Here is a 58,354-nt window from a genome sequence, read left to right as displayed (position 1 = left end):
CTTTATTCTACCTGTTCAGCATGTGTGGGTGTCGCAAAAAAGGACGTAGAAATAGTGGTATTCAATTTTTTCTTTATTCTGATCATCATTACAGAACATACAATAATCAACAAAGTGCATGTGACACATAAAACAGCTCAATATTCATGGAGTGACATTGTGCATTTTGTTGCATGTATAATTACTTTTACATTTATACAAACAAAGATGTTCAAATCATACACGCTACCTTAACCTGTTTATTGCTTATACTCCTCTGCACCCCTCTACATGCATTTCACAGCAAAGGACAAGTTGCATCTAGAGCATTACAGTCTCCAGTAGTTATTACAGGCTGCAAACCATGTTGTAGGGAGGTAAAAGTTTGTTGCCCGGGCTTGTCTCTACAATAGAAAGATACAATATGAATGTTTCATTGAGCTTTATCAATAAATCATAGTTAAAGACAGACTGGAAACCAAGAACGAACTGTTGGATAGTATTCATGAGTTTGAGTGTGCGCCTTCATGAAGGTGTGCTGAGGTACATCTGCAAAGCAGGGGTGAAGATAAGGATAGTTCCCAGGATTGACACTGTTAGGAAGGCCCACAGGAAAATTCTGTCCAGCACCTGAGCCACAAATTTCCAGTCTTGTACAACCTGATGAAACAAAGAGAGACACAGAAACACAAAAGTACACAGGTGTGAGTCTGTGTTGGCGCCAAACATTTTTTTCACAGTAAAACATCCCTCATTAGGGACATGTAAATGACTCTGTGCCACTTCTGTAACAGTAAACAGATGATGTAACACGCATCCAACCCAATTCGTCCCACATCTAGTCTCCCGTTTGGCCACGCCCACCTCTCTTATAAAGTGCTCCTTTTTGATATGACGGCTGATGTAGCGAACGGAATTTGTGGCTTTCTCCAGCATTGCCAACCAAGCTTGGTTTTCATCCTCCTTCCCTCCATGGGGGCCTCTCTGCTGACCGCCACAGTGCCCAGGAACGCCCCTCCTACCCGCACCTCGACGGGGCTTCAGCTCTGGGCTTAGCATCTCAATGTCTGGGAAGTGGTATCTGCAGATAATGACACTAAATCTGTTATTTTATTTCTTTTATTTTGCATGTGTAGCTGCTAACTGAAACTGTTAGGCTTCGAAGGTTAGTTGGAAATTTTATAACTAACTCTCTTAACTAATATTTGTTTAACTAAAGCTGATCTTTGTTACCTGTCTGTGTGTCCCCTCATGCAAAGGAGTCTGGGCAGTCTCTGAAGAAAGAGGCTCTTTACCCAGGGTGCCATGGGGTGATAGGTGGCAGAGGAGCGATGGTGGACGTTAATCACAAAGACAGTGACAATAATGGAGAATGTGACAAAGATCATGATGAAGAGCAGGTACTCTCCAATTAGTGGGATCACCTGTAAATGTAAAGATGAGACAGGTATTCAGCTGTGTACAAACATCAGTAATACTTCCATCCATCCAGCTATCTTTTTTCTTCCACTTATCTGGGGCTCTGTCAAGGTGGCAACAGCCTAAGCAGATACCAGACCTCCCTCTCCCGAACCACCTCCTCCAGCTACCTCCTCCAGCTTATCCAGGGGAGCACCAAAGTATATCCTGGGTCTACCCCGGGTCCGTCCCCAGTAGGACATCCCCAGCTGTAAATGTCATTCTTTCGATCACTAACCAAAGCTCGTGACCATAGGTGAGGGTGTGGACGCAGGTCGACCAGTAAATCAAGAGCGCCCCTAAACTATCTTTTCACCACTTTGGACTGGTGCAGCATCCATATAACTGCAGCAGTGGCCCCAATCTGTCCGTTACTTCCCCATTATCATTACTCATGAACAAGACTGTAGGATAGTTCCTCCACTCACTAATCAGCAAAATTTGGAATATTAGCCAAATTTAAAGAAAAATTTATGTCATGTAGTAGTGGTTTAAGAGACCTGAGTTTGTTTCACTGGCTTTTTAGGATGCACTGTATATAACATAAATAAATTCTTTTGATTCCTTGTGGTAGAATTTACTTTTTCTCATGTACTCTGCAGAAGATTACAAGTCTTTTGTGCATTATGTTTGAAAAGACCTCTGCTCAGGCTCGTGGCTACTAAATGACTGGAATTACGTGACATCATATAACTCAGTGTACCTCCTAGACTCCAAGATGTATAAGTCGTTTCACCTTAGCAACTCTATCAGGAGATTCAAGGAGCTGTTAATGAAGCAGAGACTGTACCCACCCACATGTTTCAGAGAAGAGCTATAGTTTAACACTGTAAGATGCCAGTGTAGATGTTTAAAATACAATTTCATGCCTTTTTTTTCTTTTTTTGCTGTCATGGATGAAATTTGTTTATATTTAACAAAAATTGCTTTAAAAATATTTAATGATGAACAAAGTGCATTTCTGATGTGTTTCAAAGCTTGTTAAATATAGATTTTATTCATTTGCAAAAAAATACTAATTAGTCTAATACATTTAAAAAGCATGGTACACATTTTAAGAACTTTTATAGCATTTCTACTTACTTCTTGTTTAAACTATCCTCTGTAATAACATATTAACCCTGAATAAAACATTCAGGCAACATTATAATAGTCTATGAAATATGCCTCGTAGTGGGCTACAGACTGAAAAGTCATTGATTCTGTCATTGCCTTTGAAAGTAGTTTTTTCTGAAGGCTTTTTTGTTTTTCTCTGCTGCTTGGTTAATAGAGCTGACATGCAGTTCAAACAGCAGGTAATTGAGAAGGTTGGGGTTGTGCTCCATTTTAATTAGAGCATGCTGTAATTAAGATTGTAGTTAGGATAACTGAACACAGAAGAAAAAAAAATGGATTCAAAAATAAATAAATAATAATCATAATATAGCCCAGTAAAAACTTGACTATGGAGAAACACTGACATAGATTACCCACCTTTGAGGATGAAGGGATAATTTCTTCTATGACCAGCAGGAACACAGTGAGCGATACCAGCACCGATGTTGAAAGTGAAAGTTTCTCTCCTTCGTCTGATGGCAAATAGAATACCAGCACAGTAAGGAAGGACAGGCCAAGGCAGGGGATGATGAGGAAGAGGGTGTAGAACAAGGGCAACCTTTTAAGGATGAAGGAGTATGTGACAAATGGATACCAGTAAACCCCATCCCTCCTACTTCCCTTTACTCCAGTGGCATTGAGGATCTCCCATTCGCCATTATCAAAGAAGTCTTTACGATCCACGTAGTGGTCCACCAGGACAAGATCCACCATATTTCCATCATAAGTCCAGGAACCGAACTTCATGGAGCAGTTCTGTCGGTCAAAGGGGAAGAAGGTGACATCCATGGTGCAGGACGACTTATAGCTGGCGGGTGGAGTCCATGTTATGGTGCCATCCCAGCGCACAATGGCTTTAGTCATCAGTGAACCTTCAAAGCGACCATCAGCACTGGGAGAAAATGGAAAGAAATGGAAAAGAGAGAGGAAAAAAGGCTGAAGTCACAAAAGTGAGGCAAGGGAGGCAAAAAACAAAGCCACTGAGCAATGTGGTACCAATGTGTGTAGAGTGTTGTGCAACTCACTTTTCATACAGAACAATATCAGGCAGCCATATTGTCTCCGAAGGCACTCTGATAGAGGTAATGCCCCCATAATCATCAGGGTTCCACTTCAGCTTCACATCAACCCACTCCTATAAAAACACAAACAATACCACAATGACCCACTGATACATTAAGCCTACAAGCTAAGTGCATGCAGTTTCTGCACACATGGTACTGTCCATGGTACCATCCATGCGCAGCACCATGGACAGCACCAGGCTGCTCACTCAGCAGGAATGGAACGGACACTAGAATATGTTTTCCACCAGTATACTTCTCCTTATTTTTAAGGAGAAGTATACTGGTGATTTTACTTGCAAATACAATCTAAGATTATTTATTTTTTGCCCTTGTCATTGTGGTTTAAAAAAACGACTTTCTATTTCTATCAAGAGCTCACTCGCAGAATTTTTACTAAATAATTTATAATGAGAATAATTAACACTAAAGAAACTGTACAATGCGGCAGATATAAAGTAATGTTTACAATCAGGTGTAAACAGTAATAAGAATGGGACCAATTCTTAATACTTTTTTGCTGTTCTTTTGCTGATCTGACGTCTGATATCTCTTGTAGAAAGTAACACTAGTGTGAGACATTTTAAAGGATGGATTGGGAATCATTAAAAGGTTATTACTGAAAGGCTGAAAATTAAAAAAAAAGGCAAAAGCAGTATGTAAAGGTTAAAGCTACCCCCATCTATTATATATCTATGCATGTTTATTATCTTTATCTATTATACATCTTGTGTCAGCCAATTTACTATTGACCAAGGCCAGAGATGTATTGTTCCGTGAGTCCGACACAGGTTTCAAAAGATCATCTCTTGCTGTAGTGCAGTCATTCAGGATCCAGCCTCCTCTTAAATGGACTTTGAACCTCTCCAAATGTAATAAAATATACAAAAGCAAAATTTAACAGTGTGTTAAAGATGGGCACATTTCTTGCCTCTCCTCACAATGTGCCTCTGGAAATATGCGTAAATGGAAAATGTTTTATTGAGATTCATGTGCTCAAGTTTTATTGTCTTTTAAAAATAATAATAATAAATCGATAATTACTCCATAATAATCATTATTTTATATATACACAATGGTACATTTATGCCTTTATTTAATCATGTAGTCTCATTCATTTATATCTTCTTGTCCATGGACACCAAAAAAAACCCTTATCAAAATGTGAATAATAACAGTAAAAATTAGCTTACTGAAAATTAAAGATCCTATAATTTGTAAGCAGTAGAGCTAGTATTCACCTGCCAGAGCCAAACATTTGTAGTCATTAGCTGGTTCTTTTCATCCTGCAAGACAAAAAAAGAATAAAATACCAAGTTCATTATTTATAAATCTACTTACTTGAAATGATAAGTGAAGCTAATGAGGAGGTGAGCAGCAAACCCAAAGCTGGAGACAAAAAGCTGAGTGGCATTGAAGAAAGGACATAAGCCTAAAAAGGTTGATGGGTTAATTGCTTCTTCAGCTTCCTACTTAATAAGTGCAGTGGAACAGCTTTTGGGGTCTCGCACATATTTTAGAGTTTCTCACTTTTGAGTACAAACAATATTAGACAAAAAAAAAAAGAGATAGGTTACTCCAAATGACACTTTCACTTGGAAAATAGTATATAATAAAGACATGGTTTACTATTCCTGCAATCTTACTCCTATCTTGTGCTATACAAAATAATGAAACCCACTGTATAAAAACACATTTGAGAGGGTGGTAGAGGATTACCAGGAGAAGGTCAAAGACAGAATACATTCCATGTGGAGTTTGAGATCAGAAAAAGTATAAAGTATTAAGAAAGATGAAAATCTATGAAATCGATTTTGTCTACTCTCGTGAGCTTGTGAGGCATACCTGACTGCAACATTTAATTAATTTGGTATAAATATTTGCAGTTTAGACAGAAAACCAGAAGATGGCACTCTTCTAAATGTTATCTTTTCAGGGAGAAGTACAAATGTGAAATGCTGATGTAGTAAAACTGTTGCCCTCTTTAGACTTGGGACAAGCAGCTTTGTGAGCACATACTTGTGTGAATAATAAATGAAATCTGATTCCTCTCAGCTTGATGGCCTCATTACTTCCTCTCCCACTGCATGTACAAGTCCACTTTGGACTTCACTTTTAGTCTTTCTTCTTCTCTCTTTGTTGTTACTCTCTCTTCCTTTTGAGGTCCTTTAAATCCCTCTCGACACCCTTCTCCTTGTTTATCCTCACTGAAGGCTTCATCTCTACAATAATTTGTTTTTTACCTCCATATATAACATTTACACCTATTGTAAGCTCCATCTGTCTATTGCCTTGCTTACCTATCTTCTAGTTCTCCTGCTGCTGTCTCTCCTCTTTTCTTATTTCCACACACTCCTCTCTCTTGTTCCTGTGAATAACCCATTTCTCCTCAGACGATTATAACAGGATTGTATTAACCATATTACATATTAATCTATGTTAATTTATGCAGAGTCACAGACACAGCTGTGTATTCACCTGAATCTACTTTGCTCAAGAATTTGATCAATACCAACTGACAAAATTACCCAAATCCTTGTAATTGTGACCTAATATTATATAAAAATATTGGGTAGAGTAAGCAGTGTCAACAAGCAGAGGCAATGTATAGAGCAATTTAACTAACTTGGCATTACTATACACACTGTATACCTCCTGCAGGTTTATGGATGTGCATGTTATTTCCTCACCACATCAACCAGCTGTGAGATCTTTAGTCCAAAGCGTACAGTGATGGTGTCATTGGCGTGCTGAACAGGCCGCACCCACTTCTGGTAACCTCTGAAAAGGTTCCTCAGCAGAGAATCCTCCAACTCTGCCAGCGACACAAAATCTTCCTGGACTGGAAGGAGGGGGAGAAGGTAGTAGGGATAAGGCCAGAAAGGAAAAATGTAAGACTGTTGTACGTCGTAAAAAGCAGCAGCAGCTGCCACACACTTGTAAAGGAATAGATGTGCTTCTGGAATCAATGCAGATCACTACACACATCACATAAACCTTTTGTGTCACTATTTATGGGGTAAAACTGTGGAATAGTTTTAGTATAGATCTACAGCAATGCTCACGAATTAGTAAGTTCATGAAAATACTTCGAAAACTGATTTTGGAAGAATATGATACCGATAAAGATGATCACCCATTGTATGTATAAAAATATCAAATTATATCCAAATTATATCAATCACGGTAGCCATGTTTATATAGGTTCTCCTCGTGTATTGTGTGGAGTATGTGATGATGGGAATTAGGTGAATTATGTGGGATCAATAAGATGTTGAGCAGGGGTAGGAATTAATAAGTATGTTCATACTTCTTCCTACTCCTTTTCAGACCAAACAGTGTTACATTATGTCAGACGATTTTGTTTTATTTCATTATATATTTTTTTTGTTTATCTGAACACATACGTGTGTGTGTGTGTATATCTACATATATATTCGTATCTGTAAATGAAAATATATGTAGTGTGTATATATTGTTTTTTTGTTTTATATGTCTGAAACAAATAAAGATACAATACAATACAACAATAATTACTCATATTTCACACAGACTGTACCTGAACTTAACATTTGACCCCCCCCCCCCCCCTCTCCTTTTGATGTGTGTAAGTACAATGATTAAACTCAGCTCCTTATTTACCTAAATTAAGGTCATTTACACTCAGTGATTTCACATTCTTTTGACCATTGTGGCTTTCAATGCTGCTCTTCTAACATGCTGTTTCATTACTGTGCAGCTGTGCAAACCTTTTACTGTATAAGACACCGCCACACTAGCAGCTTAGTAAGGCTCAAAATGATGGTGGTAATATGATGATATTTAACAGGTTTCATTTTTACAGTGTTCACATTTACACACTAACACGTCATAGCAAGTTTAGCACTTGGAATCATTTCCAGATATTTTATTTCCTTAATTGTCAAATTACTTTTGAGCCTCTGAAAATAGAGGCCTATGTAAAAATGGCTGTCATGGGCTAGCAAGTTAATTTAACACTTGTGTGAGACCCTCTGAATTAATCCACTGTGGTGGCAAAATTATATATAAAAATGTCAAAGGCCCAAACTTTGTTGACCTGATTGTACATCATAAAGTGCATTACTTAAAAGTAAAACTAGTTGAACCTCTAAACAGATGGCTACTTACCTCATATACACTCAACATTCATGTGCAAAACAGATCTGCACATAACTGTCACACTTTTCCAAGTTTTACATGTTTAAGTTATGCATGAACGAGCTCTACCACATGTCTCCGGAGTCTCAAAAATAAGTGGGATAAAAAATTAAGTCAGGGCCTTAGAGTCAGGCATGAACACACAGTCAGCCTCGGACTGACAGCTGGTCATGGCCGAGCGAATGCATCTAAGCTCCCAAGGCTGACAAGATGATCATACTGACATGATCACCTCAGACAGAACAATCGCCAGGGGAAACAAAAAGAGCTCAGAGCGCTTTGTGCAGTCAGGCACAAGACATAATAGTCAGTTAAAGAGTGACGCTCATGCTGAACAGGAAACAGTGCAATGAAGGAACAGTGCATTCATTTCAACAAGCCAGGAGATTTTTTTTTTTTTTTAGGTAAACAGTTATAGAGGAGAACATGCAAGATTATGATGTGAATTTCAGTTTAGTTCATCTTTGCTAAAATATACATGTATGAGTTTGAAACCTAGACTGAGTAGAAAAAAACTACTCTTTGTGTGTAACTAAGATGCAAATGACAGCAGCATCCGTTGGACGCTCAGAGCATTATGTGGTATTTGTACTTGAGAGTCACACAAGAGCCTCCCACAGTAACTCTGTGGCTTTATCAGCTCAAAGCTTGGAGCAATTGTCTGCATAAGAGCCCGATATTTGGCACAGCCTATGGTAGTGTTGCAACAGAAGCTGATAGACAGAAAAGAGAAGTTTGAATCAACAGCCTCTAAAATGAGAGGAATGCTGCAGAGGAGTGGAGAGTGCTGATAAGAGAAAGAGTGAGACAGAGTGACCCAAAGCAATTCCCTCTAGAATATAAGAGAGACAGAAACAGGGGGAAGGGGAGAGGTTGCTACAGAAGGGTACACTAACTGGGGCAAGGGGAATGAGAACAGGCAGAAAAAAAGATAGAAGTGAGAAAACAAACTCCCACTTCCACTTGCATCTTAATGCAGCGACATTGCTCTCTGCTAAGCAATGCAATCTTCTTTTCGTCCTACATTTTGGTATACAGTCGTGATATAATATTTTAGCTGGAGAGGGAGATAAGAAGGGCATCCCTATTTATATAATTATTAATAAATAATATAGGAAACTAGGTTTATTTTAGATTGCATTTAAAATGTAATCTGCAATAATTTATTCTGTTTTTGGCTTTTTGGGAGGGCTATGGTAAATAATGATCTAGTGGCCACAATAATTCGAGCCAAAATGACTTAGCAAGCAAGAACAGCCTTGTAATGAAAGATGACTAGAGACCTGACAGTTGCAATAACAAAAGTTCAGAAGTCCTGAAGTGAAGAGAAAACCTGCCAGAATGACAACGCTTTCAACAGCTCAAGCTTTTATGGTAGAATACCTAGACAGAAGTCACTTGAGTAAAAGAGACTTGTGAGACTGTCAACTCTTTTTATTTTATTTGGTCTTACAAACTTGGTTTCTAACCAGATACTTACTCTAGATTTCATTACATTGGCCTCTAGTAATTCTCTGCAGAATCTTGGAGTCCATTTTGACCGGGACATGTCCTTCAACATGCATATTAAGCTAATATGTAGGACTGCTTTCTTGTATTTGTGCAATATCTATAAAAGAAACAGACTGAGTGGGTCTGAAAGACAAACGGAACTATTTCAGCAGAACTCCAAGCTCCAAGCTCACTCCATGCTTTATTGACTCCCTTGTTGATTCCTTATCAATCATCTCTGAGCCAGAACACAATAAAGAAAATGAGGAAAATGAAAGGCTTGTATATGATTATGCATGCTGGCACTGGTAAAAATAATAAAAGCTTGGAGTCATATCATTCAGATTAATTAGAAAATCTGGAAATGGTTTTCTACTCCCATCCCTACTCATTATCTGGTGGGTACAATCCATGCAATTAACTGTACTGTAGGAATGTGTCTCTGTGTCACGGACAGAGAAATGGGTGAAAGAATAGCAATGATTGCAGCCAAATGCAGAGAGGTCCTTGAAGAAGTTCTGAAATGTAAATACCTCATGAAGTGGTGATGCTGAAACTTAAAGCATGACAGTGAAGTGAAGCATCCAGCTAGGTCAACACTTGCATGGCTTCAGGACAGGTTTCTCATCATTAACCCTACCAAGAGTCTAAACCTAACCCTATGCAATATTTGTAGAAAGACTAAAAGATGAGAGTTTACAGATGCTTCCCATTTAATATAATGGTGCCTGAGAAGAACACCTTGGAAGTATTTCAATAAATTGCCCCAGTTCAGACATGTCCTGTAGAGAGTTACCTGTACAGACTCAAAGCTGCCATTGAATCTATAAGGATATGAATGAACATTCTGAATGTTTGTACATATAACAGATATAAATTTGCTTTTTTTAAAAAAAAATTATGCAAACATTTGATAGTTATTGGTCATCAATTGAGGGAAAAAACATGCAAAGGACAAAAAAAATACAGTGTGGGTAAAATGTGAAGGGTGTGTGTGCGTGCATGCATGTGTGTGTGTGTGTGTGTGTGTGTGTGTGTGTGTGTGTGTGTGTGTGTGCATGGACACAAATATACCGTGTATTTTTTTCATTTTTAGATTCCTCTTGTTCTCTGTTGGGTGTGCTGCCATAAGTTAAAGCACATGCTGTGTTCATACGCAGACAGATTACCTACTATTGCATCAGATCCGCTCTCAGTTTGTAAAGACTTGAAATGGGGCAACAACACACTCAGCTGAATCCATCTATCTCCCATCACAACAGGAAGCAGCCCATCTCGAGATTCTCATCAACAAAAACCCAGGAGCCCCTGTAGTCAAACACCACAGGGATGGATTCCTCTACAAGGGCCAACGCCCTCCCTCAGAGAGACGCTTACTGACCCTGCACTATGTGAGTGTGTGCATATTTGACTGAGCAAAGGTAAAGAGGAAAGTATTGATCAGAACACACACACTGTGATGGTTGGAAGGATGCGGTTGCTTCTCTGTGGGGAAATTATAATGCATTAGGTCGAATGTGTGTGTGTGTGTGTGTGTGTGTGTGTGTGTGTGTGTGTGTGTGTGTGTGTGTGTGTGTGTGTGTGTGTGTGTGTGTCTGAGAGAGTAAAAGAGATTTGTTGATGATTGATAGAGACAAAGGAGTGACCCAGCATGCAAACATGCACCCTGCCTCCTCCTCAATTTGAAGCACCCCATGGGTGACAACTGGTATGATCACCTTGACGTGACTACCATCTGTTCACATAGAGCGACAGCAGGATGCACCACTGCGAGGGGTAATATGAGAGAAGGAAACTGGAGGGGAACACCTTTTTTGGTCACACACCAGTGCATATGAACAACACTTTAACTTTATATTCTAACTCCACTGTCACTGTTTCAGTCTCAGCAAGTTGACAGAGGTTTTGATGTTTATTGGTCTGTCTGTGTGTCAACAGAATTATGCAAAAACAGTCAAGCTGAACCTCTTAACATTCACCAGGTCACTCATGACATATATGGTAATCACTAGGATTTTCGGGGGGGGTAATTCACATACTAAAGAATCATATTTAAAGAAACTACAGGTTGTATCACTTAACCACTAGGGGACTAATGAAGTATTATCTTTTCATTGTTATAATAATGGAAAAGTAGGAAGCGAGCTTTGAATGCTGAGGGGTAATTTCAGCATTTCCCCTTATCCATGAAAAGTGATTTAAGTGACTCTAAATGTGGCATGGCTGTTGGTGCCAGACAGGCAGGTCTGAGTAGTTCAGAAACTGCTGATCTACAGGGAAGGTTTACAGAGGATGGTATGAAAAAGATAAAATATCCCGTGAGCAGCAGTTCTCGGAGTAAAACTGCCAAGCTGACAGGAAAGCAACAGTAACTCAACTAACCATTCATTACAACCAAAGTATGCAAAGAGCATCTTATAATATACTTTCTTGGCACACTTTGAGCATCATTTAAACACTATGTCCTTCCTAAACATTGTTGCTGACTGCATTCATACCTCTATCGCCACAGTGTACCCATTTTCTGATGGTTTCTTCCAGCAGGATAATGTGCCACGTCACAAAGTTCATACATCGGATCTCATTCCACCTTTGTTATATAATGGAATGGGAGATTCACATTTTTGATGCGCAACTGACATATCTGCAGCATGTAATAGATGCTATAATGTCAGTATGAGCCAAAATCTCTGAAGAAAGCTTCCAGCACCTTGTCCGTCTAAACCATGAAGTATTAAGGCAAAAGGTCAAGGCCACTGAGATGAAGTGGATTTACACAGGCATGTGCACAAACACACAAACAGATAAACAACTTTAGATTGTTAATTTGTGTCTGCGTGTTAAAGTAATATCTGCCCACGCTCACACACACACATGACAGCAGGAAGAAGAGACAGCAGTTTGATCGTGGACTTCTGTTCTGCCATCTCTGTGTCACAGTATTTTGCTCAATATATTTCATATCAAATTCTATGAGGCATAGCCCGCTCACGGCTTTATTATGTAAGGGAATTCTTCTCTCCCATTGCTGTGAATATGTATTGTATTTATACCGTCCCTTATTGTTCTACTGTAGTGTTATAAAGCCCATTCTTAGTCACACATCCCAAGGGGGGGCGCTGTGAACTCACTCTTTAATAAATCATAAACATGCTCTTTCATCGTTTTGTCCTGCGCCCTGATTAAAAACTATAATCATATTTAAACTACATAGCATGATCGCCTCTTTTTAAAACACCTTTCTCACTGGGCAGAGCCGTGGCACGTTAGCCAATTAGTGTGAATATTGAGGATATAACGTGTTTCGATTTAACTAGACGCAATTCTCCTGCTCAATCTTCTGTCAGTTTGAGCTTTTGTTTTGTACAAATTAGATTTTCTGTCCTGACAGTTGTGCAGCTTCAGCAGTTTAAAGACGAGTGTTTCCAGATTCTTACCTTGCATCGTAGCTTTCCCAAGAGCCACGCAGAACCACAACACCGCAACCGCAAACTTCATCTTTCCTCCTGTCATCAACGAGACCGAGTGGATATTTCCACAGCGAAGATCAAATTATCTGACTGTTCATCCCTGCATGCATCTCAGCAGCCAAGTGAGACCTCCGGAGTGTCACCGCTGTGATGTGCAGTTTAAATAATGAAGGACGGTCGGTTGTTGGTGGCTTTGTACAACACGCACCGCCTTCACGCTGCGAAACACCACCTTGTGTCGAATATGTGTGTGTGTGTGTGTGTGTGTGTGTGTGTGTGTGTGTGTGTGTGTGTGTGTGTGTGTGTGTGTGTGTGTGTTTGTTTTGTTTTTTTCCTTGTCTTGGTTCTGTCGCCTGTTGGGTTTCTCTGCACCTTCTTTTCGTGCGTGTCCCGTCGCAGAGATGGATCCTGCCCGAGCCGAGATGGGCTGAGGGCGGGACAGAAGAGGGCTGGCTTGTCATACTGTGGGATGTAGGGGGGAGGACAGATCTGGTCCCCAATCAGAGAAAAAAATAAAGAAATAAAAAATAAAATACATTTCTGTGTGAGCAGTACTAGCCTCTATGATTAGGAAATTACATGCATGGTCTTATTATTAATGTTAAATATTCCAAAGTAGTGCAGCTCAGTGCAATTCGACACTCGTCAAATACGAATGATGCCAAAAAAAAAAAAAAAAAGCATAATGAAAAAGAAGATTAAACTTGGCTGTGTTGTCTCCAGTTCAGAGTTACAGGTTGTTACATGTTTTATTCAGTGATGAGTGTGGTGGGGAGATGCTCGCTTGAATCTGTTACCCCACCACAAAGTGATGGCATGCTGCACGGACTGCACTTCATCGTCACTTACACGAATATTGCAAGTGTAAGAAAGAGCGGTGGTTTACATATTCAACAAGTAAGGTAACTCTAAAAACGTTATATAAACCACAAAACTTGAAATAAATACCAAGTAGGTTGTTCCAGAGCTGAATTTCTAGTACATAAAATCCTGTTTGAGTTTTAACAGACAGTGTTTGCTTGCTAAGCCATGACAGGAATAGTACAACAAAGAAGGAATTTAATAATGAGAAGACTAACTTTAAAAGATACACGCTAAGATACACACCAGCTGCTGAAGCGACCCACTTTTTTTTCCTTTCCTCAACCCTTCTGAAGTTACATGTTCACACAAGGAGCAAATAATTGTGATGGACTGCAGTACTTATTGCTTTACTTGCAATAGTGCTGATGTGGTGAAGCACTTTGGTTTATGATTAATGGCTTAAGATAATCTTTCAGGAAGCAGTGACCTGTAAGTTTCCAAGAAGCGCATTACACAGTTTTATAGGTAGTGCATTATCATTACTCATCAGAGAGCGGAACTGATGCTTCATTCATTCGACTAGACAGAAAAAGACACTTACGCTATGCAAGCCATGTTATGTCCATATACATATGCATGCCGTGCTCCGATCTTTTTGGCTGGGTGTGGTTGTATAACACAAAGAAACGGAATCAATCATAATAATATAAATACACTGAGCAGGGGATGATAAAAGCATCCAGTGACTGGAACTATGCTGTAGACTCTGGCACATCACTTCCTGAAACTAAATCTGATTAGAGGTTATAATGTATGTGGGCATCGTAGACCTTGATTAGAGCCTGAATCCACAAGGCTGAAGATACTCACGCAATTATTTTTATGTATTTTTTTATTCCAAAGCTATCACCTTTCACTTATAAAAGGTAAAGTAGGAGAAAAGCACTTACTGCAGCACAATCTATCTAATTACTTGCAGTACAAGCTGAGCAGATGAGATGATCTAACTATCGATTTTTAAAATGTTCCATACAGTATTTGGATACTGAGAAATATCTATCGCCTTCAGTTATAATCACATCACTACCAGTTGTCAGCAGTGTAACAGACAGAGAATTTGACCAACTGACAATGACCAGGCTTCCCAATCGGTCAAGCAACTTTACCTTTCTCATATGTAATATAAAATGCATCGTGTCACTGTTTAAAAGACAACTAGTAGAAAACAAATAGAGTGTGAAGAATGGGGTTGATTTATTGAGGCACAACAGGCCAGCAGCCAGCCCATCTGACACAGAGCAGACAGTTCAGATTCATTTGCTTTGTGTCATTTATGCAGGCAATCAAATGAGCAGTCGGTTGACTCGTAAACAACTCATGGCGATTTAGTGAAGAAGATGGAATCCCACTCTCTCTGCTAATTAAGTTTGAGCTAACAGCAGCTGGAAGAAGAACTGTAAGGTGAATCATCCTGCACCTACACACAAACACACATGCAGGTCACATGCTTGAAAATCTGCCACTCGGCTGCTTTTGTTGGCTTTGTGTGTCTCATTAAATGCCATCTTATGCCAGCACCTGATCACTGCTCTGGTATTGCCAAGATTTGCCCAGGGGGACAGCCCAGCCTATCTGTCTCAAACACACATAGATAAACACATTCCTGTCAAGTAAGGAAAACCTTCATGTTTATCTAACACACAAACAACCTATGCCTCTTCTGTGTCAATGTAAACAAACTGAAAGTGGATGCTTTTAGAGTCTTGTTATCCAACGATGGTTGTAAATGTAGATTCTGGATGGACTTAAAATTGCAAACTACTTCAGTAATTAGTCTCATTCACTCCCAATCCAAGTTAATTAAGAAAATGAGTTCACATTAAGGTCATGAGTGCTGAGGGAAGGTCGGTAGAGCAGTTTGTGCCTTAATTATACAAGAAATTATCAAAATTCTTGAGGATCTGGAATACACAGATGAGTCCACAGTTTTTTTCTCTTCTTTTTTTTTCTCTGTCGCTTAATATCAGCTTTATATCTGTTATTTCTATCTTCCCCTCTTTTGATGAGTAAATGAATGGTTGACTGTAGTGGAAAATCCATCACATTAAATGATGGTATTCATCCCTGACTGCAATGCATTAAGTACATGTTTTTTCTTATGAATGAGTATATCACTTTATGTTGCTTGACTGCTAAGTCACCGTGGAATCAGTGCTGCCCTTTAAGCCAGAGGTAATAGACCAAAACTTAATGCACGGCACGTATATCTGACTACTCACACTTACAGACAAATTCGCTAACAAATATCAATCCTCTTTGTCAAACTGGAGTCATTTTCACATCCATTTAGCAGCTTCGCTTTGGTGTGTGTTCAGTGACCTTTTCACTCCAAACAGCAAGAGAGTTAAAATAAGAACATTTGCCCCTGGCTGTGTACCCATGAGTTTCTTTCTTTATCTTTACATCGACAAAAAAAAAAGAAAAAAAAAAAAGCTCCTTCTAGAGTTTTGGGGGCAAATATTGAATTTGCCCAAGAATTAAATTACCTTAGAGTATGTTTTAGCTATAAGCTATTCTTTTTAGAGTTATTCCACATCATTAGCTAGCTTAATATCTGACCAAACAGGTTATAACCAGATTCATTGCACCTAAGCAAACTGGATCAATAAAACTAGAAATCTCTGTATGTCTTCTTTTTATATGTATTTTTTTCTATTTATTTATGCTTTTTTGTTTTATGGTAACTAATGTTTCATTCAATGTACATAAAACACAAAGGTCACATAATGAAGTCACTAAAGAGTGTGACAAATGAAATGGTTTTCAAATAGGCTTCCAAAGACCGTGACATCTCCTTTGTTGATGCCAACATGCCTCCGACTCATAGTAGCACTAGTATAGAAAAATCTGACCTAATGATGACTTCATGTTGCATGAGGTAATAGAACTGCCCCACCTTTTCATATTTTTTTTCATAAAACAGTAAATATTAAGGACATTTCTTATTTTTATTTTCTACTTGTATTGGACTACATCACTAGCAATTCATGCACATATAACTCTTTCTGTCTTGAGATTACTTATAGGGTTTCATCTTTGAAAATTGAACATGAGGTCTATATTCACCCACGGACACACAGACACACGGGGTAAAGAAGCATCCAAGTAAAAACTTAAGCAAAAGGGTGACATTGAAAGGCTGGTGCACAATCTCACACGCCAGCAATTACCCAGTGTGGCTGAATGAAGGAAGTAGCGTTCCTCAGTAGCTATTGTTAATGGAGATAAAAATGAGACACAAAAAAGGATAGGAGGTGGGACATTAAGCGAAAGAACTAAATGGCTAATAAAGGGTGAGTTGTAAATATCAAAGAGAAATGTTCTGAGACATGCTAAATCCATTTTTTTTTTTTTGTAATTCTATGGTCAGGTTGTGTATTGTGATGCCAGTATAAATTCCCTGGTCTCAGAAATGTAAAACAGAATACTACATGGAAATTATTTTAATGACAGAGCAGCAATTGTCTATTTGTTTCTCATGCAAAAGGTCTTGCCAGACTGAGTTTACAGAATAGATCTTAGATGCAAAAAAAGGGACACAGTTTTTAAAGACCCAAACACTAAAACCACTTACAAAGTTCTTTAGTGCTAAAGACTCAGGGTTCCTGCAAGGGATGGTGGACTTAGTATGTTTTCACAGGAAGGCTCAGGTGCTTAAAAGGAACAGGCTTTTCACTGGAAAAGTCTATTTGACAAGGAAAAAAAGAAAGGATGGAAGACACAAAGGTTTGGGTAGATTGGAAACCAGAATGTTGATTATGACAAAGCGATAGCTCCGATTTTCTGCCCCAGTTGCCCTGGCAGCCAGGAGCAGCTGCAGTAGCAGGAAAGCATTTGCTCTGCCATTCCACTCCTTCATTCCCTGAGCCAGTCAATTATCAATGATATGGAAATGCAAGGAAAATCCTGCTGGGCCCACTGCCTGACACAAGCTGGGGCCACAGGAGGGGGAAGAAGTATACACACACAGATAATAAAACAGGTTGTCTGGTTGGCCTATAGCTGATGTTAAAATCATGGACAGATTAGAAAGGGAAGAAAAAACGATCATAAATACACAGATGCACTCTCACACTTGCTTTTTTCCCTCAGGAAGTAATCAAATTATGTAGCATTCATTCCCTGGAGACTTGTACTAACATTAACCACACACCAATCACGCATTAAAATCACCAACAGGTGAAACAAATACAGTAACGTTGATTGACAGTAGCCTGCTTCTTGACAGTAGCACCTCTCAGGATATGTTATCTGACAGGTGACAATGAGTTCTTAAAAGAGATGAATCTAAAGAAAATGGGTAAGCATAAAGATGAGAGTGATGTTTAACTGTGGTGGCCGAACGACTGAGACTATGTTTCACCAAAACAGCAGTTCTGTGAGGACCACTATTGTCATAGAACATTGTTATTTCCCAGGAACTCGTGTCATACCACACGCATATGTGGAAAGCACAATGTGTTGCAAAGCAGCTTGCAAATGTGCAGCTAAACAGAAGGCTGGCTAAAGTACTGTTTATAGCACTGTTTGAATTGTTGCAGTTTTACATGTAGAAGGCTGTACGGATCCATATACACTGCCTAAATGTACGTGTACATGTTAAATGTAAGCTTCAAACATGGATCATGGATAAGTGAAAGAAGGTGGTCTGAACTGAATCACAAAAGGGGAAAAAAGGCAGCAGGATTCACTATGTGCATATACAGGCAGTGTGATGCTTGGGACAACATCTGCTCAAATGGTTGTTGTCACTGCTGTATCACCCTATTCTATTCTATTCTATTCTATTCTATTCTATTCTATTCTATTCAGTTCATTTTTTAAAATATATAACATAATATATTACATATTATACATTTCCCACATTTCACATATCATACTGATTGAGGATTTGTAGGAATTTATGGGAAACTATGTCTAATTCACTGCCTCACCTTGCAACTAACTTGTGCACTCTTTGTTTTGAAAGGGTAAATATATTTTGGTGATATGAGGGGGATGAATTCACGTGATCTGCAGTATGCTCTGGAGCAAAGATTTTAGAATTGTATCTTTTGTCGTCAGTAATGACTCAGCATGGTGCTCTGAGAGCGCTGTGACATCATAATGTTTCTTTAATGACCCACACATTAGCAGTCTCATTAAAGTGCTCTTCAGAGAACAGAAGCAGGCAAGAGAAACGTTTTTATAATAACAGTGATCATCTCTGAGTGTCTTCTCTTCCTCTTTTTATATTTCAGAATAAGTGTTACACTGCCTCTGCTATTTAAGCTGAAATGAAAAGCGGTGTTCACTACACTCTTTGATACGTATTTTATTGCTTCAGTCATGACATCTGCTAGGACTTACCAGATAGATTTACAGCGAACAAGGTTTATTTCCCAAAGTGTTCACTATAAATTCTCTGTTTGCTTACTGGAACAAAAACTTCTAATGCAAGATATTAAAGTGGAATTCCCTACATGCAATACTGTCGATAAACTAATCATACAAAACTCCTTGGTCTGAATCTCTACAAATCAAGTGCTACTTTCTATTTTCAGCATACATGCAGTACTACGGTGTGTGTGGGAAAGTATATAGAAAAGAATATATTAAGGGAGCCTTGGTGAATCATTATTCTTTGATAGCTGCCACAGTTATCCACCCAGAGGGCTTCAGAAGTTTCAGATACTGGAGCGTTCAGGGTGGTATTATGGGGGTTTTGTGTGTGGATTCATGTATGTGTGTCTGTGTGTGTGACAGAGAGAGAGAGAAAGAGAGAGATTAATTTCAAAAGAGGTCACATGGTGACAGGGATACAGGCTAGGTGAGTCGGATGTAAAGGTATTTGTTACAATGTAACTTTAACATTTCTTGCATGGGTGTCTAGAGGGGTGTGGAGGAGAACACACACACACACACATATGTATATAAACACTTTGTTATACATGTGCGTAATGCAGTGAGCAGAGAGAGAAAAATAAGGAAGAGTGAAGGAGTCTGACTGAGTCATACCTTAAACTCTCCATCCAGAACATTTTTGTGGCAACTTTAGTGGTAGGAGAGCAGAAGGAGTGTGTATGTTTGTGTTCATATGTGTGTGTGTAAATGCGTACACATATCAGGGTATACACCATCCACGAAGGCAGACAGTGAGTCGCACTGAGTCAGATCTCTGTCTCTCTATTAGAATATTTTTGTGACAGCTTCTGTAGAAAAGAGACAGCGAGCTAGAGATGAAATGACAGTCTTGGTTTTACTTATTGCAAGCTCCTGTCCTGTTAGTTGTGTGCGTGACTGTCTTTGTGGGTGTGTGTGGGTTTGTGTGTAGTTGGCTGTTTTTGCATGTCTTCTTGTGTTGCTTTTACATTTTCTTAAGAGGTACTTTAGTTAGACAAAAATGTTTGACAGTCAAAGGGTCACTTCATCCTTCAATATACATACTCAAGTTCATATGCAGCTGAACAATGAGCGAATACTTTTGGCAATAAAGAGTATATTTACACACGCATCAACCACATTCAAGGCTACTCAGATCTTCTGATATGTGCATATTTTAATCTTTTGTAATCTTCATATCTTACTTTTCTGCTCTACATATTTAAACTCATCATTGGTGCACTGGTGTTTTGGTAGGTGGTATACCCAAACCCTGACAGCTAATTATAGTGAATTGAAGTAAATAAATATATTGCTTTTTGAGGGTGTGTATTGTTATTTATGTGCAGGAATACCTTGACTTTACTTTTATACAGTGCTGTAACTTACAAAATCTAAAGAAATCCTCTACCATTTCTCACCACCCACTCATTTGCTGGTGTAATGTTCCTAACACTAAATCAGTTGCATTATCTCCTTCTGGAGATTCAGCTCCCATCTGCTTGTGGCAATCATCTGTATAAGTACTGGCAGATGTTTATTTTTCTCATTGACAAATTTCATCCTGCACTTCTCCCAAAACTCATGGCTGTTTCTTGTGTTGCCTAAGAGGAAGACTGTCTGCTGTCTCACACTGCAAAATGTCCAGTGATACATAGCCTACTGTATCAGTGACTTTTTAAGTAAGTATACATTAGCCTTCACTGTATACACTGTATATATCCATGCATATACCACTGCACCTACCTCTATATAAGACCAGTCACCCAATCAGCTTGACTGACATATTGTTGAGATTTTTGCAGTCCCTTTGCTCTTCTGCAGTTTTTTGGGACTTACTGTTACCCGGGATAGTTTATTCTGCATAGACTCACAGCATTTGTGAGTATTATTCCAAAATAAAAATATAGATCAAACTAATAAACATTTCAGCCTTGTTGGTTGTTTTGCTAAAAATATAAAGTACTTCTCTAGTAAAGCCACTTCAATAGGTTTTTCAGTGGGAAACATCAGAGTGTTTACTGTGTAGTAATTAAGAGGCTTGAGTTAGATTTCTTTCATGTCACATGAGAAACTTATTTAAGACTTGAAGATTGTGTCCAAGTAGCAACCAAAAAAGTTGTTGGTCTAAAAAACCTAATATGGCCAACATGGGACTTAACGAACATGCCTGAAAGAAACAAACGTGTAAACAGTGCAAAGTATTTACAAGTCAGTAACATGAGCATATTATTTCGCCATCAGTTACTCAAAATATTTTACAATTACTGAAAGAGTATATTTGTAAATGTAAAATAACATCTCACATAATCCAACTGATATAATCAACTACCCTCTCCATGTTCTTAATAAGACTGAGAAAAACAAAGAAACAGGTGCTCAGAGGTGTTGGTCTGCAGGGGGAATCCAGCAATACAGAAAGTTTCAGATCAGGATTTCAGATTATCTCATGACTCTAGCAAACATACTAAAACCACGAGAACAGATGTAACCAGGTGCTGACAGAAAGCCATATAAATAATAAAACATATATAGTGATCTTTAAAACATACACTAATGTACAAAATAGATCAAGTTAGTTAATCAAATGAGTCACTTCTCAACAAGGAAAAAAATAAAGTGCACATTGTATAGCCTACAAAATCTGAAGATTTCCTCCACCGTGATGTAGAGTTATAACACAATCATTCATTTGAACTCATGTTTCAGGAAATCTAATGAATTTTAGTTTCATATCACACAATAACAAAGATAAGCACTTTATCTAGTTACTTAATTTGGAAGCAGCAGTTTTTAATCTCTACAACTGTTTCATTGGTTTGCAATTGTCCGTTACGAAACAGCAGTATAATATAATTTTGCTAACACCAATAGACAGTGTTTTTGTACATCTCCCTCCCACTGCTCTGTCTGAAGTGTGCCTGTGAGAGTTATGCAGTTTAACATCGAACGTTAAATCTTGTGATTTCCTGCCTCCGCTAGCCATCAAAGGAACACCTCTCTGCTACCATGGACCACATCTCTGTCTTTTTTTCCCTTTTCCTCCTCCAGTATCCCACAAGCAAACTCTTTTCTCAAAGAGGGAATGTCAGCAACGCCCTCATAAGTGCAGCTAAAAAAAAGTTGAACGATTTCCACACACACGTCAGTGCCAATTTTAAAACATGTGTTGTGAAGCTTCAGAAATAGAAATGTAATGTTTTTTTTTATTTCATCTGCATCAAGATCTCAGAGATCTCATGTATTTGTGTGAATCCATGTTTATGTAAACAACAGGCATGTGTGTTTGTGTGCATTATTGACACAAGAAACTGAACTGAACTGAAGAATAGTTCAGTATTTCTATCTCCAACTTATTACCACATTACTGTAATATTTGCAAGATTAAATCAACTGTTGAAAATGAACTTAAAACTGAAACTGAGCTGTTTTATGCTCAGTACCAGCCCAACTATCAGTGTGAGCAATCACTCTCAAAGCGGTAAGGCCTCAGATAACATGATTTAGTGCTACAATTGGTGAAGATGTTTTATTACAATGGTAAATTTAGAGCATTTTACATAATTTTCAACACTTTCATCGTCTCTCTCATACAGTTTACCGAGTATGCTTCTTCTGCCCTCTGCATACTATTCCTAAAATAAAATCTTTCACATATATCATAAATCCTTGGCAGCGTTTGCAGCATAAAAAACTAATTATGTATATGAATATTGCACCAGCCACATTGAACCTAGCTCAGGGTTTCTTTGCTTCATACGTTCCCACAACCAGGCTTTTCAGTAAGTCGTGCCATGATTTAATGTGCCAGCACTGTACAGAAAGGAAAAAATTTCTAGAGGGACTTGGATGTAAATTTGTATTACACATCATAATATTTCCTATTAGGATTGAGCTCCATTCCCTTTTGCAAATCCCTCTGAAAGATAGAGCATGAATCACCCCACACAATGTAATTCCAACTCTGCTTGACATCCCAATTTCATTTGACCTCCATTACTAAGAGCTTCCTGTTGTAGAAGGCACTTCATAGTAGTGTGTTAAGCTGCTCCATTAATGTTTTTCATTTCTCTTTCTTCTGCCTTTAAGCATTGAGCTAAACTGTTATGAATTAAATCTAAATCAAATTTTATGCAAATAGGGAAATCAAATGGCACCGAACCTGAAAATATTGCCAGCTCCAAAGCATGGGTTATTGATACTTTGCGGCTAGATGACTCAATACACTGCATCAGAGTCCACAAAGAGTGACTGACTTATGCATGACACCTTACAAAAAAATCAGTAACTGAGGATTTGTGCATGTTCTGTATATCAAATCATATCATATCTGCCTATTATGTTGTTGTGTTGCTATGACCTGATCACAAACCGGATTGTGACCATTTTCATCATGCTAAAAGCGTTTTTCTTTCTTTGATAAACAGATTATGAGGCTCCTGCGACAAATTCTTGATTTCTGATAATGCTTCTGATAAAGCTGGCATTTTCCCAGAACCACCACTACGTGCATGAAATTTGCAAACCTAGACTGAAAATGAAACATAAATCTCGAGTTTGATTTCCTGCGCTGCCAACTGTTCCTTGTGACCAGAGGGGCGGTTTGTTAGTGTGCTTCACACTAACAAAACCCAAACAACTACACTGGATCTGTCATGAATCGATGTGTGCAGGCAGGAGAGGAGGACCCAAACGCAGACTTCACAGAGGCAAAATGTGAACTCAAAAACACTGCTTTATTGCAGGCTCAGAAGTAATACAAAACAATATCAAAACTAAACTGGGAGAATTCTAAGTATACGGGGAGACACTGGGAAACACACAGCATGAGGGTACGATGCAACGATGAGTAGGAGCAGACACGGACACTAAATACACACACTCGGCAACAAGGAAGTGGTGCACAGGAGGGAGACACACCTGAATCTAATTGGCCAAAACGAGACAAGGGAAGCGAGACATAATACACTAACCTGAGACACGGACCTTCAAAGTAAAATAGGAAACACACAGACAGAACTTACAGACAGACTAAGACACACGATACAGATATTGTACATCAAAAACATAAAGATAGGGATGACTAGACAGGAAAGGCGGGACCAGGGCACGTACAGAGACACCCACCAGACACTAAACAGAGGGAGCACTGAGCACAGGAACCAAAACCTAAGAGCTAGAAATACAAAACAGAAATCAAACCTTAATATATCCAAAACACTGGGTCACTGACGACCGTGACAGGATCAATGTGCCAACTCAAATTTCCTTTAATCGCAATGTTTTACCTTTATTTTTCATGCACAACATCATATATTTAATGTTACTAACATCCAGAGAAACCACACAAGCACAGGCTTGAAGTGTTACCTGCGGCATAATTATGTGATAAAATAAAGTCACATAATTTAGATGAAATAGCTGCTCAGTAGAAGTGTTTACAGATATGTAAGATTTCCAAAGGAAGTAAATTGACTGTGACTATAAAAACCATAAAAAGATACCAAAATTAAATTTGCCCACCACCTTCATCAACACTGTCTTCTTAAAAGATATACATTTTGAACCAGTGGCAAGTCATGTGCCTAGCCTATAGGCTGAGAAGTTGTCAGATTGGGTTAGATTTTTAAAACTGGCACACTGCTGCATTCCTTAAAGTGCAGTCTCTTTATTTTCTTTCTGAAAATGTGCAGTTACGTGTGCAGATTTGTGATCTCACCATGGCCACGATGTGTCACAGTTCATTAAAAACCAGAATTTTTAACCACCTACCCTGCAGGCCAGATTTGGCTCCATGTGACCGTTTACTCTTCCCCCAAATGAAAGTCAAGCGGAAGGGGCCTTTTTTTGACATACTATAGAGTGAGCTTCATACAAATGTGTAACTGCAAGTTGTCAGAAGTGGAAGTGGTGCAGCACTGCCCACGGAAGGGGATGGTGAGGAAATTACTTCAATATGTGAAGTCATTGAAATATCAGCCCTACTGCACATCTGTTTTTACAGTGGAAAACGATGGATCTCATGTGTGGAGTACAATGCAGATCAAGCTTACCTATGATTTTTCTCTGAACCAATCATCCACTTTTGGAAATGAAGACGCATTATAATCCTTAAATAGCATTATGTTTTCTTTTACATGCAAAAAGAAGAAATAAATATGATCACGTTAATCAATAGCAGTAAAACTTTATATCACCACGTTTCCATCATCACCAGCTGCCCTGCCTCTGTCTCTCATTTTGTCTCATTTATTTAAAAAAATTCAGTGAACTTTGCGTGAATACAACCGCAGGGAGCAGTTCAGGCTGTTGTCCTATCTCCTTTGGCCATTTATCGCCTTTGTGGTTCTATGAGTCATTTGATTGTTTGGATGCATGTGTTTGTATATTTTGCTTGTTTAATTAAAATGTCTGCTTGATTTCTTGATTGATTTAGATTATTATCAACAATACATAGTTTTTTTTAAATCTTTTTTTCTGTCAGAAAAGTTATTGAACAAGTACTTAGTGACGAATAAGTTGAAGTTTGTATTTTGTTACATAGTTTTGCTGGACAGTGTACAAAAAGATCAACTCTAGATCCAACTTGGTCACGATCCTTTAACAATAACAGCCTTGCACAACATAATACGAGCATCTGACTGACTGTAGGCAAATCTAAACACTAAGGATGATGTCTTTAACATAGATATGCAAACAATATACCGGCCAAATAATCTTTAATTTTTCTGTAGCACTTAGTTAATCTCTATAAACATTTGTTCAATCTTTTTGTGCCACTCACTATGTACAGTATGTTCCAGACAAGCCTTTGCATGCCCGGAGCTCTGTCCCTAGCTGCTGGCCTCACTGAGGCTTCTGCAACCTCTGAACTACGGTCATGTGTTTCATGCTCTGATGGCACCAGAAGAGACTTGAGTAAGTCAAACTGCACTAGGATCTCTTGTAAGGCTGCATGTTAGTGTGAGTGTGCTGCAAGTTCCCTCATGCATTATGCTTATATAGAAATGTTGTGCTTTACACATTCCTGTACAGCAATGCAGAAAATCAGTGAAATTGGTGAAGTACAGTTTAGGGTAGAGCTTGTTGTGCCTGCTTTCTAGTTAAAAGCCTTAAAATATGTCACAAACAAAATGTGGTGCATGGAAAATATTATATCTTATTGTGATTGTTGAAGATGTCAATGCAAAATCATGTTCATTAATCAGCATTGTTAACAGCATCGATTCTTTTGAGGTTTTCTCCCATTCAGCTACAAAGGCTCTAGTAATATTAGAAGGATGGGCAGTCATACCATAGATATTCCACAAATATAACAAACACTTGACTAGTAAGAAACTTGGGGTTTGATAACATACATTATTTAATCTTGGGTCCTGCCTCTTAGTGGACTGTGGCTGTTTGCGCTTATATTATACTTAGGTGAAAATATTAGAAAATAACTGAAATAAGCAGGAGAACTTTCAAATATTTTCATGTTTACCACAACTTCCTTAAATATTCCAGGCAGAATGCCAGTCCAAGCATTTCACAAGGTGACACATGTCAAAAACAATAATAGTACTATTAGATTCACATTCTTTACATTCTCACAAGTGGGCCAAGCAGCTAAAGTAGAGTCAGGCAGTAAATGAGGCTCTGCGCACCCAGATTGAGGTTTCAAAGATTAAAATGCAGGATACAGAAAAATATATTGCCTGTCATGGTGAGTTCACCTAGATCTCTATAGGTAGTGCAAATGACCAGTGGTCTACAAAAAGAGCTAGCTGCAGACTAGAGCTGAATAATTAGTTTGAAAAGGAGAAAGATACCCAGTAGGAACAAACAGAGAAAGATTGTCACACTGAAAGGGAAGAAAGAAGACCAGGAGATAATCCAAAGCCTGAAGGATGATGGCACTGTCAATAACAATAATATTAATAATAATAACTCAGATTTATATAGTGCTTTTCAAGGAACCCAAGGTCACTTTACAAACACACACACACACACACACACACAAAGACAAACAAACAAAAAAAAAAACCCACAGTCAAAGGCCAAAGGCTTCAGTGAATACATGACAGTGTATCTGTTTTTGAAAAATGCCCAGAGACAGGGCAGAGTGGATCTCAGAGGGAAGCATGTTGTACAGAGTGGGGGGAACAGTGCTGAAGGGTCTGTCCTTGAAAGACTTTGGTCTGATGTGGGGGATGGAGACTAAGCCTTTAGTTGAGGAATGTTGAGGAATGAGGAGCAGGGAAGGAGAAGGTCCAATAGGTGAGGTGGAGAAAGAGCATGAAAGGGTTTGTAGAATCCTTTCTAATTATAATTTAATTTACAAAAAACCCCAATAAACATAAAGACAATACAAAAATACTCATATCATGATTGAATAATCATCACTAAACAATAAAGCATTTTTTTAAAAAAATATACGTTTTATCTTTTAGTTTTAAGTTAAAAGACAATTACAAACAACATGCAATGGTTAGTGTAGACTGCAGAATTTTCTGAGGTGAACCATCCAAATGTGTTTGACATATGAAGCAGGTTTTTCATAATTTAGAATATGACACTTATTATCACAATTATTTTGCAATGTATTTATTTAAAGGTCATAACTACGTGAAATGTATGCACTAAGTAGTACTCTCCAGTTCTTCCCAGCTGAGAGCAAAAGGCAGGATATCACTTCTTGCTAACAGTCCCAAAGAGGTGTTTCACTTTATGTTGTAGAAGAAAAAACACAGCTGTGAAAATGTCTGCAAATGAATGTGTTCTGTAAGGAACATTAAGTATAGAATTACTGACTCATTGCAATATTCAAACAATGACTGCTATGTGCAGCTGGGAGATTGACCCTCTGATAATCATGATTATATGGCAATGTCATGTGTAATTATGCATTTTACCCTAACACTAAAATTATGTCTGAATAGCACAAAACAACATGCTCTTCCATACGACATAACAACGGGCTTGATTATACCTCTGGTGGCTTTTTGTTAGAGTAATGACACACATATGCAACAGTGTAAGTCAGTGTATATTTTAAAAATGGTTTAATTAAGTCATAGATTTTTTTTTTAGCATCATCGCAAACCTTTTCTGTTAAATGCAACCCCTTTTATTTGAAGAAATACTCGTTTTATTTTGAAATTCAGACAGTCTGACAAAGAATGGCAAAGCTCCTTTGCAAAAACAATATTTGCTTCTTTCAGCAAAGGCTGTCTGTTTCAGGTACATTAAAATATAATATAATATGATGTGAAAAAGAAGGATAAATTAAATTCAACATATTAAATTAAATTAAGCTTATATTGCTGTACAATTCATATATAAATATATATATATATATAGAGAGAGAGAGATAAAAATGGAGCTGTGCAGTAAAGCCAGAGCAATTAAATCTTGATTTTTATGAATATTAAACCATTCATCTCACAATGTGCAAAACCAAAATTCAGATTAATATATCATTAGCCATAGGTCAAAGCCATCAAAACTTCTGTGATACATGTTTCTTTCATCACGTTTGTGTTTCATAATAATCAAAAGTGACAAGAAAAAAGAAGATTAAATTAGTCGCCATGGAATTGGATGATAGAATCCTCTCATGAATTAATAGATGTAATGCTATTTCAGGAGCAACTAATCAAATACCATTTAATCCAATATTTACCAGGCCAACCAATTACCTCGTGGAACATTTATAAACGTATGGTTTCTAATTACAAATAGAAGAACAGCCTGCCCTTATCTGTAAAAGCACTGCCAAGCATGCCAGTAGTCTCAACTGTAATTGGAAATGGCACAAAAAAGCAGCAAGCATGATGACTCTGACAGTGGAATTCTTGATGAATCAGACTGGGTAACGGGTATGACAGTTATCAGTCAGCTGAGAGGAGGAATCTTGCAGGGTTAAGTTCAGTTTTTGTATCATCTCTGCTGGAAGTACAAAGTTCCAAGCATCTGTTGAATGTCCGAGTTCCAGTCCTAAAGGAATATTCAGTGTGCCGAGTTTTGAGCTGAGCCAGACTGTTACAGAAATCTATTACAAGACAAAAACCAATCAATTACATATTTTGGCAAAATAAGGATGAGGCATGAATCTGAGTTTCTGACTTCTTTATCACATTTATTTTTTGCCAGAGGCAGAAATTTTATGAAAGCAGTATACAAAATTTCCCAAAAGGAAAAGATAGGTCAAAATTAAGCTGTGTGAATTTCGTTGCCCCTATGGACTATAAAAGTTGGACGTCACGATTGTAAGATCACTCACTGGTTAGAAAAGCCCAGTTCCGATGAGCCAATTTTAGCGATATAGATGTTAGCATGTATGTTTTGAGAGCTAAATGGATCTGAGTAATAAGGTAGACTGGTTTTGCTTTTTAGGAGGGTGCAAATGCTAGAATTTTACCCACAAAGCTCGGTCTCTGAGGCTGTTAACAAATTTAGCTACACAGGAAATCATTATGTGTCCAATATTTGTATTAAAGATACTTTAAAAGTACAAATGAATAAACATGGTCAAGAGGTAAAAAAGGAGTTATAGAAAAATCTGTTTTACCATGAAAGATGAGCTTATGTGTCGAGAACATTTTAGACTTCACTGTTTCTTTATTTCTATTTGCTGCAAAGGGAAAAAACACAAAAAACCAGCAAAACCAGCATACCAGATAGTGCTTAGGACTTAAACTGTCTTTTGATTTGTCGGAAGAGAACTGAGAGTCCATTAGTTACTTGTCTGAGATTGGTCTATGCACAGGGTGACTGAGGACCCTGACGGGCTAGCAGTTATGAGAAAAAGCCAAAAAGAGGCTGGATGAACAGGCCCATAGTTCCCAGGACGCACACGGTCACAAATACCCAAAGGAAGATTCTATCAATCACCATGGCGACGTACTTCCAGTCATCCTCCACCTGTAAGTAAGGGAGGGGACAAAATAAGAGGTGTAAAAAGACAGTGTCAGTGGTTAGAAATGAGAGATAAACATGAACAGAGATCATTTAAAAGCAGGTGAAAAGGCATGCATGGTGAGAGAGACGCACGTGATTCAATATCTCAGTGTGTTTGAGGTTACAGGAGTCAATGAGGTGAAGTGTAACACAGAGAAAGTGTGGGGGGAAAAGGAAGACGGAAATAATAGAAGAGAGAACAGCTGAAAATTTCTCGTAAGTCAACAGAAAACTGATACATAATTTACACAGGGAGAAATTACTATGATAATCACATTCAAACCACAACGTCAAAAATAAATAAATAAGCAACAGGCGTTTTGACAAAGCTGATTGAGGCATGAGTTTTGCATATCAAAGGCTCCTTTTTGCCTTGTGGGAGATTTCACCCACTTTATTTATAACTGACAGAGAGAGGAGGGAGATTGTTCAGTGCAAATCTAAAATTATTTGCTTCTAACTTACATTGTTGTAAACTTATAGAGCAGGTTACACTCTGCAACAATACAACAGCTCTCCCTGCCAGCATATTTTTTTGTTAGTATGGAGTGGTTTTGCATAAATACATTATGGATGCTTACTATGTATTTGCTTTCCATGAACGTCTGTACATTTATATAAAGTACAGAATTACTGGAACAATGTATCTTCTGTGTGACAAATGTATGCCTAGTATTTGCTTACTAAAATAGAAAAGCCAAAGTCAAACTGTGTTTTAGTCAAATGGAAACACAATGTGCATATAAACTGGAGTTAAATTCAACATCATACTGTGAGAATAACCAACAAAAAACAGCTGCAAGTTAAAATCTTATTTGATGGAGCAATGTTTCCGTTTTAGTTTACTGGAGCTAGAGCCAAGGCACAGACCTTCTTTCACAAACAAAAGAATCAGAAATGCAATGAGAAATGGTAATGATGGATTTAGATTTCATCACACTGGGACTTCTTTTATAATCTCAGTGCACAGAAAGAGGATAGATAAGCTAAACTAAATTTGATGTATATGAATTTTGCAACCTTGCTGACCTTTATTTTAGTAAAATTCTACTTGGATGTTTTAGATGACAGCAGTTACCCCTTTCCCCACTGTCCTATCAACTACTTTGAAACCCAAAGAGGGCAAAGGAAATGCACATGCTATGTTTTTCTTTTTAAATACATTTTTTTATTTTGTTAATATAAGTCTTAAATGGAAACCTGAGTGAGTTGTTGTGAGTGTGTTTTGCTATAGGAACATCTATTTGATTTGTTTAACTCTTACTGTCCACGGACAAATGATGAGAATGCCTCACCTCTTTGGCCTTGTTGCGGCTCCTCATGTTTTCAGCAATGTACTTGACGCTCTCGATGGCCTGTTTAATCTCAGGTGACACCACAGAAAAGGCCACGACTGTGTTGATGCTTTGGTGACTCAGCTGACGTGTCATCTTCCCAGGGTCTGGGGTTTCTGGGGTTTCCTTCCCATGCTGGCAAGGGCAGGGGCATTTCTTTCCAGTGCAGCCCTCCATAGTTGAGAGCTTGCTTTCACCAAACTCCAGACAGTTAAGTGATCCTCCTCCAAACTGTTGGGAATCATAATCAATTAAGATTAACTTATACGCCCTCCTTTATTTCCAAATAGACATTGGCTTGTTTCATATGTAGATATTTAAGTGAGCTAAGCAGTCAAGCATCAACTGATATTAAGGAAGGACTTGTTCCTTTTCACTGAAGCTTAGTGTTCAAGTAGTACAAAAAAACTAACCAAAAAAACAAGAAAACACCCACAAATATTTCCAAAAATGTAGTGTTTTGTTTCTTTTTTTATTTCAAATATTGTATAACAAGACAAAACTACACATTCTCAATCTTAACTAACTGAAGCTATTTAGTTCATTTAACTACCAAATAAACAAATTGGTACTCTCTTTCCGGGCAGACACGTCTGCTATACTTTTGTTCGTATTTAACAAAATAAAAATGCAGACATAAGTGTACACCTTACTCAATAAATGGGCCACAAGTAGGGGTGACGTGGGACGCAAGTGGCCCGCAGGGTTTGAGACCCCTGAACTAAGCTCTCTTTCCATGATCGGTGACAGAACTGTTTTGTAAGAGTGTAAGGCTTTGTTTGTCACGGAGACCGTGAACTTTGCAGCAGAGCTAACTAAGCATTATTGGACCTGCTACAGAGTCATAACCTGAGTGCAAATAACGGAACGACAGCTGTCACTGACACTGACCTACATCACTTGTGATAAACCGAAACAAAAAAGTTTATCATTAAACTATTTTTGTCGGCTAGGATTAGGGATGGGAATCAAGACACTGTTCTTGTGAAGAACCACTTCCCAGTAGTTTAGTTTATTGGAATTGTTGGTCTGTTTGCCTATTGATCCAGCTTATCGATTCCACTTGCACTGGCCCTGAAATCAGCCGATTTCAGTTCATGTGCCGGAGAACAAAAATATGGACATTACATTTAAATTTTTATTATTTTCATTGCACAACAGGACAAGAGTTCAACAATAAAGTGGAAACTTCATCCAGAACAGAAACAACCGCATTATGCTGCTAACACAACTTTGGGTCTTTGCAAGCATCTGCACAAACAGCATGCTAACATGAGCAGTCAGGCTGCAGCCTCTGGTTTCTACCTGTTCGTGTTTCTACAGTAGAATCACTGTGACGATCACTTTAAAGTCTCTTTGTGCTGGTTTTCATCTTTGCTTTGTGTTGTCAGCTTTGTGTTCATACCTAAAAGATCACGTGTGTCCTCATTAGGACAGGGATTTGTGTTGGTGTGCGGGGCTGTAGCCTGTAGGTTTATATTGTTAATTTGTAATTATGAGATGGTGTATTTCAGATCATTCATCAGTAACATGAAAGTAACGTAACGAGTACCATAACAAATATCTTTCTCCTGAGAGTAATTAAGTAACATACTGCACAACTTTTAAGAAACGTGTTCTGTGTAATACATGACTGTATTGAGTAATGACCCCAACACCAGGGGAAAATACTTCCAATACATTCAACAACCAGATGTTTTGTGAGCAAAACCACTTACCTGCATTAAGCTATTCTTCCGTTTTCTCCCTCCTTTTCCTCCTCCGCCTCCTCCTCCCCCTCCACCTCCTCCTGCCTCCCCACTGCTGTCCAGCCCCCCAACTTTGCTGTTCTCATCAATCGGTCTCCTCATTAGCATAATCCTCGGTAGCACTTTGAGAAACACCGAGCGCACCCAGCCCGGCATAGTGTGGGTCATTGGTGTGCGATAATGTACATTCAGCACAAAAACAGTGATGACAATGCTGAGTGTGACGAAGATCATTGTGAAGAGCAGGTACTCTCCAATGAGCGGGATGACCAGCGATGTGGAGGGGATGGTCTCTGTGATAACAAGTAGGAACACAGTGAGGGAGAGCAGGACGGAGATACAGAGCGTGACCTTCTCTCCACAGTCAGATGGGAGATAGAAAACCAGCACTGTGAGGAAAGAGATGAGGAGGCAGGGGATGATGAGGTTGATGGTATAGAAGAGTGGCAGACGCCGGATGTAGAAGGAGTAGGTGATGTCTGGATAGATCTCCTCACAGCAGTTGTACTTGATGTCATGTTTGTAGCCTGGAGCATCAATGATTTCCCACTCGCCACTTTCCCAGAAGTCTTTCAGGTTCACCTAATACATGGATAAAGATCTTAAAAATCACAAAATCTGAAGAAAAAAAACATATTTAGAATCAACAAGCTATATTAAAAAGGCTCCCTTTTCTGTTAGTATAACCCGCATTATTTTCTTCAGGTAAATATGATGAATGGGGATTTGCAAGAAGTTGCAAACCAATTTTGAATTTAAAAAAATGTCATGGAGCCACTGATTATCCACTGGACCTCCCCTAGGTCCAAGCAAAGTGGTTAATGCATGAAACAGTTACATTCTAAATGCTAATCTTAAAATTCACCTGTTTTCTGTATCTGTTTGAATAGCAGATGAATAAATTAAACAAACTTGCTATATCCAGTTACCAATGACTGTTGCATTTTCAGGAAGTTAATTAAAATAAGTGTTTAAGCAGCACCAACTTTTAGTTCCCTATGTGGTCTTCTGCATGCTTGATTTTATATTCCTAATAATGGAACTCACACTGTTTCCTAGATGCTCAGGTCTTTAAAACTCTGTCTTTTTACCAGTGAGCAGAATTTTTTTTTTTGCAGAACTCTTTTTCTAAGGAAATTGTTCCCACGTAGACATATTTTAATAGTTTACGCCACTAAAATTTAAAAACAAAAGTATCTATAACTCGAAATTTCAACTTAATTTTCTCAAACTTTTGAGTTAATAACTCAAAATTTCGAGTTAGCGCTGCCAATTAGTAATCTACATAAATGACGTCATTTCGTTGTTACCCGGAAGCTGAAGCCCTCAGCTACAAGTGCTACAGCTAAGCTACCAGTATTACAGCCAGTCATGAATGCACAAATTGCTGATTATTTTTAGTGTGGCTTCACAAATTATGAAATCCTTGTGTTATTAGCTGAATTACATGGTGTTACTATCAGCGAACGTACTCTCGAAAGCGGCAATTTGTTGTGATCTGGTTTTGAGTGCACATTCCACATAGATTACTGATTGGCAGAGCTAACTCGAAATTTCAAGTTACTTTTCTCAAAATTTCGAATTAATAAGTCGACATTTCAAGAAAAAATCTCGAAATTTTGAGTTAATAACTCGAGTTATGGTTACTTTTTTTTGTGGCGGAAACGGGCTTGCATATAACAGCAACCCATTCTTGACCACCATTAAAACTGTAGTTATTTTATCAGCTTCATCCACATTTTTTTTAAAAAGAACACATTATAGCAACCATCCCAGATATTTTCCTCAACTAAGGATTTCATTTAAATGATTATTATTTGAGACTCCAGGCTATACTTCTATATGGCCGTCATGCCTGAGAAATTACTACTTTGGCCTACAGCAATTTGCCACATATCACTTTTTTGTCGAACCCCATTGAAGTTATGGTTCTCTGACTGTGCCACTGGCTGCAGAAGACATTATACAGCTTGTTTTACAGACCCAATAGAGCTCTTCATTACTTGCAAAGTGACCTTTTGTGTAAAATTGATGGAGGTGCCCTTTAATAAAATAAACAGTGAATTAAAAAAAAAACTAATGGGTTTGAAATGCCTGTTGTATCTAACTGGAATGAAGTCTGTACTAGGCAGAAAGAGATAAAAATGAAATAGATAGTTTATTGTTATACGAGGCTTAAATGCAGTTACAAAGACTGACCTTGGACCCAATAAGTACCAGGTCAATCTTGGCTTTGTCATAAGTCCAGGACCCAAACTTCATAGAGCAGTTCTGATAGTCAAAGGGGAAGTAGGTGATGTCCATTGGGCAAGATGATTTAAAAATTGCTGGAGGAACCCATGTGATAGTTCCATCAAACTTCAGCAAGGCCTTGGTCTTATCCTCCACCAGAAAATCTCCTACAGCACTGTGTAAGACAAACGTGAATGTATAACAAGGCGTACAATGCATTTCCATGGCAAACAGTGCATGAGAACGTAGACGTGTGGTGTGAATAGGACACAGAGGTTAGGTGGAAGGTAGAGATGTCAAACAATGAGAGAATACGCAAGGAGAAAACAAAGGCACAGAAGAAAGGGGAGAAGATAAAACCAGCAGTTATGGAACAAAGGATTATTAGGATTAAATAGTAGAGAACAATAAAGCTGCATTATGTATTATTGTGAAACACAAAACGACCTTTGATTAACAATATGAACCTTTGTTGTAAGTAGAAAGAAGTAATGAGTCTACAATTAACTGAGCTAAAACTGAGAGAATACAATGCAGCACAAACTGACCCTGAACAATAGGGAGTCCCATTAGCATATTTCACGGAATTTTCTGTTGGAAACTCTGAAGGTATAAAAGACATTTGTGCTTCAGAGAATATGGCCATTAATGCAATATTGTAATAAGGCTATTCTCATGCTGAAATGACATAGAGGGTTCTTTGTCAGTGCTTTTTTTAAAATTACCCGCAAGATTCATGAGCAAGGGGAAAATGTTAGGTGTTGCGCAAAAGCGACATTAGCATTCATTTGGAACATCTCTTCTGCTGACTTGTGATAAATACATATCAACAGTTTATTTTTATTTCACTTCTTCACCTTTCACAGTTAGCTGCTCTTCTACCACCATTAGAGCAGCTAAATGATCTGTTTGTTGTTTGGCGTTGGTCAGTACACTGAGTTTAGGAGTTATTTTAACAAAAACATCTGCCTGCTGCTGGAAACAGGGCTGATAAACCTAGGACGAAACCTGCAAACCCACATTAAAATTGCAGGCCAAAACAATGAAGAAGAGGAATATAAAACACTTCTAATATTATACTGAAAAGTCTGAGTGGTTTTACCTCTATGTAAGATCTATTGGTAATAAAACATTTACTAGTACAAGTTTAAAATTTCCAACATATTCTGGTCTGGGTGTAAAGAAACAGACACTTACAAGCAGGAAAATATAAATCACAATAATAATAAATCAATATAATCATTCACCTTTGCATTTTATAAAGAATTCTTTTAAATAGTTATTTTTATTTTGGCCATTATTATGGCTTTAATTGTTATGTTATAATCACTGATTGCATCGCATACTGTTGCCATAACAGAGATCCCAGCTAAGCTATATAATTTATGAGTGTTATGATGTTGACAGCCTCACTTGTTGTAGAGCACAATGTCGGGTCTCCAAATCTTGTTCGATGGGACTCTAATGAACTCAATCCCGTCAAACTCTGCAGGCTTCCATCGGAGCTTGTAGTCATTCCAAATCTGACGGAAGGGAAGGGAAAAACAGTTTTACCAGACTCGGGATTCAACCATCTGCTTTATATTTTGCATTGTGTGCTGCAGACAGTATTAGTCACTGGAGACATCCCCCTTCTTGGGAATATTTTGAAAAACATATTTATACTGCAGGCAGAACTTTCTTTGATCTTTTACAGTAGTGCTAAATAAGGGTATTATAGAGAAAACAAATCTGAAGGCTTTCATTTGCTTCTACATTAGCTCGTGAGTGACAAAATAACACTATGTGATATCAACAATAGCCTGCATAAAGAGCAGCGCATAGAGACGGGGCGTATGAATAAATAGCTCCCTGACAGAAATAAAGGAAGAGTGCATTCAACATATCCGTAGGCAGCATTTCATGAGCTGTATATCCATTAGTCTTGGCTATCTGCATGTCATTCAAGATGAATTCATTCATTAGAAAGGCAGATTAATACCCAGTTATGACCTGGAAGCTGTTTAATTAACCACTTCATGCAACACTGCCTTTTTCATTTGAGAGTTTGCATTGTGATTGGCTAACGATGTAATTCATGATAGGCTCAGTTGTGCAGCTTGTTGTGACCGTAAAATTTCAGCATAAAAAATAGAAAGAAGAAGGAAAATATAAGTCTATTTAGCCTCAGTAAACAGGTACAGAGCAGTTTGTTTACAACAATAGGCTTGCCAGTGTAATTATGGTTATATTGTGGCTATGCCACTGGACGTCCAGCGTTCTGGGAAAGCACAGTTTTTTCTCCTCGTCACAATTAAAGGAATAGTGAGAATATTAACCCAAACTATGGTTCAAAGAATGCAAAATGTCTGTGTACTCTATATACTTTTCATGTATTTTCCACACATTTAGCAAATGGGATTACATGTTTGTTTTAAAGAAATATGTAATACATTGGCTTAGTTATAAATAGCAACATGTTGTGCCAAACCTATGTTTTTGGATATTTGGGAGATGCTCAGTTGTCTGAATCTTTATTGATTTTTGTTGAGGAAATGAGTAACCATCATAATTACTGATCACTCACTCAAGACTGATTAATATGCAGGTATCATCCTGAAAACTGAGGCTTTTTCAGGGCAGACTAAGTCAAAGATGTTATCACTGCTTAATTAGGAAATAGGTTTTATTATTTGCTCTACTTGTTTCATTGCCTACTTAATAAACTTAAAGGAGAAATGCTATTTGTTCATTTTGATGCATATTTAACTCAACATGTATTTCACTGTTTATTTATTTGTTTAGAGTTAGATTTTTTAATAGACTGATGGCATCTCTAGTCTTTGATAGAAGCTTACTTTGAACCATGAGGTTAAGCCCGTGTGCCCACCTGAATGTGTCTACATATCTACAGTACTCAAAGAACCTGTATGTATATGTATTACATTAAAGTTTTCCTCCCACTTACATAAAGTAGTCAGTGGAGCTAGATTTCAAAGAGTACACAGCTAGGATGTTTAAAAATATTGTGTTAAGGCTATTGAATAAAGAATCCCCTGCAGTCAAACTGCAGAACAGTTGCAATAAATACATCAAGGGGCAGATTTCTAAAGTGGCTTCCACTGTAAACCCACTGCTGTGATCCAGTGTCTTTGTCAGTGATTGTGGTGTTGGCACTGCTTGTCATTAGCAAGGACTTGTTGTAAACAAAACAGCCACGCCATTACAAACAATATATGAGATTGTACTATACAGGCATTTCAATATATTTTAATTGGAAAGCTCGGGGATAGCAGCACCACTGAATCACATCAGATTCTACAAAATGTTTGGCTTTGTAGAGCAATTAGCCACCAATTTAAGAAAGATAAAAATAAATCAATAATGCTTACAAGAAGTATTTGTAATCTTTTAAGCACAGATTAATAGTGGAGGGAAAAGGGAAGAGGAAACAAAATGTTATCAACGAGGTGAAAGAGAGAAAATGTTATTGGTTGGCAATGTGAGGTCAAGAGTTCAGGGTCTGTAGCTATAGATCTGCTGAGCTGCAGAGCGTGACTAGCAATAATGCTAACATTGATCACTGGGCTGATTCCATTTCCGTGTTTATGTGAGCTGTCTTTGTTTTCTTATCCACTCGTGTTCTCCTGTTTAGACAGCTAAAAGACAGACTGCAGCATCCCATACTGCTTAGTACGTGTAAACAATGTGTTAGAACATATGAACCTCGTCGGGCTTCACTTACCCGGCTCTTTGCAGACCTCAACTGTAAGGTAGGTCAGTGAAATTGTTAATGCATGCTGTGTGTGATGTGTTTATCTGTGTTTGTGTGTGTACATGGTTACTCACATGCCTGAGCCATAAATTTGTTTCCATGATTTGATTCACCTCATCCTGCAGAGACAGAGTAGGAAAAGAGCTCATTAGCCAGCAGATGTGGGTGTGTTTGTGTCTGTCTGCTTGTGCATGTGTGAGACAGACTGTGTTGCTGCTTCAGCCTACTGGAGGGACTACAAGAAACGTGCACATCTTAGTCCTCTGTTATATATGATTAACCGAGAGGATCAATAGTGAGCAAGTTCCTAATAAATGAAAAGGTTACATAGTTTACATCCTCTACGCCTTGTCCTTATTCAGTTCTGATTTGCAGTCTTAATGTTTTTACATTATACAGAATCGACTTAAAGAACTTTGTAAAAGCCATGTCTTGAAGACAAACAGACAGGTGAAAATGTGTGCATAAACACACACATAATGACACATTCATGCAGTGCCACCACACCCTGACATTCACATCCAGGCGCTCACCTTTAAATTAATCTCACCTCGCTGAGCAAGCAGATAGAGGTACCTCACAATCCAGTCTGGAAAAAGGCCCCTGCTGGCAATTTCCTCTTAATCTCAGGATTTCCACTCTGAGGTGAAAACCTCTTTTCACTGGGGATTGCACAGCACCCCCACCTCCATCACCAGTTTTGAACTTAACATTGCCAAAGCACAGCAGCATTGTATAAAAACACTGTGAGGCATTTTTGGAATCTGTGAAATTGAACAGACTAAATAAAGTCTGCATTCACTTTACGCTTTCACTTCTCTCGTTCCACGGCTTATCTTCTTGCTCTTCAGTTTCAAAGGTAGGAAATGTGATCAAGATGTTCTTGGAATGACAACTCACTGTTCACACAGACTATCATAAAATGTTGAGAAGTTGCTATGAGTGACAAATGCATAGATACATTTGGACAAATACATAAAACAAGACAGTTGCAGAATGTAGAAAAATGCTTAAAACACTTTCAGCATTACATTACAGTCTTTAAAAACCCAAAAACCCGTGTGTGTGTGTGTGTGTGTGTGTGTGTGTGTGTGTGTGTGTGTGTGTGTGTGTGTGTGTGTGTGTGTGTGTGTGTGTGTGTGTGTGTGTGTGTGCATAAAGCTTACAACTTTAACCAGCTGGGAGATGGAGACCTCAAACTCCACAGTGACTGGGTCAGAGACATTCTCCACTGGTCTGATGAACTGATTATATCGTCTAAACAGCTTCCTGAAAAGTCGGTCCTCAGCCTTTGATGAGAGGCAGTCTGAGGGTGAAACAAAGATGTAACAGGAGAAATTCATCTAAGATAGGGATTTAAAAAAAAACACTGAGAACGCAACAAAGAAGGAACTAAAATAAAATAGAAAAGAAAAATGATATATATATATCAGACTCTTCTGAAATTCAACGCACCAAACATCAATAAGTCTTTTCAGTTTATAAAATTTATGAAGAACTCTCTTTAGATTACAACTTTTCTGCTTAGATCATCATAGTAAAGAAAGTGCTTTGAACAAGTCTGTGCCGTGAGATAACCTTTAGGGTGCTTTTCAGTATGTTTGAAATGATGAAAATTGAAGAATGATAAGTAAGGAAGCCAAGAGCAGTAATGTCAAGTTTCAATTCTGGCATGCTGCAAAAAAAACATAATAATAATGATGATGATAATTACAACAAAACATGTTGTTTTTCTAGTTTATTTGGATTTTTTTTTTTATTTCCTTTACATTTCTTTCTGATCATTTCTTTAACTGAAAATCTGCAAAAGAGGAAAATAAGGTCATCATTTCACTGAGGACACAGTTGCCTCACACCCACCTTCCACCTTAACCTCTTGAGCAACATTTGCAGTCTCACTGCTTCTGTTCATTTCTCAACACCTTCTTTCTGGACTGCCTAAAATCTTACTAGACCTGTTATTGTTTAGCTCAGTCACTGTTCATCTGTCTGACCCAAGACTCCGCAGTTCCAGTTCAGAATCCACTGTAATCCAGGTGTGTGGCACCAGTTGGCAGACAGAGTGAACAGCTACCTGCTACAATGTAGCTACCTAGTAGCATTGTTTCCTGTGGTTTCTTGAAAGACAACGTACTTATGTACATATCAGTATTTCCTGTAGGTTAGCTACAGCTGAGCCCTGAAGTCATGGATAATGCATAGTGGAGTTTCAAGCTTTGCAGTGCAACACGGTGACAGTGGATTTAGCATGCTTCAGTACAGTCTAAACAGGTATTGTTGAAAATCCATTGACTTGACATGAATCTAGTAATGAACTAAGCACCGCAGTAATTCATCATGAGGGAAGAATATTTTACTTCTGCCTGTTTGCATAGCACTGTGGACGGGTGTTACCATACTGAAGACAGCATGGAATATAAACTAAGTTAAACTCAAATAAACATGTGATATCTAAATGTAAATAAATCACTGTGACTTCTCTTCTCCTGAATAATGGTAACTATAGTTTGGTAGGTGTTGGAAGCTGTCAGTGTTCACCCATATGAGAGCATGAGTTATTATAATTTATCTATATATAGGTGTTTGTCAGGACTGCAGCTTAAGGGGTGTGTACGTAACCAAAATATGAAGAGCTTATTTACTTCCAGGAAGGAACCTTGAAGGCTTCAGGCCGAGTATCTGTCTATTTAGTGGGAAATGCACAGCAAGCTATTTTAACATAGTGCAGAGGAGCTGCAGACTGCAGCCTGAGGACAGGAGAAGAGGTGCTGAAAGTTTTTTATGTGTGAGGAGTGAGGGGAGCTGCTATTTCTTTAAGCTTGTTCCCCATTCAGGATTCAGATTTCAAACTTTTGGCTTCACTGTGGGGTAACGTGAAAACTCTGGACTCTCATGGAGTGTCCAAAACACACATGCCAGTATCATGGAAAGTGATGTCAGTACAGAAGTACCTTAAACCTGCATTCCTAATAATGGTCACCATGGGCAATTACTGTGGTTGCAAAAAGACTTCTGGTCCTATGCAAAATAGAAAAAGGATTTCTGACTTGACCTCTATTAACACTTGTTATTACACAAGTATGTCATTACAGTAGCCAGTGAACGTGTAGCTTTACAGTCAGATTCCACTGCTCTTATGTCACATCTGATTTCTGATTCTAAAACACCAAGAAATATCAAAACAGGACATTACAAATCAGTGGAACACATCACAGCAGCAGTTAACAACTACTTGGTACAGGTCTATGTGGCATACCATCTATGTGGACTCTCCTGGATACTAGTAACAACAGTATAATTGCACTATATATTGCCTCTTATCTTATAAGTTAAGGTTATAACGCTAACCAGAACTGCCACAAAATAAAAACACCTTAAAATTATTGCAGCATTTAGGACCAGCTGACCAACTGTCCAAAAATCATTAGCCATTGCAGCATCTTCACCAAGTGAAACACTGGGTGAGTTTTATTGTGAGGTCACAGGAAAATATTTGACACCACAATCCATAATTACAAGTAATAGCAGCTGTTGATTTTATGTACAAAAACAAACAAGTTGTTAAGGTGGTTTAGAAGAGAATAATTGATGAACGGGAATGGAAGAAGGTTATGAGCCAGGTTAACAACTTTCCTGTGCCATCACAGCAAAGCTGCTTAGCTGTGCTGTTGGCACAGAGTTACTGGCATGAGACAAAGTCAGATCACATTTGTTCTTGGCGTGATGAAAAGAGACCAAATATTGAATGAACATAAATGTGTCTGGTTGTGCTATAAACAGAAACTCTAGTTGTGTCTGTTTTAGTCCAGGCTAAAGAAGTGTTTGTTTCCTCCAGGATTCTGTGACTATTAGACCACATTTACTGTTACCACCAGCAACTACATCCATCGCCTAATCCAGCAGAGCTAGAATCTTCAATATTACATTTGATCTAGAATTTATTCTAAAGAAGACTGAAACTACATTCAGGACCAAGATAAATCAGTTACTGGGGTTGTGTAAGCTGTGCAAGTTTTCAAAGTGAGCTGTATCAAAGCAATACGTTTAAAGTTCCCCACACAGCTTGCTGCCTTGAAGCCAACTGAGTCACATCATTTACACTCCTGCAGTTTGTGAGGATGATCACCCACTTTTCATCCTTCAAGACCCCCCAGTGCTCTTGGAGTTGTCACGCAGAAATCCCGCTCACGCTCCCCATCACGCTCTATAAATATATCTAGATCAATACCACATTCGTCTCTGCAGGGCAGCTTGAATGGAGGAGAGAAGATGCAGGACAGAGTATTTTGCAAGGAGAATGAGGACACAAAATAAGGGACAAAAGAAACAGCTAAAACAGCAGGTACACAAAAACACAACAATTAAGAGACAGAAGACAAAGAGACATCTAATGTTCAGGAGAACTTCTTCACCTCAAAGACACAAGCAGATTTTACCTTCGGGTGTTTCATTATTTATTTCCCAAACTTTTTTGTTTTTTGTTTTAATAAACGCTATTCTTACTTGACTAACAGCAGTCAAATTGAGTTTGGGATACATGAGAGCAAAATGTTTTAATTAAAACGGACTTCTTTGGAGAAGTCCTTGAAATCCTGATGATGAAATATTGCTGACCCTATTACATCAAGATGCTTCGCTCAAAGGCAGAAGTCTTTATGCACAGAACAATGACACCAGAAACATAGCTTGTGTTGAACTTCTGATGACAGCCCTCTAGAGAAAACAACAAGAGAGGAAAAAAGGAAAGAAACACCAAGACAAGAAGTGGAGGGAGAGAAGAAGGGAGTAAGGGAGAGGAGAGACAGACTGGAAGCAAAGCCTTCTTGAGATGTCACTCAGAAGATTATGACTCCAGACTTCATAGCCTGCTGTCTGGTAGCTACTTAGCATGTGCTAATGCTGTGCTAAATAGAGTTTAAAGGGAGTATGGTAACAGACACTTCACATCTGATCCAAAAAAGGAAACAGTCCGTTGCACAATGACTATATTTTTCAGGATACAAGCGATAGACTGAAAAAGACAAAACAGAAAAGAATGAAATTTGAATTAAAATATAAAAGAAATGAAGTAGAAAAAAATGTTTGACTAAAACGAGCTGTCACGGTGCTTCATCTACTTGTTAGTATAATTACAAAGACAGAGCTGCTCCCTGCTACACGTCCACTGACTAAACCAATTCTTTGATCAAAACCTGGCATTTATACACACACTCGCTCTCTCTCACAAACACACACATATGTATGCCTACATTTAGCTTGGTCAGATGCATTCCCCATTGAGACTTTAAAAAAAACATGTTAAAGTGAAATGATCTACTCACTTTGATCTGTATTTATCACATTTACCCTCACTTGCCAATTATTAGTCCACCAGTCAGAACTTCCCAATTTTTAATGGACACTTTCATCATAGTAGGATTAATGCATCAAATTGGGTAAAGAGTGGGAAAAAATAATTATGTAGATAGGAACATATTTCACACACTTGTGAAAATTAAAATGAGATTTGTGAAAAGGTGCATAAGAACAGAATCACGGTCACACATGCGACTTTCTCTGTACTCAAAACTCTAACTAGATTCTTAGGTTTTGCTGTTGATAGTTCATTAAGCTCTCTCTCATATCTTACCAAGCACATGAGTCTGTCATGTGCTTGATCCCCAAATATGGATGTGCTGTATATAGAGCTATACTAAAGAACAGCATTTAAAAAAAAGAAGAAGAAAGATTCAGTAAGGCGTTAATCCCTAGCAGTTACACTAGAATTGTAATTTTAGCATGATTGGAGCTGAAGGAACTGTTAGCATTACTAAAAATACGTTATGATGTGCAATTCGTCAAATCCGTCTTTTGTTTATCAGGACACCTTTTTTTTGGATTTGATTAATCTATATGTTTTTCAACTATCCTACAAACTGTACTTCTGGTTTGGACCCAGGAACTGTCAATCACTGCTGCTTATTTTGGACTCCATATAACATAAAATCCCTCAGGGGATATGCCAGGGATGGTATGAAGGATGGGATTTTGATGATTTAGGGACAATGTGTTGATTTTAAGCATTCTGTAGTTAGGATTATTCCCTTAATATCCATCCATCCATCCATTTTCTATAGAAGTCTGTGGTCCCCACATGCTTCAAAAGATCCACCATCATCCCTGTGCCCAAGAACAGCAAACCCTCATCCCTGAACGATTACCGGCCAGTTGCACTGACCTCGGTAGTAATGAAAGTGTTTGAGAGGCTGCTGAAGAACATCATCTCCTCCTCCATCCCAGACACCACAGATCCGCTGCAGTTCGCCTACAGATCCAACAGATCCACAGAGGATACCATCGCCCACGTCCTACACACCACTCTCAGCCACGTGGACAAGAAACAGGGTAACTATGTGCGAATGCTGTTTGTTGATTACAGTTCAGCGTTTAACACAATAGTGCCCTGCAGACTGTTCACAAAGCTCAGGGATCTGGGACTTAACAGCCGTCTGTGTGCATGGGTGTTGGACTTCCTCACTGGCAGAACTCAGGTGGTGAGGGTGGGCAGGTGCTTCTCCAACAGCATCACCATCAACACAGGAGCACTTCAGGGATGTGTCCTCTCGCCACTGCTCTACTCCCTCTACACTTCAGACTGTGTGGCCACCCATGGCTCCAACACCATTGTGAAGTTTGCTGACGACACAGTGGTGTTGGGTGCCATCTCCAACAACGATGAGGCGGCCTACATGGATGAAGTGAAGAATCTGGCATCGTGGTGCCAGGACAACCACCTCCAGCTGAACGTCGGCAAGACCAAGGAGCTGGTGGTGGACTTCAGAAGGGGTCAGCACAGAGACTACAAGCCCATTATCATCAATGGAGCTCCAGTGGAGAGGGTGCAGTCCTTCAAGTATCTTGGTGTCCACATCTCCTCAGACCTGACATGGGCTGCCCACATTCAGGTCCAGACCAAAAAGGCTAGGCAGCGCCTGTATCACCTACGACAACTGAGGAAGTTCAGGGTCTCTCCAAAGATCCTCAGGATTTTCTATACAGGCGCTGTGGAGAGCATCCTCACACAGAACATGACATCGTGGTTTGGGAACAGCTGTGTGAAGGACCAAAAAGCTCTCCAGAGAGTGATCCGTACAGCAGAACGCTGCTGCAGGATTGCTCTCCCCCCGCTTCAGGACACCTACACCAGGAGATGCCGGCCTAGAGCAGCGCAGATACTGAAGGACCCGTCCCATCCTGGCAACAAACTGTTCCAACTTCTGCAATCTGGTAGAAGGTTCCGCATCTTCCGGGCAAGGACAGAGAGACTCAAGAGGAGCTTCTATCCCCAAGCCATCCGTGCCCTAAACACACACACCCGCCCTCCCACATCCTCTATAATTGACAGACAGGACTCTTCCAGACACTAAACCAAGGCACAATGTACATTTCAATTCCTTTAATTTAAAATATGTTTATATTGTCTATCCTGTAAAATAGTCAGATGTCTATTCATATTACAGTTTTTCTCGATTGCTTAAACACTGTAACCAGGCCTCTAAACTAAAATTTCAAAACCGTAACGCTATTGTTCAAAAAGCTCACCCATTTCCCTGAACTATAAACACTATTCCCTGCTTTGACACATGACTCAAATTTGGTGAACTGTTACTGCAAAACTCTACACACAAATCCCTACATTTTACAGTGCTTACACCATGTAGTCATTTAGAAAGCACTAGCATGCAATAATGTTAACTTACAGTTTTTTCTGAATGCTCAAACCCTAACTGTGATTCCTGTAGCACAATCTCTAAAACTATTCAGACTTATAGCAAAACCACTCACTGAGTTTGCAAAACTAAAAGCACAAAAACTGCTTTGCACTCAGTTTGCAATTTTGTAACACACACTTTGCAAAACTGTAGGCACAATTCACTGCACAACACTCAATTACCAAATTTCCAACACACTCCTAGCAAAAGTATACACATGTATGGCTATCATTAACACTAATTTGCCAACTGTCTGGCACACTTTCACATGTGAAAACTTTTTTAGATAATTAGTTCACTTTGCAATCAGCCTAAGCACTATAATACAGGTAAGCTGTGTGTGCGGAGTACAATGGAGGGAGCAGAAAGAGTGAGAAGTAGAGGAGGCCGAGGAAGAGGACGTGGAGGTGAAGAAGTAGGATGAAGAGGACGACAAGGACAAGGAGGAGCAAGAGGAAGACGAGGAGGGGGGAGAGGAAGATGAGGAGGGGGGAGAGGAAGGGTAGGAAGAGTAAGAAATAGAATTGCTGATGACATCAGAGCTACAATAGTGGACCATGTAATCAACCGTGGAATGACCCTGAGGGTAGCTGGCCAACGGGTCCAGCCTAACTCGAGCCGCTACACTGTAGCAAGCACCATAAGGACATCTTGAAATGAGAATCGGTGAGTACAGTCACTTCGCACAAAGATTTGTAGAACTGCCGTATGCCAATGAGAAACACACCAATACCATTGATGTAAAAATACTGAAATTGTTACTTTACAGAATTGCTAGATGACCAGATGCTGGGGCAGAGGAAGCATGTTCACTGCAGACCAAGTAACCCATATAGTCATTATGGCGACTGCAAATAATCCTATACTTGGAAATAAACACTTGTGTTTGTTTTGATGTACTTGAAGTTTGGATCCCTCTATGCTTATGGATCTATGACAGAAGTATGAGCTCAAACTGACATAGCCTACCTTGTGCACAGAGAAAGCAAAAGCCAGATGTGTTTTGTATTCATACCATCAGTGTGCAGTTGGCGCATTGTGTGCTTAGTAGATGATGGCTTGTGTGTACTGTTTGATATGGAAACACCATTTTTACGAAGGTGTGAAGAGTTAATCTAGCTGTGTTTGCTTTTACAAGAGAACTACAATGTTTTGATTATTGGGTGACAGGTTTTCTTATTTGTGTGAAGAGTTTTGCAAAATTAGCCAGTAGTTACAAAAAATGTGCTTAAGCAATCAGAAAAAACTGTAAGTCAGCATAGCTTGAGCTCAATTAGCACACAATTAACCAGGTGGAAACACTAGGAGTCAAAATTTAGCACACACCAATCAGAACCTGCGATGGATAGATAAAAGGGCCAAAGTCAGCTCATTCAGGTTTGAAACAATGGATCCAAAGAGATGCAAAGGAAGAGGACGTGGTGGAGAAAGAGGACGTGGTGAAGGAGGAGGACGTGGTGGAGGAAGAGGACATGGTGAAAGAGGAGGACGTGGTGGAAGAGGAGGAGGAGGTGGTCTAGGACAACAGGAAGGTGGTGGAGGAGGAGGGAGAGGTGGAGGAGGAGGAGGACGTGGTGAAGGAGGTGGAGGTGGAGAACGACGGCGACAAGGAAGGGGAAGAGCAAGGGCAAGAAGACAGTCAGTCTCGGATGAAATTCGAGCCACTTTAGTTGACCATGTCCTTGTCCATGGGATGACTATGAGGGAGGCTGGGCAACGAGTACAACCAAATTTGAGTCGCTTCACTGTTGCCTCCATCATCAGAACCTTCAGGGAGGAAAACAGGTAGGTGTACTTGCAGTAAGACTGCTTTGTACAGTAACGTTTAAGTTACTGAACTTATGTGTCTTGAGTTTCAGTATGTTTCCATTATTTGCCTGTAAAATGAATGTGTGACAGTTACAGTAATGAGTGCTTCTATTTTTGTAGGACACAGAGACGACCACCTGGTGGAGGCAGGTTAAGGCTTTTGTCGGAGGAGCAAGAGAGGGAACTTGTAAACATGGTAATTGCAAATAATGTAATCCGCCTGCAAGAGATTCAAAGGAGAGTGATTGAGGATGATCATCTTTTTCGAGGCATAAATGCCGTCAGCCTCTCCACAATTGACCGCATCCTCCGAAAGAATCAATTCCGGATGAAACAGGCATACCGAGTCCCTTTCGAACGAAACTCTGACAGAGTGAAAAACCAACGTGTGGAATATGTTCAGGTATGAGTTTTGATACTGTATAAAGTATTGTGTACCATCACAGCATGGCAGTTTATGCTGCCATTTCAGCACTCTTGAACTGTGGTTCAGGGTACCGACTGACTCTACTGTGTTATGTGTCTTGCAGAGAATCTTTGAGATTGAAGGACGGCCTGTTCCCCATGAAATAATCTTTGTGGATGAGGCAGGTTTTAACCTGACCAAAAGAAGGAAAAGGGGGAGGAACATAATTGGCCATCGGGCTATTGTAAATGTCCCTGGTCAGCGTGGGGGGAATGTCACTATGTGCGCAGCCATCAGCCAACGAGGGGTACTCCACCGCCATGCCGTACTAGGACCCTATAACACTGTGCTTCTCCTTGCTTTTCTTGATGGTTTAAGACAACATATGTTCCAGCTGGACTACAGGGAACCAGCACAGCCAGAGCAGCCTCACTACGTTGTTGTGTGGGATAACGTCAGCTTCCATCGCGCTGCTCTGGTTCGTGACTGGTTTACCAATAACCCAAGGTTTTCTAATATCTTTCTGCCTGCATACTCTCCCTTTCTAAACCCGATAGAGGAGTTATTTTCGGCATGGCGGTGGAAAGTGTATGACCGAGAACCTTATGTCCGTGTTCACCTCCTTCAGGCCATGGAAGAGGCCTGCCTAGACATATCAGTAGATGCATGCCAGGGGTGGATCAGGCATGCAAGAGGATTTTACCCCCGCTGCCTGGCCAGGGCCAATATAGCCTGTGATGTGGATGAGATTCTCTGGCCTGACCCAGACCAAAGACAAGATGCTGAGGTGGGATAATGTTTCTGGTGTGTGTTGTACTGTATAGTACATGAATGACAATGTGCCACTGTACATACATTGGTTGCGTCTTTTGTGTTTATCATGTGACAAGGGTTTTGAAGGGGAGAACCATAAGCAACCTATTTGTTTTGGAACTATTGTTTTGAATTAATTGTACCAGTGTGCAAAACTCTATTTTAGTGTGTGTGTTTTTGAGGGCTTGTGTTTGATGTCTGAGGGCAAAGTTTGGTTTTTCAGCAGGAGTGAATAGTTTTGGGTGTAGAGCTTCATTTTGACCTGGAAATAGGATGTTTGGGAAATTGAGTGAGATGTTATGGATTTGTGTTTACTGTTGTGAGGATATGAGGCGTAGTTTCAAGAAATGTGTTTTAGCAATCGAGAAAAACTGTAATGTACAGAATTCACCTGCTTGCTGCTACTACTGCACATTCACCCAATGTATATACTACATATATATATATATATATATATATATATATATATATATATATATATATATATATATATATATATATGTTCTTCCTCTACACCACCCCCCCCCCCCCCCCCCCCTCCCCAATTTTTTTGCACATGTCGAGGAGCGTGTCAGGCTACATTTCACTGTGTGTTATACTTGTATAACTATGCATGTGACAAATAAAGAACCTTGAACCTTGAACCTTGAATATATTGGGCCATGCTGAAAACAATGGCCTCGGACTTGGAGGTTCTAATTGTCATTACTGCCGCTTCATACTTGGGTGGGAACTGCTCCAATGCGAGCTACAGGTCACCACCTGATGAGACAAACAGAACCACATCATCTGCACAAAATCACCAAGGTGAAGGTCCACTTAGAAATTCTGCCCATTAAAATCTCCGAACAGAATCGGTGACAAAGTCCAACACCTCTTGGCAACAACTCCAACTTATTGCCAGCAATACACACCAAGATGTCGTTCTACTTGTACAGGGGCCAATGACTTGTAACAGCAAGGCAGACACCCTATACTGAACAGCTCCCATGGGATATCCCGAGGGTAACCTTTTTCCAACATTAATTTAAAACAGTTGCATTTTCCAACAAGTGCACTTTTTACAGTTGCCTAATTATTTCCTTGAGTGGGAGGAGTTACATATTGTCTCGAGATAAGCTTTGAATTATCATATTTATATTGCAGATTCCTAGTTAATTTCTCTTTTTTCCCTCTAATTGGATTATTTTCCTTAGCTTGGGCATGTCTTTAGTTTGGCCACCTTAACCTGCACTGCAAATATGGTGCACTAATCCACTGCTGTGATGAAAAATGGGGGAAAGAGAAGATTCTAAGGCCCTTTTATTTCTGCCTGCACTGCTTAGCTATCTTTCCTACAGAGATGTTCTAGTGACTTAAAGGAAGCATCTCAGTTTGTCTTTTGACACCACTGCACAGCTCTGTTCTTTACCGTTTAAGCGGATCATCTTTTTGATGGGACTCAAAAAATAAGACAGCTACAGTGTATGATACAGGGGGGGGGGGGGATATCCTGGTTTGAGTTAACAACATATACACTTAATGGACTCAAAAGTAGAGAAGCAGGAAACAGGAGACAAGCTGGTGTAGAGGAATACCAGACAGATAATGCTTATTGTTAAAGAAGAGACAGTTTTATTGGCCGTGTGAGAGGCTGGTGTAAGAGTAAGCCATTTAGCCTTTAGCCTCCCCTGAGCATGCAAATGCTTTTAAAGGAGAGTGAGAAAGAATGAAACAGAAAGGAATGGAGATAGACAAGGGTTCTTTTTTATGTACAATGCTTATATGGTAAACACTGTATAAAGCTGAAGTGTTTATTTTTCCTGTGTGCCTGTAAACTGAGCTGAAATGCATTGAATTTAAGTGACAGAGATTAAGTGGGAGTGGAAAAGGAGAGAGAGGAAAACAAGAGAAAAGACCGATGAGAGGAAAAGAACCTGAGAGATTAGTGAGTGAGAAAGAGGCGAAGTCACAGAAAAGTGAGAGACAGGTGCAAAAAGCCCAGGAAGATAGGATCGTGGAGCAGTGAGTGTGTGTGTATGTGTGTCCAGTTAATGGAATACCATGAGATGTGACTGATGCCTTTAACAGCAAAGGCTCCACACTTGTATTCAGGCAAAATCTACAAACAGCTTTGTTTGATTTGTCTTTTTTATTGTATTCTTTTTGTCCCGACGTTCTCAGCAGATGCTAATATTGGTCAAGCATAGCTCTTTTTGAAGGACTTATGACATTCATGCTCGACTGCACGCATTTCGCAGTTCTCATCCATTTTTAACTTTTTTCACCTTTGAAATGAGCAGATCTAATAGAAATTTCCCTGAAGGCATGCTCACAAAAAAACTGGGTTACATGAATTTGAATATGTTTCATGGAAGAAAAGCGCTCAGCCTTTGTAGTTCAATATCTCAGTGGTCCTTTGCTCATTTTAGCATGTGCATTTTGTCATTATTAGGTGCGAATGTGACCCTGACCAGGAATGTAAGTGCCCATATATTCCTTTCTCTGGATGTAGGAGAAATATCATTTTGACTTTGGGCCATGCCAGAGTGAGAAATATTTTACATGCAAACTGAGAAGCCCTTGTTTGATGTTGACAGGAAGTATCTTTAGCTCAATATTCCATTAGAAAAACTGTAAAACTGTAACATAAAGGATCGCATTTATCCACAAAATAAGTTTTAACAACTGACAATGGACACATTTTCACAAACATCACCCGAAGCCTTCTACTCTAAAAACTGAACTCCAACAAACAGGTTCAGCCTTTATGAAAACCGGCGGATGTGAAGCGAGGGATGCAACATGAGGTCCTCTCAACACATTTATCTGTGACTCAGTTCATATTTAGCCACGCCCCCTCTGCTCTGTGTTCTGCGCTATAAATGTTACCGTGATATAAGCCTCGTTACCACACAGCTGCCGTCATGCAGGCACACACAGACACAAACACACACCTTATCACCACAGTTCACTGACCGGATCATCAGTCATGCATTCAATTACATTATGAGAATAGCCTTTATTTGAATACAAGGGACAGTGCTGTGACTATATGCAAGTTAAAGTAACACACAATAGTAGCACTTCTGAAATCACCAGAGGCAAACTAAACATTGCTTGCTTAATTGGTGTTTACAGTTTGTGTGTTATCCAAATATATGGACACAACTGCAGCTAACGGTATGGTTACATAAGTTTTTCCACGTTTTGCACATTCACAGCTTTCAAAAAGGATGAATCCATGCGAGTAATATTAATCAGTGTCACAAATCACTAAAGACCATTACCACTGCTAATTTGAGATTAGGTGCAGCTGTGGCTCAGCTGGTAGAGCAGGCCATTTACTATTTGGAAAGTTTGTGGTTCATTCCAAGGTTCCTCCAGTTCACGTTGGACAATATACTGAACCTTCTCAAGTGAGATGTATCCATCAGAGTGTGAGTGAGTGTGTATGAGACAGATAAAAAGTGCTTAAAGTGCATAGAATAAAGCACTGCATGAATGTGTGTAAATGGGTGAATTTGGCTTGTAGTGCAGAAACGCTTTGAGTGCTCAGAAAAAGCAGAAAAGTGCTATATATATATATATATATACCCGTCCATTTACCAGTACAGAAGTTTGTATTCTGATAGTGTCTCCAAACTTAGTGCAAACTTTGTGCAGGCTGACTGAACACAGGGTCAGAAGTGAATGTTGAACTGCCCATGAGCCAGTTTTGGCTGTAGATTGTGCTGAAACAGAAAAAGAAGACGAGTGCTTTAAAATGTCCCTTTCTGAAGTGATGGAGTAAATGTTTGCGTGCCCAGCTCATCCAACTCATCACTTGGTCAGAGGGGAGTAGTACAAAGCAAGTTTTATGGGTCAGGAAGCTATGTCGAGCTTAAAGTCAGAGTTTTGTGTGTCATGAAAGAGGCTCTATTTTTTTTTTAACCTGGTTAAATCACCATGGTAACTTGTGCTGAATGCATAACCTGCTCAAGAGCAGAGTTTCAGTGTAAAATTGGAAGTGCCATGTTTTTATTTTTTTTTTTATGTGCAGTATGTATTTTGTCCTGTTGAATGTATTTGTGCAACTTGTTAAGCAGGAACTACAGTACCATCACAAATGAAACCCAGCTGTAAAGTTACAGCCTACAGCTTTACTGTGCAGTGCACATTCACTGAAATGTGCACATATTCAGCTGGTGATGCAGAAAATATAAATATAAATATATATAAATATTTTTTATATATATTTATATTTTTAGACTGGATTCTAAGCTTAGAATTGTGCTGCCAAGTCTTTCTTGTTTACTCAGCTGGAATTTCAACTACTAGAACACGTACCAAGAATGCCTTTTCCAGCAATAAAATGAATTTCGCTTTGATCTGCAGACAAACTAAAGGAATTTCCACGTCTCTGTTTTCAGGCTATGGCACAGTAACCTTTAATGTTTAATTGTATCCAATTTAAAGTTCAGAGCTCTAATCTGCAGCAGCTCCTCTTAGAAACAAACAGTGCATTCTGCATTCAAATAATTAACTGGAATAAAAATTGGGTTTTTTTTTTACCGCCCTGTGCACTAAATCCCAAGATTAACAATTTTCGACAGCATTAATCTTGTCTTATTTGCAACAGGATTTTATGATACTGTTATGTTTATGTTCCTTATAGAGTTTCTCTCAATTATATCATCATCTCTGATTGGAGGAACCAGCACTCAGTGGTCTCAGTTTTGGGACTTTGTAAAAACATGGGATTTGGTCATTAAATTATCACCAGGGAACGTGACATTTAATCTGATTATTAGAATTAATTTGTGTTCCTAAATTTATTTAAATGCCCCACATTGAAATTTTCCTACACTGTGAAGGATGAAAATCAGCATCATCTTAGCAATCTTGTGAGATACCTGGTCAAAATGCTTCAGCTTCTTTCTTAGAAGCTCACTGTCTTTAGAAGTGTTTATTAAATTTAGTTACAACAACAGATGAAGGGTCAAGTTTAGTTTTTTTCCAAAATTCATGTGACGTGATTCAGGTACAGGCGTGATATGGACTTGGAATAAAGAATGTGTATAAAGGCTGATACACCATAAGAAAGTCTGCCTGCCACCATGCATAAATCAGATAGCTGCTATTTATACCCTTGGAGCAAATGTTTACATTAAAGCTTGGAAATGCTGCAGCATAATTACTGTCGCTGAATTTATTTCACATAGTGGCTCCAGGTCAGATCCAGGCTCTCTGCTCAGCTGCGGTCAATGATTAAGATACTGGCTGCATATCAATAATCACAAATTCTTCCTTCCCTTTCATCATTCCAAGTTGGATGGCATCCTTATCTCCTTTCCTTGAGCCTCATCTCAATGCCTTTCCTTCTTTCTGCCCTGCCTACCCCTTTCTCTTCTTTCCTACTCTCTTTCATCCTTTATCCTGGCTTCCTACTATTTCTTCCTTCCATTCTCATTTCCTCCATTCCTCCTCCTCGCCTTGATTTCCTTCTTATCTTTGACATTTCATTCCTATTCCCTTCTACCCCAGCTATCTTTCCTTCTTTCTTCTATGAATCTTTTTGCACCAGATCTTCCCTCTTTTCCAATCTTTCTTCTATCTCCCCTCCCTTCTTTGTTTTCATCTTTATCTTCTTCCCCCCTCTCTCTCTCTCATGGCCCTTCATCCATTCCTATCTTCAACCCTTCATTACCCGATTTCCTCGCTTCCTCACTGTCTAGCTTTCTTTCCTCCTTCTATCAGTCATTTCTTGCGTCCTCCCTCTTTTCCTACCTTTCTATATATATTTTATGAATCTTCTCTGGACAAAGCTGCTCTTGTCTGAAAAAAAAACATACACTTTTGTATGTTTTAGTTTAGTCGATTATTTTTACTGCTAGTTGAAAATACCTTAATGATTATAAGTTTAACTTTATTACAACAATCAAACGAGCCTTCAACAAGATAACTTTAAAAGTATCTCATGCTAAATATGTAATGTTTTGTACCTATCCTTTGCTACAAACTATAAGAACAAACAAGAAATGAATACAACTTTTAATTAGTGTCGTAATTGGGGTGAAACGAAATAAGGTCACCAGATTCATCCGAAGACACGCATTGCTAGGAGGGTTTTTATCAAATGCCTGCAGCAGACCAAGCCCCCTCCTCCCGACTAAAACCTTTATATCTTCTTTCTGTGTGAATAAACAAAATTGGCACAGGCCTCGTATAACCTCCAAAAGTCTCGCTACCTGTAAACGGGGAAACGGAACTGTAATCTGTTTTGCTTAGTGAAATCACATCGACCCTTTTAAAACAAAATTAGCATTCATCAAAATTCATTTGCCTTTCTCCAGATTTTTCCGCATTTCGTTTTTGTTGACCTAGTGTTAGAGTCGTAAGAAAAGAAGTTTTAGTGCAAAAACCTAAAATTAATGTTTTGGCAGGAAATCTTTTGCGTATTTTGACGATATTTTTGCTAATTATTCAAATGATAAAAACGAGAAAAAGTTTGGAGTCGACATAGCGATGACCACAAAGCACTGGAGGATGGCAGAAAAAGACAAAGTTACTAAAAGACGCCTCGGAGAATGTACAGTAATTCAGCCTAATCACCCCAGAATCACCAAGTTAACTATCAAGACACTGACGCGCAGAGAGGCTCCAGTGTCCTGGAGCCTTGAAAACCATGCAGCCAAAAATCCTCATGCGTCTGTAATCTGCAGAATATACTATATAACTCTACCTTGAATAAACGCCACTCACCTTGCGCCTTCAAACCCACGAGTAAAAGCAGCAAAGTCCATCTCTCCACAGACTGCATCTCTCCCTCGTGTCGTTTGGGGATCCTGTTCACTTTTTTCCTGAAGGAAGCCTGTCTCTTTAATCGATGAGACGAGAAATAATGTGAGAGGGCGTGAAAATGTGCCTCTCTCCCCTGGTGTCGTCTATCTCGCTTTGTCGGTGCGCTCCTTCCTGATATGATCCCAACTTGACTTCATACGTCCCTCCCCTACGAGCGCAAAAATCTCCTCTGGCGCATCCATACGGATCAGCACAGGGAGGGAAAACCGTCCCAACATGCGCAAAGTGATCCCAACACTGAAATGTCAAAGATCGAAGAGGATATGAACCTAAACTTAAAAGTATGACACATTCAAACTTAAGTGCCACACGCATAATATGCTGTAATGGTTTTTGGGGGGCGCTCAGTGTGACATTGTCTGATCTGATCCAGGTCCAACAGTAAAATCTGCGGATACTTTATCTCATTCCAGCTGCTACATATTGGTTAGAAAGTTGCACGGCACACGCAGGACAGAATGATTTGTTTGTGAGACGGTCAGTGAGTTTTAGTGTGCGCTCTCCGTGGTGCTGAAGTGTCCACACAACAGCCAGTTTACTTTATTTGACTCATTTTTAGCCTTCACGGCGTTTTCTTGTTTGAAATAACGTTTTGGAGCACGTCCGCATAAACCAGCGAGTTCGAGAACAAGTACTGCATTAATCCAGCGAGTTTGCTGAATTCCAAAAACTGGAGCTAGACCCCTTTGCATGCTGTGTCTTCACCCGACCACTGAAGTGCAGCACTGCGCTGTTCTGAGGAGGAAAGTTTATCTGCTCGGAAGCATGCTTCCCTCCGCTTTGAAACACGCTGTTCGCATTATAAGCTCCCCAGGTTTCTGTTTACCAGCGCTGATTAAGTTTAATTTTAGCCCATGATTTTACACGCTTGGTTTGACGTCATCAAAGAAAGTCATTAAGGAGAGGAGGCTTAGCGGAGCAGTGCTGAAGTGAACTGAGCCGACACAAAAGCCTAAGGTGAGTGGCGAGAAAGGGAGTGACACATGACTCTGAGACGTGTCCGGGTGCTGCACACGCGAGCTGTCCACACCTGCTTGGGGACACAGACACAAACACACAATGGCGAACAGATGCTTCCTTCAGTCAATATATAGACAGAATGAAATATAGTTTGACTTAAAGTAGAGCATCATTTCCACATCAGCCCCAAATATACTGAAAGTATATCCTACTAAGATGTGTCGTTTGCTCAGAGGACACCGTCACTGGCTGTCAGGACAGTCTTTTCTACCTTACTTTTAAAGAAATAACTAAAAACTTACCTTTTTGTTTGTTTGGTTGTTTGTGATAAGAAATAAGTTACCCTTTAAAGGATGATGAGTAATATTAAAAAGATCTGGAGTCTTTTGTAGCTTTAAGGGCCCTTAAAGCAGCAGTTCTGTTTTAGTATCAGAGCATGCTTAATGCTCGTAGTTTAATATGATTTCAAAACAGACTGCACGTGTGTTATAATGTGTAAACTTTTAATGCCCTTTGACCTTCTGACATTTTAAAAGCAAGATCTTTTGGTCAAGGTTTTTGTATTGATATGTGGCTGTAGGCTATTGAGTACCAAACCAAAAGTCTTTATTAACAAAAAACTATTGAGCCAATGTATAGATCAAAAAGTTTATTAATATTACTTTATTTAACCCAAAATTACAGAGAGGTGAGTTTGCAAGACACAGTTACCTTCTAAAGCAAAACTAGAGATGACCCATGTGTAACATGTTTAAAATTGTGTCCTCCCTTTTAGTCAAACTCATCCATGTGATCTAAATAATCTGCAAGTCCATAAATCACA

The 58,354-nt window shown here is 39.1% G+C and overlaps 2 protein-coding genes across 2 annotated transcripts; both read right to left on the bottom strand.

The window, feature by feature from the left end:
• Positions 1-52: 52 nt before the first annotated feature.
• Positions 53-13,148, bottom strand: LOC101470449 (neuronal acetylcholine receptor subunit non-alpha-3). Its single transcript, XM_004538862.4, has 8 exons — positions 12,704-13,148; positions 6,287-6,438; positions 4,838-4,882; positions 3,558-3,667; positions 2,911-3,424; positions 1,213-1,403; positions 844-1,060; positions 53-639 (listed from the first exon to the last, which is right to left on the bottom strand). Exons 1-8 carry the CDS (start codon positions 12,777-12,779, stop codon positions 505-507), a joined length of 1,440 nt encoding a protein of 479 aa, XP_004538919.1. The 5' UTR covers positions 12,780-13,148; the 3' UTR covers positions 53-504.
• A 14,345-nt stretch (positions 13,149-27,493) lies between these two features.
• On the bottom strand, positions 27,494-56,774 carry LOC101470744 (neuronal acetylcholine receptor subunit alpha-3). Its single transcript, XM_004538863.3, has 8 exons — positions 56,473-56,774; positions 40,137-40,276; positions 39,045-39,089; positions 36,630-36,739; positions 35,184-35,391; positions 32,955-33,566; positions 31,198-31,467; positions 27,494-29,866 (listed from the first exon to the last, which is right to left on the bottom strand). Exons 1-8 carry the CDS (start codon positions 56,528-56,530, stop codon positions 29,741-29,743), a joined length of 1,569 nt encoding a protein of 522 aa, XP_004538920.1. The 5' UTR covers positions 56,531-56,774; the 3' UTR covers positions 27,494-29,740.
• Between the last annotated feature and the right edge of the window lie 1,580 nt (positions 56,775-58,354).

This window comes from Maylandia zebra, linkage group LG6 (assembly GCF_041146795.1).
Source record: "Maylandia zebra isolate NMK-2024a linkage group LG6, Mzebra_GT3a, whole genome shotgun sequence".
Lineage (NCBI taxonomy): Eukaryota > Metazoa > Chordata > Actinopteri > Cichliformes > Cichlidae > Maylandia > Maylandia zebra.
This window is presented reverse-complemented; position numbering and strand designations above follow the sequence as displayed.

Excerpts from the sequence above, each read along its gene's own strand:
- LOC101470449 (XM_004538862.4), bottom strand. The coding sequence starts at position 12,779 with ATGACAGGAGGAAAGATGAAGTTTGCGGTTGCGGTGTTGTGGTTCTGC. Across the intron at positions 3,425-3,557 it reads GATATTGTTCTGTATGAAAA|TGCTGATGGTCGCTTTGAAG; the intron begins GTGAGTTGCACA and ends ATTTTCTCCCAG. Across the intron at positions 1,404-2,910 it reads TTATCCCTTCATCCTCAAAG|GTGATCCCACTAATTGGAGA; the intron begins GTGGGTAATCTA and ends TTACATTTACAG.
- LOC101470744 (XM_004538863.3), bottom strand. The coding sequence starts at position 56,530 with ATGCAGTCTGTGGAGAGATGGACTTTGCTGCTTTTACTCGTGGGTTTG. Across the intron at positions 39,090-40,136 it reads TCTCCCAGCTGGTTAAAGTT|GATGAGGTGAATCAAATCAT; the intron begins GTAAGCTTTATG and ends CTGTCTCTGCAG. Across the intron at positions 31,468-32,954 it reads GGAAGAATAGCTTAATGCAG|TTTGGAGGAGGATCACTTAA; the intron begins GTAAGTGGTTTT and ends GATTCCCAACAG.